This window comes from Panthera uncia (genome assembly GCF_023721935.1).
Source record: "Panthera uncia isolate 11264 chromosome C1 unlocalized genomic scaffold, Puncia_PCG_1.0 HiC_scaffold_3, whole genome shotgun sequence".
NCBI lineage: Eukaryota > Metazoa > Chordata > Mammalia > Carnivora > Felidae > Panthera > Panthera uncia.
The window spans coordinates 49,486,716-49,558,804 of record NW_026057584.1 but is presented as its reverse complement, the minus strand read 5'-3'; the positions used below and the strand labels follow the sequence as shown (position 1 = coordinate 49,558,804).

Genomic DNA, 72,089 nt, shown 5'->3' with positions numbered 1-72,089 from the left:
TTAAAAATGGTGTATGCTCAAGTGAATAAAATCTGTTCATTTTATTTTTCAGAATTCTCCACATTCTATAGTTAGCATAAAGTATTTTCATCTCTAGAGTAACTTTCTAAGTTCAACACAACCTTCATTCTTATAAGTAAGTAGAAAATGATTTATGTTTTTTCATTTCAAGCTTTACATAAAACACAGAATTACTCACAATGAAAATGCATTATTCTGGAAATCTCTCTCTACTGGAAAATTTCCAGACCAATATCTTTCCAAAAGTGGAAAGGTTGTTTAATAATGGGCCCCAATGCCATTATCATACAATCTGTGTAAGTATATGCTCTCTGAAGATCAGCCTATTGGGTGCAATTGATTTAGGGGAATGTATTTGGATTGATTTCTGGACTCTCAATATGGAAGGCTCTTTTTAATGAATATGGTAGATGGACTAAGAGGGAACAGAAAAACCATTTATTAAAGATGATAACTAGAGTTTGAAACTTTTTGGAAAGTGCATTCATTATCTTTTGCTAAATCCCCAGGAAATAAGTTCTGACAAGATCTTTTATTATAACATGTAAAAACCTACTTAAAACTTGCAAGCATAAAATGAGAAATTAAACAGCTTAGTTGTGAATTATTTTCTTTCATAGAGCATTAAACATTAATAGGATAATATTTCTATTTAGAACCAAAGAACAGTATCTAATTAATATACTAACATATTTATTCATGTGATTCATAGAAATGTATTAATAACATTTTTCCTGATCTCTAAAGAAAATGCTCTATTAGCCATTATTTTTTTACAAAAAAATGAAGCATTTCAATTTGTGTAAGCCTGTAGTATTTTTTAGGAAGTGTTTTATGAAACATTTTAGTATTGCTACTTTAAAGCCAAGATGAATACAGATCATCATCGGCTTATAATGGGGTTATGTCTTGATAAGCTCATCATAAATTGAAAATATGTCAAAATGCATTTAATATATCTAACCTACTGATCATCATAGCTTAGCCTCGCCTACCTTAAGCGTGCTGAGAATGCTTACATTAGCCCACAATTGGGCAAAATCATCTATACCATCGACTATTTTATAATAAAGTGTTGACTGTGTCATGTAACTTACTGAATTTTGTTCTGAAAATGAAAAACAGAGTGGTTGTAAGTGTATCATTGTTAATAACACTTGTGATTGTGTGGCTGATTAGGAGCTGTGTCTTACTGCCACTGCCCATTATCATGAGAGTATCATATGGCATATCACTAGCCTGAAAAGATCAAAATTCAAAGTATGGTGTCTACTGGGGCGCCTGGATAGCTCAGTCGGTTGAGCGTCCGACTTCAGCTCAGGTCACGATCTCGCGGTCTGTGAGTTCGAGCCCCGCGTCGGGCTCTGGGCTGATGGCTCAGAGCCTGGAGCCTGCTTCCGATTCTGTGTCTCCCTCTCTCTCTCTGCCCCTCCCCTGTTCATGCTCTGTCTCTCTCTGTCTCAAAAATAAATAAAACGTTAAAAAAAATTAAAAAAAAAAGTATGGTGTCTACTGAATGTGTATCACTTCTGCAGCATTGTAAAGTAAAAAAAGCAAACATTGTAAGTCAGGAACCATGCATATTCTGTTGTAACTCCATTGCATCATCCCCACAGATGTGCTTGATTGTTGGGAACCAGCCAGTCCTCATGACACCAGCCTAGGGAACTTCTTTCTCATTCTGGTTGACTCACAGGCATCAATGCCAAAGAGGAGGATGGATGAGTCAACAGATAACTACAGGATTTATTGTCCATGCTGAATTGACCGATGTCAGTAGCAATTAGCCATTTACAGATGCTCTCTAGAGCAATGTTTCTCAGACTTTAATGTTCATACAAATTCCCTTGAAATCTTGTTAATTTGCAGATTCTGATCAGTGTGTGGTAAGTGGGGCTAAAAAACTGCACTTGTGACAATCTCCTGAGTGATGCCTGTTGTGTTGAAGTGTAGTCCTCACTTGGAGTAGACTGGTCTGGTGCACTGCAGACTTAACTGTTATCTGAGGTGCCACCACTACCCTTAACACCTCCAAATATCCCACAAGATGGAGCTAACAAGACTCACTTGAAACAGGCTTTTTTTCATTATCATTCTAATGCTAATATTTACTGTAGGTGGGGGTCTTTTGCAAAGGCAAGGCAGAACTATTTTCTCAGAGAAGTTTGTTCCTTGGTCAGCCCCTAGTATTGTACAGTTCTGTATGTTGGTTCTCTTTCTCCATCTCTCTTTTCCTGCTCAAAGTTTGGCCAAACTGTACAAACTCCAATGCTTTTTATTTCTGCTTAGCTAATTCTGATAACCTTCCCTTAAGCTATTCAATAGATTCTCCTGCTGGTCAATACTTCAAACTCAAGTTAATCCATTAAGGATTTAGGAAAAGATTATGTTCATTTTTAATGTAAGCCGTATACATTTATCTGGATAGAATTAAAAAAAAAACATGATGAAGGGAATAAACACTCCCCCCACCACACACACACTTCTAACATACTGGCACCAAATAAGCTTGGGTTGGATGTAAAAAATAATTCATTTTCTAACCCTCTGTATGCCTCCGAAGGGACTTCAAATTTGTTTTGCTATGTGTATCGTTTTGGATGCAGAGGTAACAACTTAAATTTGTAGAATGATTTTCATATAACAAAGAGCCTTCACATAGATTATCTTTATTTGAAAAAAAATGATGAGGAAAGTAGGATGTATCATTGCCCAGATGATATACTTTGAGGTTGGAAGTTATTCCTGCCTCTATATATTAGTCTTTTCTATTAGATTTGCACTAGTGTGTAAAATGCCACTGTTGGTTTTTTTTTTCCTATGAATAAGGTATATAAGTGTTGATAGTTCTTGTTTAAAAGTAATTGCAAACTAAAAGGTAAGGTACATTGAAAATTTATTAAGTTCCTTTTTGGTTATATCCTCCAGCCAGTGTTTTCTGGATCCCTTGCTTCCTGTTTATATATGCTGGGTTATACATCCTTTAAATACCGCAAGTTTCCAGGATTCTCTTTTTTTCTATTTTCTTTTCTTCTCTTCTCTTTTCTTTTCTTTTCTTTTCTTTTCTTTTTTCTTATAGTTATTATTAACACAAGCTCATTTTCTTCAACTGGAAATTTTTTCAGTTATAAACAGTACACCTGAGACTCTAAATTCGTACTGAGGTTTAGGTAGCTTTCTCAGGCTCCAGAAATATATTTCTGCTACCTACTTGCATACATCTATGAAATATGTAAAAAGCTAGGTGAGAATGGGGACTTGAGAGTAAATATGTTAAAGATTCAATATAACATACAGGTGTGACATGTTTAAATTAAAATGCTTATTTTATATTCCATGTTAAAGTTAGTGATAAGAAACACATTAATTATTAACAACCCCCCTTTCAAGTGCCCTGATAAACTCTTTTGTTATTACTTTATTCAGAATGTTCTTCTCACAAAGAATGGAAAATATGACTATGAGGAAGTCATAAAGTGTGCATACTTTCAAAAGGATAAATAATTCTTTTTTACATTTGTAATCTGTGAGTTTCTGAATCCATACCATTTCTCATACATAAGTTGAATTATCCTTTTAAAGGAAACATCTGCTGCATGATTTAGAAGCTACCAGTAAATTACATTTTGAAAGTGAATAAGTATTCATCTAATCAATAAAACTTTGCTTGTATTATGTTATTGTGACATAGCCTGTTTGTAATTAGTATCAACTGTTTAGCAAAACATATTTTCTCGATGGTCTTCAAAGGTTGAGCGAAATGTTTCTTTTATATTCTTAGAAAAAATAGGCTTTATTTTGCATGTTGTTAAATGATTACCTCATCTTCCCTAGTAACTTCTTTTTACATTACAAATATAATTTTTTTCTGGTTTAGCATGATACATCCTCACTATTTAATTATTTACTTTCATAGAGCAAGTTGCTAGAAGAGTTGAACTCTTATATAAACCCTACCATAATTTTAAAAAATCAATTTAATGGAATAAATGATTAAAGAAATATAAAGGAAAAAAATGAAATCCCTCCATTGCTTTACTTACTTAAAAATTTGAAGTTAATTATGATCTACAAAATGAAGAAATGTAATAATGTATAGGATGGTAATGAGTTAAAATTTTCTGAAATATTTGTTGTTGTAAGGCATCAACATAATGGTCCAAGGAATCATGCAAAATGGAGAATAGTCATTTTATTGACCACACAGGTAAAATATATTTATAGAAGTCAAATAGAACAATTTAAAATGTGGCATATATTAATTAGAAAATTGTACTAATATAATAGTAAAAAGGAAACTGTGTTCAAGGTTTTAGAAGCTTTGTAGCTATGTGAGATTGTTGTTATATATTATAAGATAGATACTTCCTGTTGAAATTCAAGACTTATTAGTTAGTCTAGAAACTAGAAGATAGTTAAATTTGGGAGGTCATGTCTATCTGATGTAGTAGCTAATATGCATCATCTAATAACTGTGAAGTTGTCGTGGTACCTTTCCTAAGCAGTAAATTAACATTCCTCAAGGGGATTCTTTTCAAAGACCAGCCATAATGTAGATAATTCTTGCTAATTTAAGACCACCTACAAGCTGTATGTGAATATAATAAAAATGTCTTGAAGATGTCATGGTCATAAAGATATAGATGTCTGAATCTAAGACTTTTAATCAAATTTATTTTCTGGGAACGACTTACCAGTTTTCCAATTCATTATATTAAAAATAATAATAGGTAATAGAGTATTAACAAGTTATACATTCCTACTAATTGGTGAAACTGGCTACGTATGACAGGACGTTTGTTGTAGCGTATACATAAAACCTAGCATATGCCACTTAGTGTTGCATACTTGCCATCCTTTCCTATTCGAGTGTGCTACATTGTTGGTTCTTCCTTTGTCCAGAGACTTCCCATGGCTAACTGTGCTGCGAAAGCTAAGATGAGCCCTTGACTACAAATTTCAGTAATCACAGTTATGATTCTGAAGGAAGGGGAATGATGTGAAGAAGAAAAAGGAGCAAAGAGCTAATAATTTGGAATTTGCCTAGCTTATGTCACAAATACCTTGAAAAAAAGAGCTCAGTTTAGAAGCAGAATATAATAGCTGCAATCTTAACAGATATTAATAATTTTTCTATTTGTCATTGTGAACTTTGTGATCTTCAGTATTCTTTTGTACATTAGAAAATAGTGACTTAAACCCACCATCCTATCTTTTTTATTCCACTTTTATCAAGTATTCAGCCTGAACCCTAAGCAATGCATGTAAACTGTGACCCTGGACATGGCCAGAATCCTGACTGGGCTCATGTCTATACAATTTGTCTGCAGTACATTCAAAATTTAGATTTGATGTGATCACATACGTATATGCCCTCAATATTCTGTTGAGAAGAGATAAAAGGAAAAAAAGTAACATTCTTAGTAATTCTTAGGCAGTTATAAGGGTGTGTCTAAACTCTGAAGGGTCTGGGATTTTACCATACTTGTAAGCTAACATGTTAGATGGCCACAATATTCATGGATGTTGACAGGAAACGTGAAACTCCTGGGACAGAGATGAAAGATTTTATTATTCACAGCTCAGTAAGCAGTATGAGCATCAGTTTACTCCTGTCCATTACCCTTGCCACTCAGACTTCTGAACTATGTATTCTACATAGCAAAGAAGAAAATGAGAAGAGAGAATACAGCTTAAAAAAAAACCAAAACACTGCAATGGTTTTATTAGTTCTTACCAAAACATGTGGAACATAGCAAAAATTATTCTTAGAGAAAACTTTTATAGCCCTGAAATATCTATTGTTATATAGATAATACACCATAGCGTACCTTCTTAAAACATTTATTATCTGTCAGAGTTACTGTAGGTAAGAAATTTGAGGGGCTTGGGTGCACAGTTTGGTTTAGTGTCTTTCATGAGGTTGCTGTTACATGTCAGCCAGGGATAAGGTGATCCAAAGGCTCGATTAGAATTGGAGGCAAGGTAGCTCTCTTACATGGCTACCAAGTTGTTACTGACTTTCGTCATAAGGCTTTAGTTTCTCTTCATTAGCACCTTTACACTGGGCTGCTTGAGGCCTCCTGTGAAGACAACATCAAGGGAACCTAAATGCATATAGCTAAGTGAAGGAAGACAATCTGAAAAGGCTACATACTTTGTGATTTCAACTGTATGACATTCTGGAAAAGGCAAAACTATGGAGATAGTAAAAAGATCAGTTGTTGCTGGGGTTAAGGGGGGAAGGGAAATATGAATAGTTGGAACATAGAGGATTTTTAGGGCAGTGAAAGTATTCTGTATGATACTGCGATAGCAAATACGTGTTATTACACATTAGTCAAAACCCATAGACTGTAAAACAGAAAGAGTGAATACTGATGTAAACTATGGATTTTAGTTAACAGATCAATATGGGCTCCTCAGTTGTAACAAATGTACTACACTAACACAAAGTGTTAATAATAAGGGGAACTCTGGGGCAAGTGGGGAGTGGCAGGAATGGGAGAGAGGCTATATGGGAACTCTGTACTTTCCACTAAATGTTTTTGTAAGTCTAAACCTATTCTCAAAAATAACTTAAGAAAATTAAAACCTAGGAAGAATGGGCAAATTTTATGGTCAAATAATCTGACTCGGCAGAATAGTCAATACAAATGTCCAAAATTGACAATAGGTGGAACATTAAAACATACAGATTACCATAAATAGCTTCACATGTTAATTTTGTCTAATATTTTGAATTGGCAATGTACACACTAATTAAAATATGCAAAGTCATAAAATTTGGAAGTCCTTCTATTTGATAATGATTTCGTAGTGATACTACAAAAAATAGAACTATAAATTTATTTCACTTATGAATTTAGATCACATTTATCACATTAACATTAGCAAATATAGCAATTTATTTAAGGAATAATATATTATAATGGTAATATATGACAATATACTATGACCAAGCAAAATTTTATCACAAAGTAAAGAATGATTTAATATGAGAAATTCCATCAACATGTCTAAAGTTTTTATTCCACAGGGGACAAAAGAAATATTTCCAAGAAATATTTGGCAAGTATAATTAATGATTTTCAAGAAGGATGCAGTTTTATGGTCCATCTTTTTATTCTGTGGAAATTCTTGAATGATGCATTTAGGAGAAATAAATGTGTTGTAATTGAGCTTGTATCTTTTATTTAGTTAACTTTCTAATTGTGCCTCTCTTCTCCTCTCCTCCTTGCTTTCTACCCTCATTCTTTTCTTCACTATTATACTTCAAAGGCATTACATGAAGGAGCCTTAGGTATTTGAAAGGCCTCTTGTTACACTTAAGATTACATTTGGCCATAGTAACAGAATCCTAACTGTAGTAGATTGGATGAGTATGGTGTTTATTTTTCTCTCTAGAAGAAGTTGGGAGATTTGTAATCCAGACCTGAGATGGTAACTCAGCAGTGCCACAGGGTATCCAAATTACTTCTGTCTTTTTACACCATCCTTAAAGTGGTTTTGTCTTCATGTTCCCAAGATGCACTGCTAGGCATAAGAATTACTTACCAGTATTTCACAGTGAATGCAAAATCTTTCTCCACTTGAAATTTAATCTTTATAATGGAAAGCAGAATATTCTAATAACACCATATTTGTTTTGTAACTTTTGGAATCATAACAAATATTCTGTTCATCCATATTCACAGTATTGTACTCATAAGACATTTGCAATGACATGTAACCCCAAATCTCATAGGTTTACACCAACTAACACTTCTCACTGATACCGAATGTTGCTGGCTGTGTTTCTGCTGCACATATCTTTTCACTTTGGGAATCAGGTAAGAGGAGCAAACTATTTGCCACATGCTGTTCTCAAGGTACAGGGAAAAGAACAAGTGGTGGAAACTTTCAGTGTCTCTTTAAGCTTTTGCTCAGACATACCATGCATCACACATGTTCACAGTCCATGGATCAACGTAAGTCACATGGACATGCTTGACACTTAGAAGAGAAATATATTTTCAGGGAGCTGCTGTAAATCACATGGCAGTGGACAGAGCTGTCTAATACTCTCAGAGGGAATGAAAAAAAGAGTTGGGAACAATTTTCCCCATCAGTATAAGCATATAACTAGGAGACAATTTACTCTAGTGTATAACACAACTGGCTTTGGAGTCAAGCCTGATTCAATTCTGGCTATGTTGATTACAGGTTGTCTCTAAGTTTTAGACATTTTATTGATAAAATATGTTAATTTCTATGATGAATTGTTTATTATAAAGCACTTATGTTTCAAATTGCCTTAAAAATAACTGGCACATAGTAACTGCCCAACAATTTACCATTTCTTAGACCATCTGAAAATAATCAATCTTATTTTTCAATGAGAATATCAGTAACTTACTGGCAAGGTTGTGACAGATATATCTATGTACACCCTAATAATTTTCTGGATTTTCATTGTACACTTTGTTTAGACGGGAAAGGGTAAATCTTTGACGTTTGTATGTGAGACTGGAACTTTAATAAACTAAATAGCAGTATAAACAAGTCATGTTAAATTAAAAAAGCTGAATATTTTATGCACTTATATTTGGCCTTACACAAGAGTATATAGCTTATGAATTTTCATGAAGTGGTTTTATTTTAAGAATTTAAAGATTAATTACTTTTTTCAGATTTTGAATAATCAGTTAAATATGTTATTATATCCAGTCATTCTCTGATCTTGCAGAAGATATCCAAAACATATTTATAAATTTAAGAAAAAATACGCTATTGATTATTCAGGATTTTAGGCCATTTATTCGCCTCTATGATAACTATCCTTTATAGTTTTCCAAAGTACTCTAAACAACTATTGACAAAAATGAGATGAGTTTTAGTTTTGTGGCTTTTGGTTTTGGAAAGGAACTAGACTATTGATTTTCGTTCTTTTAAGTTTCTTTATCGATTAGTCCATTTTGCTTTAACCCAATTTTTTGACATAGTTTCTTTAAATGACAAAGAACTTTTAAGAAAGTATAATGAGATTGAATTAAATGTTTGGTCATAATTATTTTTATTACTTTTAATTTTCTATTCTCTGGTGCAGAATTCTTTTATTATTATTATACATTTTTTTTTTTTTGCATTTCATTAGACCCACCAAAACCCTGCCCTTTCCCTTCTCAGTACATGGTTTAAAATTCCAGATGTGTGCAGTCCCAGTTATCTATCTAAACATATTTAGCTCATCATATTAGCATTGAACTGAGATGTAGAATTTTAAATAAAAGTGTTTTTTTTTTTCTAAGAATGCAAATCTCTGGACTATTTAGAGACTCACTTGCGGACATGTTTATAGTACACATTACAGAGAATTACAAAACAAGCTGATTTTGTATATTAATGAAAATTTCAAGGGCCACAAAGCAGCTATCATATTTGACTGTCAACTGTACTCTCTGTCTCATTTTCTTTTTCTTTTTTTTCTCTTATAAGAGATCCATCCCTCTGACTGTAGGTGTAGATGTGTGTTTTGGTATGGCCAATTGTAGTAACTCATCTTCTAGGTAGTAATAAATATTGTAGAGCTAAGCTGCAGACCCAAGCAAGATTAAAGTCTGTTCCTCTGGGATTGCTAACTGAGACATTGGGAAAGGAAGCTCCATTTCTTCTAGGCTTGCCATGCTTGAGGGATGTGTGTCTAGACTCTTTGGCAGCTAACTAGATCCTGGTTCAAGCTATGGAGGCCCTGGAATTTGTAGCCCTTCTTTTGATTTTGTGTCACCATGAGATCCTTCCCAGTGAAGAGAACTAAGGTACTTCTTTTTATCACTTAAGCTATTTAAAGTCTCTGTCATTTATAACCAGCATTCATTTCTCAGGTAAATAGTACGAGTGCTTACTTTGCTAAATTAAACTTAAAAATTCCAGAACATTAACGGTAAAATGAGAATGAGCGTCTCATGGACCTGGTCTATGCACACACTGATGAGATGATGGTATGTGACCTTGTGTTTTACATTGCAAGTAGAGAGGAGAGGAGAATTCACATGCACAGTCTTTGAACTTCTGAAAAATGATTTTATTGCTCAACTAGAAAAAATAAAAATAATTTAATAAAGCTGTATCATACGCTAACTTAAACTGATTCAGTTATACCTCTCTCTCCACTTCTTTTCTTCTTCATATCAATTAGGAAGGAAGGAAGGAAGGAAGGAGAACAAGAGAGAAAGAAAGGAACTTTGTTACTTGTATGTATATGTGTCCCAAACACTTAAAACTGGCAAGAAGCAAGGATATGGTTAATTCTGACAGTTTTATAGATCCTGAGCATTTTATTCTACTATTCGTCTATCTTTTCCACTCCTTTTTTCTTTTATGTGGTAAAATATACTTTACTGTTTATTTTGTAGATTTAAAGAAACTAGTAAGCAAAGGTTGCATTGTCTGTGAAAATGAAGATGAAATATATAAAAATTTGCAAGGATAATTTTGACTCTGGTTATGAAGTAAATGTAGAACCTGAGTTTGATGTGAAATAGGACTCCACTGTTCCAAAGTTATTTAACTTTACTGGGTCATGTTAAAAGGAAGCATGGAGAAGGAAAGGATTGGAAGTAAAAGTTATGGGAAAGAAAGCATTAGGTTTGGCTAAGGAATTTAGATATCTTTTTATAAAGTGTTGTTAACTCACTGCAGAGAAGCTTGGCTGCAAGCTCACTTTTATGTTCTAGAGTGGTAGGAAGACATTTAAATTGAATTCATTGAGGAGTGCTTAAGTTATGACAGTCTAATTTAAAAGTTCACTAGTGCTTAATAAGAGTTCACACTGAAGGAGAAATTATGGCCTTTTTTCTTATTATCCCTTCCATCCATATGTTTGTTTACCAGGCAGGAGAGGAAAGGGAGGTGAATACATACATTAGTTGTTAAAACTTTCCTAGGTTGATCAGTTGTCCAAAAATCTTTAAAATTTTTTAGCAAAAAAAGGTTTGAATAAAACTTCTGGTAAAATGTAAAGATTATGAATAATCTCTTTAACATTTTTAAAATGTATTTTGGAAAATTTCAAACATTCACTAAGAAGTAGTAAAATGAACACTTTTGAAGATATGACCTAGCTTCAACAATTATTAGCATTGTGAAGAAGGAGGACAGAACCAGAGAAGTGGGTAACCTGGCAGCTAAATAATGTTAGCAGAAAGAGTAAAATCAAGCCTTGACCTCATGATCAATTCTAATGGGCTTACTGAGAGAGTCCCTAAAGACAATTTGATTCATAGTAGTACTGTTCTTGAACGGAGGTAGAGAGTAACTTCAAGCCAATACTAGAGACTGGCTAAGTTTTTAGGCACTGTATTCTGTTTTGGCGGGGAGGAGGGGAAAGGTCAATTAGTCATTTAGGACTAGGTAGCCTAATTTGTAGTATTATTTTTTGCCTCTGACTTTAGAAACAAATCATTGTGAAAGTTACTAGCGGGGAAGAGAGTATAGCAGACATTTCAATGGGAACTTGAAGTACAGCAGTCATTAATTACAGAATATCGTATGAAAGCGAGAAGAACAATAAAGTTAGAATGTGATTTACATACTTTTTTTTTCCTTCTCTAGCTGATCCCAGAGGTGTTTATTTTATTCAACCTGGAATTGCAGTTTTGAATTTTATTCTAGAATATGGGTTATAAAAATGCTTTGCTTAAACTTATAAAATTATAAAACTACTTATATGATGATATCTTCTCCAATTTTCAACCTGAAAGTCTAAAAGGCAGATCTTTCACTAGGAAAAATGAATACGTTTACTGATTGAAATTTGGACACAGGGGTCCTGGACCCGAGACAAGTATGCAGATGGCATCAAAATGAGCACTAAATGCCTGTGATAAGGCTTTTTATCATCTCTACTTCTCGATCTATGCAGTTCACTCTTCAGTGCTTTTTGCACAGGACAGTTCTGTTCAAGTTGAAGCATAAACTTAGAGAACGTTCTATAATGAAATTATGATTCCATAAACAGTTTCAGATATGTTGCCATAATGAGGAATTCTAATTTATTTAGGCCTCTTGATAGTTCTTTGACAAATTTAGATTTTTATGTCGTCTCTACATTTTATGATTTTTAAATAATAATGTTTTACTCTTTATTAAGGTCCTACACATATATGCCAGGCATTATTCCAAGTGCTTTATATTTAATTATTCAGTACTCACATGAATACTATAAGTACAGTAATATTTTCCTTCTTTGTACCAATAATGAAACATTGCTGAAGTATAGAAATGTTACTTTCCAAAGGGCACAGAATTATTCAGTGGCTGAGCAGAGATTCAAATTCAGGAAGTCTGGCTATAGGCTCTGTGTCCATAACCATTCGTCTATACAAATAAACACAAGCAGCCCCAAAAGAGATAGACAATCAAAAGTTTGAATCATTTTTAATTGGTAGTTATTTATAAATATGACCATTAGCTTTTAATTTTTCTAAATTCAAGGCAGTTAAGACTGGGAACTAAAATTTGCAAATGCAATATTTACAGTTTTTTCTGTTTCGGTGAGGATAGTAGCAATTTTGTTTTAGGATTTATAAAAGATGATTAAAAATAAAAAGAAGGAAACACTGGGATCATGACCAAACAAGGTAGAAGTTTGTTATATGAAAGAAGATGAAGGGAAGCCTGCCAAAACACTCTATTTGTATAGGACAGTAGCAGACACCATTAGCTGCCCCTGTATCTCTTGGGATTCAACACTCCAGGTTGTGTGCTACTGTAGATTTCACTGGCAGCCCAGGAATTGACATTCAGGCAATAGTGTACGTATGAATACCTCAGCTCTCTCTTCTTCAGGTGGGATAACTCTAAGGTTAGGTTATCTCTAAGGTTAAACTCTAAGGTCTTTGACTTTGTTGCCTAGAATTTTCCCATGGAATTGAGCTCTATACACCCATAGTGACAGTAGGCTTGATGATTGATGATGAGGTATTTTTAGCTATTGTGTGGAGTATTTAGTACTGTCTAACAAACTTCTCTAAATGCCGTGGCTTAAAACAACAGCTTCACTACATTTCATAGTATTGTGAAGCACACATTTGGGCAGAGCCCAGCTATACATCTTTGATTTATTTGGTATCAAGTGGGGACATTTAGTGGTGGTGCTGGTGTAGTGAATCCAAAATAAATTTACTCACATGCCTAGTGCCTTGATAGGGACAGCTGGAAGGCTGGGTCTAGCTGGGTCTCTCCCCCCATGAATTATCAGCCTCTCCACCTGGTCTTTCTAACAGGTAGTTGGACTTCAGACATGGCAGCTTAACACCATAAGACCAAGTATTTCAAGAGACATGCAGTAGAAGCTGGAAGTCCTTTAGGGTTTTGATATTGGCACAAGCATCCCTCTGCTATATTCAGTTGATCAGAAAAGTCCTAGCCCTTTCCCCTCCCACCAGATTGAAAGAGCAGGGAGATAGATCCCACCTTTCAATGATAGGTGTTTAAAAACTTGTGGCCGCCTTTAATCTGCAACAGTGCCTTCTCCCCTTCCCTGTCTTGCTTCTTTCCACTCCTAGTATTTGTTTTTGTTTTTATATGCGTCACCCAAAAATGATCCTCTCTAGAATCTTTATCTCAATATTTGTTTCTAGGGGAACTCAAACTAAAGGAAGGAACTTTATATTTGGCTGAAAGAAGAGTTTTGTAGACAATATTTCTTCTGATGATTAAAATACTCTGGTGAAGTAACTCTTACGACTTCTTTCTTATTGAACAGGTCATGGGTGAGAGATGTTAGCTGATTAAGTCTAAAAAACAGTTGTGGGGCACATGGATGGCTCAGTTGGTTACACATCCAACTCTTGGTTTCAGCTCAGGTCATAATCTCATGGTTTGTAGGTTCAAGCCCTATGTCAGGCTCTGTGCTGGCAGCCGGAGCCTGCTTTGTATTCTTTCTCTCTCTTTGCCCCACCCCTGCTCATGTTCTCTCTCTCAAAATAAATAAATGAACTTTATTTTATTTTATTTTTTTAATCTATTGTGAAAATAAGTATTCATTTATTAAAAACAAACTTCAGAAGAACATACTTGTTAAAACATGGTAAACTTAGACAACAGAATATCAGGAAGCAAAAAGTGTGATAAGGAAGCAAGAATATCAGTTACTAAGTTATATTATACCCACCTCTTTAATTATACCCCTGGTTATCTTAAAATATATAATGGTAGCTCTAAGGACTCTAGACATACCTCTGGATTTATGGCATGATTTGCCTTTTATGTTTTATTGATTTCCAACTTGAAAAGTACAGGCTCAAAAGGTTGTATTTTATGATACTGAATCAAATGCATTTCTAGGAAAATTTCTCTCTTTTAATGTAGTCTATGAAATCTTCCTGTCTAATTCTAAAATTCTTATTTTACCTGCTTTGTTGTTGTTAGAAACTTTATCAACTGTTTAAATCCTCAGGCCATATTGCTCTTAAGGAGAAGATACATAGCCATCCAAATTTCTTCAACATTGCATCTTTGGCCCTCTTTCTTAAAAAGGGTTAGGTTCAGTTTAATTAATACTGAATTTTTTTAATGTGCAAAAATCTAAGTCTGCTTCTTAAAGCAAATAAAAGGAACAAAAATACGGCACCATTCTAATAATCAAACGCCAATAAAAATGGCAGCAGTACAAAGATCTAAGAAAATCTCAAATACAGCAGATTTGTAATTAGAACACCATTCAATGATTAATTTTTAGCAAGAAAAAGAAGCTTAATAACAGGTAAAAGAAACCAAATACTGCGTTATATTGAATACCAAGGTAAGTAACCATAACGAATCTTACAAATTCTCCAATATCATAATTACTTGCTTTTGAGTAACTCTATATAAGCCTCATTTTTTAAATTAAATGCCTATTCAGCAAAGCTAATTGGAACAAATACATTTATCCAAATTTACATCTTAGAATAATAAACAGGAGACATTAGTCAAGGATGAATTAAGAGAGTTCTATTCTTTTTCGTCATCTGTGTGATCAGGTGGCAAAGGACGTGCTTTTCTTTTTGCTTTTCCTAAGCCACTGCTTCCTGCCTCTTCAGGAATTCGATTCTCTTTGTCAGAATCTTTAGGGGACAGCCCAAAGAATTCTCCGATTCCTTTTTGCCACTTGGGAGTTGGGCGCACACAAACTGGATTCCCTCCGGCATACTTATTTTCAACTTTCCTCGACGAAAGCGATGCGGAATTACTGGCAGAAGTGGAGGAACCAAGCACCTTCCTGGGGGCTCGAGAAGCCACCACTTTTCTGTAGGTGCCTGGGACACTGTCCTCTTTAGTCCGCACCATATTCAAACGCGAGGAGAGGGGAGCAATCAATGACTTCCCAACCGAGGGTGTTTAACTGGACAAGGACCCGCAATAAATGAACTTTAAAAAATAAACTAAAATAAAAGGGTGAGACTTGTATGGAGTTTTTAAAACTCCAACTGCAAGGTTTTTGCGACTGTACCTAAGAATGAAATAAGGATAATAAGCCCGAAATGAATCATTTAAGTAAAAGTAAGATTGAAATATAAATGCTAAGCTTTTTTATTTTTTTACTCAGTAGACAGACTTACTAAAAAAAACCCACTTTTCTGATGTTTTGTCAAATGAGTCTGTCAATTGATGCAAAGTCAAAGCGTTTGCTAATTGGCTTACTCACCTACATACGTGATATGTATAGAGCATCCTTGATGTTTAACTGGATATGCACAGGCAGCAGGGAAGGTGGGGGGGTTGACTTTTGGGACACAGTGACTTGCAGGCACTGTATCATTGATTTTCACTGCTCCTTTATTTAATCCTGATATTGTAGATAACGTCTATATTTTTTTAGATGAAGAAAGTAAGGCTTGGCGACAATCAGGGATTCTAATGCAGTCTGTCTGGTTACAGAGCCAGACAAATTCAACTATACTTCACTTTTCTAAGGAGAAGAAAATGTTTAGAGGCTATTTCCCTGTGGGGTAGTGAATTGCGGGCCCTGGGGATACCTTGAGATTGTTTTGCCTGGTAACTAGTAGTTATAGTGCCCTGCTGGGGAAGTTGAAGCAATTTTCTTCTGCATGATGGGTCCCTACATTTTATTATTATTTTTAAACAGCTGCTATTGAGGTCAAGTTTGACCTACTCCTGATATGATTGCTTCTCTGCTTCACTGTCTTTTCTGTGGCTGCCTTTATTTTTAGCTGACCAGTCTTGTGAATCACTGGTTTGTGTTTTCTAAGTACTTAAAATCTATTCTTGCTCTTGCTCCCAAGTTTATTTTACTTCAAATGCCACTTTACATCCTTAACATCCCACATAGATATGGTTGAGGAAAGAAAATTCCAACTAATCATGCTAACATGATTTTATCAGTTTTTGAAATTTGCCAATATTTTGGACAAAAAGTATATCACTGTTTTAAGTGAAATTTACTTGATTACCAGTAAAACTGAATGACTTTCTTATTTGTTGAAAATTCCTTATTTGAATTTCAGTATTTTATTAATATTCCAAAGTTAATTTGTCAGCTATGTATATTAAAGATATCTGCATTTTTCTGAGATGTGTTACAGATCTTTTCTTACAATTTGTCACTTGTCTTTTAAAATGCTTAAGATAGGGGTGCTCCTGGGAAGATGGCGGTGTAGGAGGATGCTGGGCTCACCGCGCGTCCTGCTGATCACTTAGATTCCACCTACACCTGCCTAAATAACCCAGAAAACCGCCAGAAGACTAGCAGAAAGGAGTCTCTGGAGCCCAGCGCAGACGAGAGACCCACGGAAGAGGGTAGGAAGGGCGGAGAGGCGGTGCGTGCTCCACGGACTGGCGGGAGGGAGCCGGGGAGGAGGGGCGGCCCACTGGCCAAGCAGAGCCCCCGAGTCTGGATTGCAAAAGCGAAGGGGCCGGACAGAGTGTGTTCTGACAGCAAGCGGGACTTGACATCTGGAAGGTTATAAGCTAACAGCCCTGCTCAGAGAACGGGAGGGCTGGAGGACAATGGGAGGGAGAGTTGTTGAGGCCCAGACAACAGAGCTCAACTTGGTGGGGAACAAAGGCGCTCGCCAGCGCCATCTCCCTCGCCCATCTCCCAGCCAAAATCCCAAAGGGAACCAGTTCCTGCCAGGGAACTTGCTTGCACCCTGCAAACACCCAACGCTGTGCTTCTGTGGATCCATCCCTCTGGCGGGTCTGACTCCCTCCCGGTGCCGCAGGGCCCCTCCCAAAGCGGATCTCTGAAGGAAAAGGGAGCTGAGCCTGCCCCTCCCGCCCCTGTGCACCTTGCTGATCCACCCCAGCCAATACGCCAGATCCCCAGCACCACAAGCCTGGCAGTGTGCAAGTAGCCCAGACGGGCCATGCCAACCCACAGTGAATCCCGCCCCTAGGAGAGGGGGAGAGAAGGCACACACCAGTCTGACTGTGGCCCCAGCGGTGGGCTGGGGGCAGACATCAGGTCTGACTGCAGCCCCGCCCACCAATGCAAGTTATTTAAGATAGCACAGGGGAAGTGCCCTGCAGTCCGGCACCACTACAGGGACTATCTAAAATGACGAAACGGAAGAATTCCCCTCAGAAAAACGTCCAGGAAATAACAACAGCTAACGAACTGATCAAAAATGATTTAAACAATATAACAAAGTGAATTTAGAATAATAGTCATAGAATTAATCGCTGGTCTTGAAAACAGTATAAAGGACAGAAAAGAATCTCTTGCTACAGAGAACAAGGGACTAAGGAACAGCCAGGAGGAGCTAAAAAGTGCTATCAATGAGCTGCAAAATAAAATGGAGACAACTACGGCTCGGATTGAAGAGGCAGAGGAGAGAATAGGTGAACTAGAAGATAAAATTATGGAAAAAGAAGAAGCTGAGAAAAAGAGAGGTAAAAAAATCCAGGAATATGAGGGGAAAATTAGAGAACTAAGTGATGCACTAAAGAGAAATAATCTACGCATAATTGGTATTCCAGAGGAGGAAGAGAGAGGGAAAGGTGCTGAAGGTGTACTTGAAGAAATCATAGCTGAGAACTTCCCTGATCTGGGGAAGGAAAAAGGCATTGAAATCCAAGAGGCACAGAGAACTCCCTTCAGATGTAACTTGAATCGATCTTCTGCACGACATATCATAGTGAAACCGGAAAATACAAGGATAAAGAGAAAATTCTGAAAGCAGCTAGAGATAAATGTGCTCTAACATATAAAGGGAGACCTATAAGACTCGTGACTGATCTCTCTACTGAAACTTGGCAGGCCGGAAAGGAATGGCAGGAGATCTTCAATGTGATGAACAGAAAAAAATATGCAGCCGAGAATCCTTTATCCAGCAAGTCTGTCATTTAGAATAGAAGGAGAGATAAAGGTCTTCCCAAACAAACAAAAACTGAAGGAATCCGTCACCACTAAACCAGCCCTACAAGAGATCCTAAGGGGGATCCTGTGAGACAAAGTACCAGAGACATCACTACAAGCATGAAACCTGCGGACATCACAATGACTCTAAACCCATATCTTTCTATAATAACACTAATGTAAATGGACTAAATGCACCAATCAAAAGACATAGGGTATCAGAATGGATAAGAAAACAAGACCCATCTATTTGCTGTCTACAATAGACTCATTTTAGACCTGAGGACACCTTCAGATTGAGAGTGAGGGGATGGAGAATTATTTATCATGCCACTGGAAGTCAGAAGAAAGCTGGAGTAGCCATACTTATATCAGACAAACTAGACTCTAAATTAAAGGCTGTAACAAGAGATGAAGAAGGGCATTATATAATAATCACAGGGTCTATCCATCAGGAAGAGCTAACAATTATAAATGTCTATGTGCCGAATACAGGAGCCCCCAAATATATAAAACAATTACTCACAAACATAAGCAACCTTATTGATAAGAATGTGGTCATTGCAGGGGACTTTAACACCCCACTTACAGAAATGGATAGATCATCTAGACACACGGTCAATAAAGAAACAAGGGCCCTGAATGATACATTGGATCAGATGGACTTGACAGATATATTTAGAACTCTGCATCCCAAAGCAACAGAATATACTTTCTTCTCAAATGCACATGGAACATTCTCCAAGATAGATCATATACTGGGTCACAAAACAGCCCTTCATAAGTATACAAGAATTGAAATCATACCATGCATACTTTCAGACCACAATGCTATGAAGCTTGAAATCAACCACAGGAAAATGTCTGGAAAACGTCCAAAAGCATGGAGGTTAAAGAACACCCTACTAAAGAATGAATGGGTCAACCAGGCAATTAGAGAAGAAATTAAAAAATATATGGAAACAAACGAAAATGAAAATACAACAATCCCAATGCTTTGGGATGCAGCGAAGGCAGTCCTGAGAGGAAAATACATTGCAATCCAGGCCTATCTCAAGAAACAAGAAAGATCCCAAATACAAAATCTAACAGCACACCTAAAGGAAATAGAAGCAGAACAGCAAAGGCAGCCTAAACCCAGCAGAAGAAGAGAAATAATAAAGATCAGAGCAGAAATAAACAATATAGAATCTAAAAAAACTGTAGAGCAGATCAATGAAACCAAGAGTTGGTTTTTTGAAAAAAATAAACAAAATTGACAAACCTCTAGCCAGGCTTCTCAAAAAGAAAAGGGACATGACCCAAATAGATGAAATCATGAATGAAAATGGAATTATTACAACCAATCTCTCAGAAATACAAGCAATTATCAGGGAATACTGTAAAAAATTATATGCCAACAAACTGGACAACCTGGAAGAAATGGACAAATTCCTAAACACCCACACTGTTCCAAAACTCAAACTGGAGGAAATAGAAAGCTTGAATAGAGCCATAACCAGCGAAGAAATTGAATCAGTTATCAAAAATCTCCTAACAAATATGAGTCCAAGACCAGATGGCTTTCCTAGGGAATTCTACCAGACATTTAAAGCAGAGATAATACCTATCCTTCTCAAGCTATTCCAAAAAATAGAAAAGGAAGGAAAACTTCCATACTCTTTCTATGAAGCCAGCATTACTTTGATTCCCAAACCAGACAGAGACCCAGTAAAAAAAGAGAACTACAGGCCAATATCCCTGATGAATATGGATGCAAAAATTCTCAATAAGATACTAGCAAATCAAATTCAACAGCTTATAAAAAGAATTATTCACCATGATCAAGTGGGATTCATTCCTGGGCGGCAAGGCTGGTTCAACATTCGCAAATCGATCAATGTGATACATCACATTAATAAAAGAAAAGATAAGAACCATATGATCCTGTCAATCGATGGCCAACAGGCACATGAGAAGATGCTCAACATCGCTCCTCATCAGGGAAATACAAACCAAAACCACACTCAGATATCACCTCATGCCAGTCAGAGTGGCCAAAATGAACAAATCAGGAGACTATAGATGCTGGCGAGGATGTGGAGAAACGGGAACCCTCTTGCACTGTTGGTGGGAATGAAAACTTGTGCAGCCACTCTGAAAAACAGTGTGGAAGTTCCTCAAAAAATTAAAAATAGACCTACCCTATGACCCAGCAGTAGCACTGCTAGGAAATTACCCAAGGGATACAGGGGTACTGCTGCACAGGGGCACTTGTACCCCAATGTTTATAGCAGCCCTCTCAACAATAGCCAAATTGTGGAAAGAGCTTGAATGTCCATCAACTGATGAATGGATAAAGACATTGTGGTTTATATACACAATGGAGTACTACGTGGCAATGAGAAAGAATGAAATATGGCCCTTTGTAGCAACATGGATGGAACTGGAGAGTGTTATGCTAAGTGAAATAAGCCATACAGAGAAAGACAGATACCATATGGTTTCACTCTTAGGTGGATCCTGAGAAACTTAACAGAAACCCATGGGGGAGGGGAAGGAACAACAAAAAAGAGGTTAGAGTGGGAGAGAGCCAAAGCATAAGAGACTCTTAAAAACTGAGAACAAACTGAGGGTTGATGGGGGGTGGGAGGGAGGGGAGGGTGGGTGATGGACATTGAAGAGGGCCTCTTTTGGGATGAGCACGGGGTGTTGTATGGAAACCAGTTTGACAATAAACTTCATATATTGAAAAAAAAAATCCTTAAGATATATTTTGTCATTGAGTAATTTAAAATTTGTATAGAGTCTATCAATATTTTCCTTTATGAGTTCTGGTTTTTCTATTTTTTTTTTTTTAATTTTTTTTTTTCAACGTTTTTTATTTATTTTTGGGACAGAGAGAGACAGAGCATGAACGGGGGAGGGGCAGAGAGAGAGGGAGACACAGAATCGGAAACAGGCTCCAGGCTCCGAGCCATCAGCCCAGAGCCTGACGCGGGGCTCGAACTCACGGACCGCGAGATCGTGACCTGGCTGAAGTCGGACGCTTAACCGACTGCGCCACCCAGGCGCCCTGGTTTTTCTATTTTTTTAAAGAATAAATAAAATATAATACAAATATTCTTTTAAAGTAATTATTAAATATAGTTAATCTTATATGATAATAATAAAACATTTTCCCTAATTTATAGCTAATGTAGGCCATATATATATGCACACATATATATATATATACACATATACATATATATGCATATATACATATATATATATATATATATACACACACATGCACACACTGTCCTTTCCTAATAAAATCAAACTTTATTTTAAAATTCTATCCCTAATTTTCTTATATTCGTGGGTATATTTCCATATTAATCATTGTATTTCTGGTTGTTAGTCTGTTCCACTAATTTGCTTATTCTTATGCTAATAAACTGTGTATATATGTGTAGTATGGTAAAGACAGTGGTCTTATAATGATCTTCCTTCCTAAAGGGGAATTTGCAGCTATAAATCCCACAAATTTTGATATTTTGTATTTTCATTTTAATTTGGTTACAAACAGTTAAAAATTGAATGTCCAAATTCTAATTAGTCTAGTTGGTCAGAGAAAATATTCTGTATGATTTTAATCCTCTGGTTCTAAAATATCTTGCTTGGCATGGACTATAATCTAATCCTGGGTGAAAAGCTGTTAACAAATTGAATTCCCCAGTGCTTTGTAATAACTTGTAATAACTTGTAGGTGTAGCATCTATCTTATGTCTGAAAATTTTTACATTTTTCTTATATTTATTATTTCATACAACATTTTAATCATTTTAGTCATTTAATCAGTTTAAACATAACACATTAGATTCAGTTAAAAAGTGTCTTAATAATATAATTCTTTTAATGTTTTTTTTATTTTTGAGAGAGAGAGACAGAGCATGAGTTGGGGAGGGGCATAGAGAGAGGGAGACACAGAATCTGAAGCAGACTCCAAGCTCTTAGCTATCAGCACAGACCCCGACGTGGGGCTCGAACCTGTGAACCGTGAGATCATGACCTTAGCCGAAGTTGGATGCTTAACTGACTGAGCCACCCAGGCACCCCTTAATGAATAATATAATATGAAGATTGATGTTTTTATGTTTCACATTAAGCATGATATCTTCTTTTGTTTAGCTTTTAAATCTTCAGTGTAATTATATTAATTTATTATTTTCTTCATATAAGTCATATCTTAATTATTAAATTTAATCTTAGGTATTTTCATATTTTTGATCTCTTGTGAATGAGTTATTTTTTCAATACCATTGTCAAGTGGCTTTTGGTAGTGAAATGAAAAACAGTTTCGTTTTGCATATTCATTTTAATGCAAACACCTTGCCAATTCAGTTATTAATACTAATGTTTTTAATAGAATCTTTTGGGTTACTAAATATACGAAATGATACAATAATATCATTAAATATTAAATATTTAATCATTTAAAATAATTTACTGTTTTCATATATTTTTACTATTTGGTTGCCTTATCTTATTATAATATCTAAAATCTACCTACTATGTTGGATAATACTTGAATAATAATTAGACATGATAAATATTAGTGGTGACAATTTGTATTTTACATTTGGAAAATATTTAACAGTATTTACTAATAATTTTTTAAACACGTATATCCTTTGGCCTAGGGGTTTCACCTTTGAAAATCTCAGAGATGTAAACAAGTGCTCTAAGCACTTAGATGTGTTTATTGCTTCATTATTTTTAATGCAAAAAAGATTCATTGGAGAATAATCTGAATGTCCATGAATAGGGAAATAATTTTTAAAAATCTGTGATATGGCCATAGTGCAAAGTATTATGCAGTCATTAAAATTAGAAGTTATATTTATATTTACTGATTATATAGGCTGATTATATCTATATTTATTCACTTAGGAGTGATGTGCATTTCATATGATAAACCAGCAAGTGGCAGAGCTATGTATGTATTTTTTTCACTGCAGGAAAATAAAAACATATGCATACATTTTCAAATGTTTACATGTACAGAGAGAAATACGTACAATGGATACCAAATTACGATGATGGTTACCTTTGAGAAGATATGGAATTTGAAAGAGTGGAAAGAAAATCTGTTTTTTTCCTTTGTGCCACTGCATTATCTGATCTAAATGCATTATTTTGTAGTTCAAATGTCAATAAAGCAAATATAAACCTGTGAACCCCATTATAATCATAAAACTTCAATAAATAAAAGCAATCTTATAATTAGATTACATCTCTTTATTTTCATACTTCCCTTTTTCTGGCTTTTACAACTCTGTTTCTGAGTTAATCCCAGGTAAAACCAAAATATCAATTTTATTTAAAAGTTTATGTGAATAATATGAATTGTTAAGAATTATAGTAAATCTGCAGAAGATCATATTATCTAATAGTGGAGTTCATTGGGAAATACTGAAAATTTACATAGCCATACTTAAACAGTGGTATTTATTGATTTTTGAGCTTTTGAATGATTAGCTGCTTGTAGCTTCACAGATGTTTTAATATTTGTCCATAGTATTTGTGGAAAACATTTACAATAACCCTCAATTCAATGCGAGATTGATTTTGAAACCTTTATTGCAGATGCACAAATGTTCATTACACTTGACTGTTAATTTTGAATATTACCCAGCCAACACTGGCCTTCCAGCTGCTTTTGCAATTAACCTTCAGCCTATTGACAGCAGCGCTTTTAATTATTATGCACCATATTTATGAAATAGACTATGTCCTCTAAAATAATAGGCTATTGATTTGAATAGTCATTTTAAATGCAATTGAAAATCCAATCATTTTTTGTAAAGATACCGAATAGTCATTTACCATATATACTTTTGTGTTTCATCTAAATAGATCTTGCTTTATTGCAGAATAGTTTAACAATATTTTATGCAGTATCCATTAGGCAACAAACACTTGAGCCTACTGTTTTATTATTATTTAAAAAAAATAATATTTATTTTTGGGAGACAGAAACAGAGCATGAGCAGGAAAGGGGCAGAGAGAGAGAGACAATCCAAAGCAGGCTCCAGGCTCTGAGCTGTGAGCACAGAGTCTGCGAGGGGCTTGAACTCACAAACTATGAGGTCATGACCGAAGTCGGATGCTTAACTGACTGAGCCCCCCAGGCACCTCTGTTTTATTATTTTTAACAACAGTTGAAAGAGACTATCTTTCTGGAATATTTTATGCATATGGCTTATGTTTCTTTTGGAATAGCGCATCAAATTATGTTTGAAAGTGACATATGGTGACAGACTATATGTCCGCTTAATGACCTAGAATCTTTATACTTAGTTTACTTCACTAGTTAGAGGACTAGACATTGGGTTATTAGAATTATTTCATGTGCTATATTGAAGATACTGTATTTGGGTAATTTAGGGAGTGGCTATTTGAAGGTAAGTGCTTTCTTTTACATCTCCTCTGCATTTGTTAAAGAATTTTAAAGCAAACCCTATGATCACATTTTTCTTGAAAACAAATATGTCTAAATTCAATTAATATTTTAAGAAATGAAAATTTTTAACGTATCTTTTTAGGTAATTGATACCATTCAGCTACATTTTTTGAGAGCTTACTATGTACCTGAATTTGTGTTGTTACATAGATTATTTGATTTAATAATACTTTAAATATTCTAATTATAGTAATTGAATAGACACATACCCAATATTTTTTCACCAAAAATAATTTAAGTAATGTACAATAAAATTGAAATAAAACTCTTGTTATTAAAGGAAAGTATTATTTTACTTTAAAGAGTGATAAGCAAAATATATTTATATTTATTTATGACAGTGGAACTGATACAGAATCAATTTCTTCCTGTCTGTATATCGAAGTCCAGAATATCCATTTATTTATTTATTCAATAAGTATTTATTTTGTGCCTATTACGGCATTTGTAGGCACTGCCAGAAAAAATAGATGAATAAAGGTCCATGATCTGAAGTAACTTTATATCTAGTAACATAAATAAAAACATCATTACAATTCATTTTGAACAATGGCATAACATTAGTACATGTAATGGTCACAAAATAAATAACAGGGATGAGTGTATGTGATTATTGCCACTTGTAACGAATGCATTCCTAGGTAAAGAAAGGGACAAAAAGAATTTAGATATATGCAATAGCCTGTGCAAAGACATTGAATATGGATGATTTCAAGCAGTCCAATATGAATGAAGTATCAGATTCAAGGGCAGAACTGGCAAGCAAAAATTATACTGAATAAATAAGAGAGGCAAGGTCCACAAATACTCTGCCAAACTTAGGAACTCAACGTCTTATAGCTGTTAAGGTTGTTGAGTGTTTTACAGCAATTAAATGACTAAGATTTGAGTTCGAGATTATTCCTCAATCTGAATTAGAGAAGACAAAGAATGGAAACAAGAGGAAACCATAGGGCACAGTTTTAATTATCCAAGTGAGATACAACAAGGACTTGTACCAAATCAATCTTAACTCACTGAAAGAGGTGGGATAAAGAGATATTAGGAGGTAGTATGAAGAGAGTTTGGTTATAAATTGGGTGGGAAAAATGGAGACCTAGTTTGTAAACTCCAGAAGGTAAATTCCAAGATAATTCCTAGGTTTCCAGGCTAGGTGTACTTACGCCATAGAATGGCAGATGTTAGTATCCCATAAGTGACATAGGAAAGCCAAGAGACAGTTGGAGGGGTAGAATGAGTTTGAATTTGGACACTTTTAATCTGAGAGGTCTATGTGAGGTAGTAAAACAGATATGTGGAAAGAGAGCAATTTAATATAGAAACAGAGGATGGATATGAGAGTGGATATCTAGATTTGGAGGTCATTGAAATATAGATCGTTAGGACTGGAAGTATGTGTGATCAATTAATATATGTAGTAGACCAGAGAAGTAATCATAAAAATGTTACTATAGCTTTTAATAGACAAGTACGGACAGTGGAAACATTGGTAGTGAGTTTGCTTTGTAAAGATATGATGAGACTCATGAGCAATCCATGTTCTAGAAATTAATAGAAAAGAGTTTCAAATGAGAGGCAAGAGAGCAGAGTGGATAAGAACATGAATCTTATTGACAAACTGCCTAGATTTAAGACTTGGCTCCAATTACAATTCACTAAGAGTACAATCTTGGGTAAGACATCATGGCAGATGATTTTCTTTCTCTGAGTCACATGCACTTCGGCTGTAAAACTGGAATAATAATGGCTGGCACCTCTTAAAATGTTTAAGAATTAGTAAAATAAAGCATAACGCCTGATAAATGGTAAGCCACCAACAAATGTTTCTCAATATTATTATTAGGAATAGCTGGCCATTCATCCCAATATTTGGAGCATGCAAGTTTGAGAGAGATGGTTATTTTATTATACTTTTTCTCACTGACAAAACTCATAGTATAAACTGAAATTTAAAATGTTTAAATTTCAATCTGGTATTTAAATTGTACAAGTTAAAGATAATAAATAAACCAGGCAAAACTTTTTTGATTATTTCGCTTCCTTGTGAATGTGGTTGTGACTATAAGCACTGTACAGGACTTATTTTCTTCGGTCAAGATTGAAAGCGACAAGAGAAGTAGAGGGGACAGTTGCATTGCTTGCACCATGCACATGGAAACTAGAGAAATGAGCTTATTATCTCTAGACAGCATCTAACAAAGGATCAAAGGATCCTCCTTAGATTGCCCTCAAGGAGTTAAAGTTCAGTAAGATTAGAAAATATAAAATAACATGCTCTGTAATGGTAATGAATGATAACATCTTTTATGAATGTGATAAGACAGCATTCTAAAACCAGTAGGATTTATGTGTGTACTCTGTGTACCAGAATTTTGGAGGCAAGAGTAAATTGGAGTTCTTTAGGTCCAGAGAGCTATATGAAATCTTACCTTTAATTCAAGACTTTTCAAATTAACAAAAAGATTAAAGGAATGGATACATCAACTGTAAAGAGTGAGAATAGTATGGCGTTTATGTAACAGGATAATTTATCCGACAAATTATAAACCATATACATGGTACTCTTATATTTATTTCTAGCTTCTTACTCTATACCTGCAGAGATACCTATGCAGCAGATATAGGTAAAAATGTGCCATCTATTCTCATCCTGTCAAACTCCATTGCTCATTGTCAGGGTTTTGGTAATGCTTTTTTTTTTTTTTTTTTTTTTTTTTTTTCCCATGGTATTCTGCAGTAAACCATACCTTTGTTGTTTAATGATTTAAGAGCACTGGCTTTGGTGTTAGATGTATTCTTAGTATAGACTCTGTCCTTAATGGTTTGGTGATCGTGGGCAAGTAAACCGTAAACCTTGGTGTCTGCAGGATAGGATAACAGAATGGGATTAAGTGTTTGAAGACAAAATGAAATAATGTCTGTAAACTGCCTACCATAGTGTCTGGCATGTCATAAAGGTTTTGTCATTAGTATTAGCATCACCATCTTAATTGTTTTCCCCAATGACACAACACTGTTAATCCCTGCATGAGTATATGCTGGAAGTTCAGATTTTTATATAACGGTGTCTTAATTCTTTTAATAATAAGGGTTCCTCTAATGTTTTCTCAAAATGCCTAAGGCCAATTACTTATTATTTATCAATGAATTCATCCCAAATTAAGGTCTACCCCATTAGCTTTTTGTCTCTTTCTTCTGATCTTTTTTTGTGTTTCCTCTATGCCACTTTTCTCAGTGCTATGTCCCTTCTGGAGTGGTTCCCTGTAGACTTTCTTTTGGATGAAAAGAGTGTGCCAGTTCTTAAAGTGAAGTCTCTCATGTTGGAGAATCATGGGCATCTTTATACCCCTTGTGTTTCAACACCACAATGTTTTACTGTTTAACCATTCCATATTTATAAGAAAATAGTAATAGTCTGAATGTGCAGATCATGTAAAATACCTCAACTATGTTTTTCTTCATTTTAAGGTTTTAATATTTTTGTTTTTCAGAAGCAAAATAGGAGAAGGACATTGCAGAAGCAAGAGGAGGAGCTCGCAGTGACTAGTAAGCAGTATTTTCTTTCTTTGTCATCTGTAAGTGTCAATATTGTTTTAATGGGACAGTGGATTTTTTTTAAATCCTGGATTGTTCTGGCAATGATACTGCTTTAGACTCCCTCGAGAAAGAGGGCTATTTTATAAGGATGATGCTTTAACTGTAGCACAGGAAAGACTAGAGCCTTACTCTAGACATGATTGATGATAGTCTTTCAAGCAGGAACCCAAATTATCAGTGAGAAAGACAAAAGGTGTGACTTTTCTCTAGCCGCTGTAGCTAGATCAGCAAACTTAACTTGATAGGATGTGTTGTTAAAAGTTGTTGATTCACATGTATAAACAAAAAGGTTAAGAGTTTTGGCTGTTTCCATATAAGGTAAGTACAGTGAACATGTGAAAATTATAAAACTAAACATTTTGTAAGACTGGGAAATGGAGGGTGAGCACGAGCCCCGCATCAGGTGAACATGAGCCCTGCTTAGACTAAAATACGATCTCCACTTCAGGTGAGTCCCGCTTCTCTCTCTCTCTCTGCCCCTTGTGGTATTCTCTCCTTCTCTCTTAAATGAAGGAAGGAAGGAAGGAAGGAAGGAAGGAAGGAAGGAAGGAAGGAAGGAATAAATAGAGACCAAGTGGGAAATGGAGGTTAAATTGAAAGTTGAATGGTCATGTCGTTTAATATTAATAAGCTGATTGCATTTCTTTGTGTGGACATAGGTTGGGTTTCACGTATTATGTCTGTTCTTATGCCACTTCTTTAATAACATCATGATATTTATTATATTTCCCTTGGATTGTATTTAATATGGTCACTGACAAGAAATTTTAGTCAAATATAACTATTTTAGATGGTTCCTTTAAAAATACACTTTCTTGCATGACTGTTTTGTCATATATTGATTCTCCGTTATCACGAAAACAGGTTATTGTAAACAGATATATACCCCCATAATTTATACAAGCAACATACTTCATTTGATTACATATTTATTTAGTAAGAATTTATTATCTATTGGCATCACAGTGCTATATAGTAACAATCCAAGGCCAGCTACTAATAAATTCATTTTCATGTCTGTGAAACAGTAAGCACTGGACCTGTTGTCTATGAAGTGTTAATTAATATAAATACACCTTCATTCTTGGCCTTTTTCATAGTCATGTGTAATGTTTTGCAAAGGAGATGATGTCTTCAGCAAATTGCGTTGTCTCAACATAAGCTACCTGGAAAAAATTGTCAGAAAGATTGGTCAATAAAAGCAATGCTGTCTGTAAGATTTTTATATCTTGCACATTTCTTAATTTTATGTATAGTTTTATTTTTAACTATAAATGTTCACATACTTATTGCTTTGAAACTAATTAGAATATTAGTGGGACATATATTTGTTAATAAACATTTTCATCAGTTGTATCATGTTCCAGGTACTAGTCTTTACAAATGTTTTTAGGTTTTTGTTAAAATACAAATATTAATTCTTTTAATCAAAATAATAACCTTAAGAGGCAGTAAATGTTAATTACTGTGTGAGGAAATAGAGGGATATAGAGGTGAAATGATTGTAAGTAGTAGACCCAGGAATCCAAATCCTGTCAGTTTGGCTATAGACTCTTTGGTCTTTACCACTATGGTATATTACTACTATATCATACTAGGCTGATACAAGTTTTTGGAAAACAGATAGAACGCTGGTATTACTGTTTAGACACTTGTTATCAGCTCTTTGAATTGATTGGAAAAGTAGGGTTTAAATCTCTCAAAACTATTGTAAAACACTGGAAGTTAATGTTCCACAGAAAAAGACTGAATTTGTGACTTCTTTATTCCTTAATTAACCATAGTAGGGCACTTCCACCAATTACGTAGTTCTGACTTTCTGAAATGAAATGGTTGTTTGTCCTGTATTCCATTGGAGTATTCTGAGTTCACATTAGGGCCTTGTATTATTATAAGAAAAATGTAAATCTGAAGATATCTCACATAGTGATTCACTTTGTGCTTGAAATCTCCTGACTGATGATATATTACTTTATATTGTTGGATTCAGTGATATCCACTGATGGTCCTCTTTGCTGCAGAAACTGCATAATGCCCCTCCAGACTCTCCAGTGAGTTCTTTCTCAGGACTTCTACACAGACCAAACCTTACCTTCCCAATGACCTTGTATGCAGACTTTTACTGAGTGATTGAAAGATGCCATATTTTTAAAAATTCTTTAAAATATTTATTTATATTGGGGGAGGGAGAGAGGGTGGGAGAGAACCAGAACGAACACAAGCGGGAGAGGGGCAGAGAGAAGGAGACAGAATCTAAAGCAGGCTCCAGCTCTGAGCTGTCAGCACAGAGCCCAATGCAGGGCTCAAACTCACAACCAGTGAGATCATGACCTGAGCTGAAGTTGGATGCTTAACCGACTGAGCCACCCGGCCACCCTGAAAAATGCCTTTAAATACAGATTATTAATAAAGGGTAGTAGCTCTTTTTTTAACATTTATATGTAGTAATTCTTTAAACTAAAAGAGCATATGATGCTACAGCATCAAGGAGGGAGATAATGCACTAAAATGAACAGTGATTATCAAAATTTCAGTGAATCAGAATCACTAGGAGAATTTGTTAAAATACAGATTGCTGGTTCCTTGAAAATCAATTCGAGCAAGTTGTCAGGGGATGCTTTTACTGCTGGTTTGGGGAACTACACGTAGAGAGCCCCTGATCTAGAGTTTCATATATTTATCAGGTTATAAAATGGGGCATACCTCTCCCTCTTACTGTTTTCTCATAATTCAAGAGGATTAATAGTTGTACAGCATATCATTTCTATTTTGTGGTAGCATAGGCAAAAGTCAAATTTCTCCAAATAGGAATTCTTGTCTGCTACTTAGCTATCATTTTTAGCCATAGAGGCTTATTAAAAAGAAAAGAAAATTAAGCTTTTGGGTGTGGGCAGAAGTGAGTCAGAGGTGAAATGGTGGATAATGATATGTCTTAGGGGTCTTTAGAAGTTCACTGAATTAAAATGTATTCAATAAGTAGGAGGTTTGCAGGAAGTAGAAAAGGTGACTTCTTAAGACTTTCATTAATATAATTTTCTGTAAGAGATGGTATAGTAAAAGCTAGAAAAAAATATACATGGATTTCCAGAAAGAAATTTTGAGAAAAATAAAATAGGGATGATGATAATATTTCGATAAAAATGATAATGCTTTTTTTTTAATCAAAGGATTTTGCCATAATTTCTAAATTGAAGGGTAGCTCACTTTCAAAATTGAAGGTAAAGGAATTAGTTTGTCTTCTGTTGTCTTCAGGAGATATTTTTATTAAACTTTGTCAAATTTGAATTTGAATTCATATTATTTATTTAGTGAATAATTTTGAACATCCACTCTGCTAGGAATACTGGTAGAATCTGGGACAATGTGCTCATGATTTCGGGAATCAAACTGTTGTGTATCAAGCACCGGGAAAAGCGTGTGAACCATGGTATCTATTCAATAAATATTTTTAAATGAATTAAGACTAAATGAATAGAACCAATCATAGAATAGAACCAGAAATACCTGGTTGGGCACCTGGGAGGCTCAGTCAGTTGAGTAACCAACTTGGGCTCAAGTCATGAGCTCATAGTGTGTGAGTTCAGGCCCTGCATCCGGCTGTGTGCTGACAGCTCAGAGCCTGGAGCCTGCTTCAGGTTCTGTATCTCCCTCTCTCTCTTCCCGTCCCCCAGTCATGCTCTATCTTTCCTTCTCTCTCTCTCTCTTTCTCTCTCTCTCTCTCTCTCTCTCTCTCTCAAAATTAAACCTTAAAATTTTTTTTTAGAAAAGAAATACCTGGTCATTTTCCTAAAGGCAGCATATTAAAGCGAAATAGTCCTGAAATAAATTATTTCTTTTCTTGGATGCACACGGGGGCAGCATGCTGCTGTACTACATGGCAGGATAAATAGCCCTTATTGCTGGCACATTTTACACCGGTCATTGCAAAGGGTTGTTGCTCAGAGATCTCACTCCATCTACTTTCAGTGGGTGTCCACATGAATTCACCAAGTTCTGATGGGCTACTCCCAAGTGTGTGCTAGATTCCTGTTCTCTGTCAAGGGCAGTTGCTTGTGCATCATTTAAAATCAGAAGCAAAACTCTTCAAAATGTCAACACACTTACTTCACCATATTTACAGTCACCAGCCATTTGCATTGATTCAGTAGCTTCACAGCTTGAGTTCTGTGTAAAATTATTTTGTTCTTTGAAAACCTATGTTCCAAGGAAATCCTGTGCATCTCATATCTAAGGCAGCTACAGACAATTGGCAAATGTAACTGGAAAAACATGGTAGTCTGCCTTTCAGTATGCTTCTCACCTGGGGATAGAAAAAATTCTGTCATTTTTGTTGATAAGTGAGTCTTTCAAAATGACTATCTACTGAAAGTTAATTGCAAACATATGGAGAGTTGACATTGATTGAAGCCAGTGCGTGTATGTCTTCCTAAATCCATATTCTTAAAATTGAGGCCCCCCTGCCAAGATTATTAGAAGAAAGTTAGAGGACCTAGTTTCTAGAAAACTTTATAGAACATGACCATTAATTCAATTAATGTCTCCTGAATTATGCTAGCTTAGACATTTGACTCATAATTGTCTAAATGTTGGAAAGCTAAATTACATCAGTTACTTGGGCAGCAAGTTATTAAGTAAGACATTAGGAGATTAAAGAATGAATATCTCAGTTTCCTGAAGTGTTCAGTTGTATAGAAGTTAGGCATTGCAAGTCTTTGTATCACTAAAAGTGATAAAACAATAATATGGGAGAATCATCTCTAAGATATCTCTTTAACAATTTTAAGAGGTGTACTAAGAATGGAATTTCAGTTATATTCTTGTCTTTATGTCCATCGAAAAGAAACTTGGATTTCTTTTTATTACCTTTATTTGAGATAGAGTTTATTGGGCAGTGTGGCAAGGGCCATACACTTCTGCCTCAACTCAAGTTCCTATTCGATTAGCTGCAGAATAGGCAGACCTTTTAGCTAAGTTGGTTTATGATTACACTCTATTTGCTCACCCCAAGATACTCTTCTTTAGTCTTAAGGGAAGTGTAGATTGTAGATAAAAAGCAAAGCAATATGTCTCCCAGTGTTGTATGTCCCTCTGTTCTTAAAGTCCATCATAACACAGTCCCTGGCTTTATCAGACTGGTTACTCCAGATGTAGCAGAGGACAAATAACCATGGTACTCCAGTAATCATGCCATGGGGAGTCTTTTTTGTGCTCTGTCAACTGTCACACACACTTTAAGGACCCTGGTGACATCAATTTTATAAAACTTTCATAAAATTGACATAATTATTTGGTAGAGATCACTTCTTTCTTATCTTCTTCTCCCTTGGGTTTTGATACACCAATTGGTTAAAAAAAATAAAGATAACTGTGTAGGTGATCATGCATTCTATAAGGCATTCTAGAAAATGTGTAGTCACTTTTACTTCTCCAAAAAGAATAATGTAAAGATGAACTTTAACCATTTTGCAAGTGAATTAACAAAAGAGGATAATTTATTAAGTTATTTGCATGTTTTGCATAAACTGAAAAGAAGGAATGAAAAATCATTATATAATGTCCAGCCTAGGAGAATATAAGCTTAGTTCCTAAGAGCAGATACTGCTGTAGATTTAACCATGTCACATCTTCCTATTTCCAAGAGATCTGCAATCATCAATCTTTAACATTTTACTACATTGATCATTTTATAAATTTGTGTATGCTAAAATTTATTGTAATTAGTTACTGAGTTTTAACTGGAGATATTGTTCTCATTTCAAAAACAGCCCCCATAGATCACACAATTTTTTTTATCTACTTATCTCAAAGATCTTTTGCCTTTAGTTGATATAATCAAGGCTTTTTAGTGTCTGTACTTAGTGAATATTCTAAGTCAAATTTGTAATTGATTCTAATATAGACTTATTGATGATTCTTATATAGACATAATCTAGTTATTACAATTTTCTAAAAATATAATATTTGGTCTATTTATCTATATCTCATCTATTTATTACCTATTTAACTAAAATACATGGGACTAGACAACTAGACTGTATTATAGTTAGCCTTTCCCTTGTACTTACTATATTCAATTCTCATGATAACCATTTGACTCCACAGAAAATAATCAGTTTTTCTTCCACCCAATACATAGCATAGATGTTACATGTGTCTAGAGCCTCATTGACTTTATGGTTGAGATATAAGGAAGGGACTTTAAAAATATGTTTATTATTACTCTCTGAAAAGCTGCCTTGAGACACGTGCGTGCACACACACACACACACACACACACACACACACACACATTGAATTGAGACTAGAAGACCATAGGGAACAGAAAGGATCATCTACTCCCGTTTTTAGATGAAACTGTGTCTAAACTTTCTGTAAGTCTTGGTTGTCTCATAATCTTTACAACTGACACCTGATCAAAATCTACTTTTAGTGTTAGATTTATTCACTTTATAAATTGATAAAGTAACATACAAGAAAATCTGTTTCAAGCTCCTGGAGGAAATTGCAACATAAATCAATTTTTTTTTCTGATTTTCAGAAGGTAGCTGAGTTCCCTAAATATGGGTTAAGCACAGAGGAATCTAGGAATGTTGTGTACCACATGATTCAAAACTAAGAAGGTACAGAACAAGACTTTGATTTCACTCGATTTGTTTTCGCTATTTCTAAAGTGAATGCATGAATAGTAATACTTTCATGTAAAAGTAATATAAGCTTGTATAAAAGCCAGTGCATTCAAGCTGGAGAACCCCATGGGCAATTTCTTGCAATATATACATCTGTATATCTATCTGTGAAATACATGGTATTTCCTAGCAACTACCAACTTCAGGACAATACTGCTATCAGTTTGAGCTCACTGTGAAAATCTGAAACTTGAAGAAATATTCGAGGTCACATTTGAGGAATAAAATATTCCATTTCCTTTTTAACCTACATCAAAAGATGTAAGATGATTATCAAGATAAGAATTCCTCTCTCGGAAGTGATACAAAGAAACGGGTTGGGAAGCTGCTATTCTTGTAATCACCTTATTGCCAGAAGTCTGACTGAGATGGTGTTTGAGGACATGATGTATTCCTTTTGTGGGCACTAGAAATGATCTGGCAGCCTGGCTTTTACTTAAATGGGAACTATGAGGGCCATGCCTTTCCACATTAATGTATCATTAGTGCTCAATGGTAATAGCATCTACTGTACTGAAAAACTATTGGAAACATTAAATATCCAAAATTGTTTTCCTTGTGATTAAGCAGAACTTTGTACTGCCCATCCATACCAATATACCGATATCATGCTCTCATTAGATTTAAATTCTATGTTCTGAATGGATTCATTATTTCATAACTGACATTATTGGCTAGTAGTCAGAAAAAATTCTTGAGAATTTTTAAGAAGATTAGAAAAAAATGAACAATTATATGGTAATAGATCTGTTATAACAACAGTGACAATAAAAGAGCTGAGCCTATTTTTCAGTTGGGAGATTATTCTATTCTTTAGCTTGAACTTTGGGCCTAAATTTTAAAATGACTCTTTTTTGATATATACATACCCCAGACATCTCCACTTTTTGAGTTAGGGCATGTAAATACCCGAACAAGACATCCTCTACCACAGAGAATCATTCAGGTACAGAGGGATGAATGATTTTAGGTACCTTGTGCCGCAAAACTCTATTGACTATGTTTCCTCATACAGGGACTTAAATTTGAAAGAGGTGAAGAATAATGGTGAAAGCTGAAGAAAGCTATGAAACATTGTTCTATGTTTTCAATTTCATCTCGTTCTCCACTCTTGGACTGTAAAGTGGCTTATCCATGTGTAAAGAAAACAACCCCCAAATCCCTCGGATTCCCATTTACTGATGCCTAGTTGAGTTTTAGGTGCTGCTTTTTCAAATTCCAACCCCCAAAAACAGATTAGACCGTCAGACTTTACCAAAATCAAATACAGTAAATATTTGAGATTAAAAGTTATTTTACACATAAAGTTACATTCTTTTATTAGTCATATTATCTACAGAGTATTAAAAGTATAATATTTAAATTTTAAAGCAAATTGTGAATACTTTTTAGTGACTTTGAAATCTGCAATATATTATTATTAACTATAGTCATCAGTAGAGGTAAATTAGCAGGGACACTTCTAAAAAATGTTCTTTGTTCACTGATGTTGTGGTAGGGGCACATCATTTATATGCTCATGGTATGTTCCTTTTAATTTGCTTCTGTAGTTACGTAATAAGAAATCAGAGGGGAGGGTTCAGATTGCCATCACGATTTGCATTAATGAAACAGATGTGTTGAATGACATTGCTTGACATTGGCGTTTAAGTCATTGTTTATCAGTGGAAGACACAAGGTGTAGCCAGGTATGGTAAACATTGATTGCTCTCAAGGGAAAAAAATAACTGTCAGTGAAGTTGAAAGGAACAGTGTGAACTCAGAAAGGACAAAGATTGTATGACAATAATGTAGAAAAAAATAGAAAATAACAAAGGTAAAGCCAAAGTGAACAGCTGTTACAGATAGGTGGATATATATACATTTATAATTTTCTACAGTCCCCCATTAGAATGGTTTCATTTACATTTATGAAATCTAGCTATAAAATGACTCTCTGAGAGAAAGCATTTCTTAAGAGAATGCAAATGCCTTAAAATGATTCTTATCAGTTGCATTCTTTTTGAACAACATTCCAAATATCAAATACCACTGTGATGCTTCAGTGATGGCATACAATTATATTTAAGCCTCAAGGCACAATGAAAAGTGCTGAATGGTTTAATCAAGTAGACAGTATTAGAGCATGTTTCTCAGCAATGACTCCCTTTAAAATCTCTTATGCTTGTACAGATCCCTACTGTGGTGTTTATCTGACTCTTCTCCATCTCTGAAAAACCCAGTGAACTCTTTGGAGGCTGATTCTGCTCTCAGCAGGATGTTGTCAGGAGTGTCTGCACAAGTGAGCCTATTGTGACCTTCTCTGGGAAGTTTATTTTAGATGAACTTTACTTGCTTGATTAAAATAATTTATATTTTCAGTTGTTACTCAGCAGCCTACCTAGCTGTAGAACATGGTAGCCATACTGTCTTCTCTCAAGGTCTCACACAAACTCAGGGACTTGGCAGGGAGGAACCCCAAAAAACAAACAAACACTACTGTTTAATGATAATTATTTTTTATGTAAGTGGTATATTTGTGATACCCATCTCATTGATAGAGAAAATAATTTTGAAGGTTTAAATACTTTTAGGATCAATATAGTAATTCAGGTTATTTTGAGTATACTAAATTATTTAAAGATTTTATGAAAAATGTACATGATTGGGGCTAAAACAAGTTGGATGTATTTGCTAAATAGTAGTTCTAATTTGAACATTACTCAGCATTTGTTTGAATATGTGTGGATATTATGAGACTAGAATACTATAGTATCTATTTACTAAACTTTCTAAGTTATTTACAAGTTTTTACCATGTATATATCATAATAATAAAGGTAGTAAAGAGGACAAAAAATAAAAGAATTTCTTAGGGAGGGCAACATTTGGAATTACATGGTTGTTCTGCCACTTTACCCCATGCAATTTTATGGGAATCAGCATGCAGCCTGCAATTACATACCTTTAAAATCAAGTATAATAAGAAATAATTGCCACACAAGGTGGTTTCTTGCCATGAAGAAAGTTGAGCGAAAAATAAGAACATATTACTTCTGAAGTTTATAGGGAGTAGTCAATAAACAGGATCCAAATACATATAGGAAACACAATAAATTAATTAGCAGTTGCCAAAAAGTGTGTGAATTTTATTCAAATTCATTTTTCTTTGTTTCATAATGAAGTATTATCAAGTAACTAATCAGGAATCAAACTGCTTTTACTAATTACCACCTTGATCATTTCTGTGTAATGCTAGTGGGTCAGCTAATTCTAGGTCATAGTAATCTTAGCAGTGGATTATGGTACATTGTTATTATTTCATTGACTCAAGACTATAAATAGTTGATTTAGTGTAATAAAAAGACTATGTGCACTGAGAAAGGATCACAGTAAAGCTATCAGGTTATACTTTGTTACCTAGAATATTCTCTGATACATAGCATAGTAGAAATACTCATTTCCTTCTTGATTTTCCAAAAAATATGACTTTGGCAGAAAAGTGCTATTAGAAGACTAAGACAGTCTCTAGAGCTCAATTCCAGACTCCACTTTGGCCAGAATTACATTTTTTTCAAAAGTGGGGGAATAAAAGGTATTACAAGAAGGTTTGAAAATATAAATGGATTAATTTGAGAATAACTTTTCAAACTTCTGTTTCACTTAAGCCAGGTGATCAATGCTATGCTGGCTTGATTATAGTTTCTAATTTTCCTTCCTAACTTTTTGCATGAATAATATAAAAAATAAAGGATTTTTTAAAAGTTGAATACATTAATGCTTTCAGTCCCTAAACATGTTAATTCTTTGCTGATCCCCCTGTGAGTGAACCTTAACATTTCCAAACGCCGTATTATATCATTCTCTTTATTTTCATTTTCAGACTTCACAATCTAAAATGTAGGATTTTTCTGACCTTTACAAATAACTGAATTGATGTAGCTCTTGCCTTCACTCTATCACCTTGATCTAGCCATTTTCTCCGGTCTCAGCAGCTAAAAGTTTTATACTGGGTTGTGCTGTTACCACAAATATACCAATGACATTACACATCTTTGTTTTTGGTCATTCTATTATCTGCATTATATATTGTCATCCCTGATTTCTATAATGATTTTCTCTGCAACTTTGTTCCCTCTCTTCACAACCATAAGGTGATTCCTGAAGTGGTTCTGTCTAATAAAAACTCTGATTCCTTTCAGGTTTGTCTTTAACCTCAGGGTTCATAGATGTATTGTTTCCTTAAACAGTTAATTTCATTAGGATTGTGTTGCATATGAATACTTGGCTAGGCCTAAGCAGTCTTTCAATTCATTAGGATAAACTATTTGCAAAATAAACCTCTTCCCTGATCAAAAGCATTGTGTACCAGTGGAATGTATTCTGCCACCTGTAGGTCATTACTCATTATTTTTCTAATTACAGCTTCATTGTAGTCAGTTCAACCTTAGTCTACAACCCCATCTTTCCTCACAGCTGATCTTTAACTCAGTGTTTTATTCTTTAAGTAGTGTCCACAATTTTTCCCCTTTGAAGTATAATGAAACCAGCTATCTTCCTAAATGATATTAAGTTCTCTCCCATCTCTAAGTCTCTTAATGCTACTTAAATTGTATTTCCTAGCATTTACTCATACACATCTGCATATTAGTTGATATTTGATTTTAATGTCCCTGAGATTAGAAGGAGGGAAATGAGTCAATGAAAAGGGACTTCTATATTCGTGATATTGTGATTTATACTAAGAAATATATATTTAGTCTTCGTCCCTGTTTCTGGCACAGAGTCCTAAAACCATTGGAATTTCCAGTGATGAGAAGTAATAAAGGTTTTTGTTATGCTAATGAGGTGACTTTTGGATCCCATCTAAGCATGAGGGCTGGTTGCCAGTAGAGCCAATGTATGGTTAGAGGGTTGGAACTTCCAGTCCCATCCCCAGACCTGCTGGGAGAGGAGAGGGGCTGGAGATTGAGTTCAGTCACCAATGGCCATGGTTTAATCAATCATGGTAAAAGCACTGGTTTGGAGAGCTTCCAGGTTGGTGAATATGTGAAGATTCTGGGAGAGTGGTGCCCTTGGAAATGGCATAGGAACTGCATTCCCTTTCTCTGTATCTTGTTCTATGTATCTCTTCCATCTGGCTGTTCCTGAGTTATATCCTTTTATAACAGACTGTCTTGAAAGTAAAATATTTTTCTGAGTTCTTTGTTCCACTTTAGCAAATTAATCAAACCCAAGGAGGGGGTCTTTGGAACCTCTGCTCTATAGCCAGGTGGTCACAAGTGCAGGTGACAACGTGGACTTGCAATTGGCATCTGAAGTGGGACATACGGGGCCGTTCTTGTGAGACTGAGCCCTTAACCCATGAGACCTGATGCCGTCTCCAGGCAGATAGTGTTGGAATTGGGTTGAATTGTAGATACCCTGCTGGTATTCAAAAATTGCTTAATGGTGTGGGAAAACCCTCTCTCCCCCTGGACACACACACTGGAATTGGTGATCAGAATAGTTGGTTGGTTATTAGAAGAGGGATCAGAGTCAGAATCAATAATATTTATGTCCTAACTCCCTAGATCTTGAAGACGAGTATGTACTTTTATTCCTATTGTTTAACAGTAAATTAGTGGTTCCTAAAATTTTTTTCCATATAAAAATTCAGTTTTCCAAGTAAGGAGGCCTTATTTAAAATGTCAAGTCTGTTCCATCTTTGGAGATACTGTCTAGGAATTTGCATATTTAATGCCACTGCACGTACTATATAGGTTGAGACCACTCTTAAACTCATTCAGAAACGCTTGGTGTCTATCTATTGGAGGAAATGAGACTTTATATTTTCCTCAGAAAATATATTAAATGTATGAAAATTATATTTTCCTCAGAAAAAGGGGTTGTTAAACTCCTTAAAAAATCTCATGTCACAAAGGTATTATGTATACTATGGAGTTTAAATACTGTGATTATACTAGTGACTTGTGCTTTGCTGAATGACTCTTATGCATCAGAGTTATTCAGTGTACTTAACAACTATTTTATCTAATTGACCGAAGAAACTTGTAAGTTTAACATCACTCCGTTTTATAAAGAAATTGAAGTCCCTAGAAGTTCATGAACATATCCTAAGTAAATATATCTAGTAAGTGACTGAGCCAAAGTTAAATTTTGGCTCCTATTCCACTCTTTTCTCCATAATGTTGTGTACTTAGGTGTATTTGATTGACTACTTTGTAATGTAAATTATGAGTTTACCTTAAGCCTTTTTTAGTGATGGAATGAAGTATTTTAAAATCATTAAATCAATTTATTTTTGATTTAATTTTTAATGTTTATTTATTTTTGAGAGTGAGAGATAGAGTGTGAGTGGGGGGAGGAGCAGAGAGAGAGGGGACAGAGGATCTGAAGCAGGCTCTGCACTGACAGCAGAGAGCCCAATGCAGGGTTCAAAGCCATGATCTGTGAGATCATGTCCTGAGCCAAAGTCTGAGGCTTAACCGACTGAGCCACCCAGGCACCCCATTTTTGATTTTGGAAAAATACAGACTTAAGTAAGCCTTGCATATCATACTCAAGAGAATTCCAACCACTGTGAACTTTGGTTTTTGGGGCTCAGACTTCAAGGTAGCACCTATAAACCCTGCCTTCTGGTATTCGTGCTTTTGTTCATCAACTCCCCTTCAGTGTGCACAGAACCTGTGATTCTAACCAGTCGCATGCGCTGATAACATGTAGGTGGTTACATGAAGTTGTACCTGTATTGCTGGGGTTATTTCTGTTGCTGGCTTTGAAAAAACAACTTTCTGTATATCTGCAAGGAAATGAATTTTGCCAATACTCCAAGGGAGTCTGGAAGCAACTTCCTCTGTCCAGCCTCTGATGAGAACCCAGCCCTGGAAAGTATCTAATTGCAGCTTTGTAAATCTTAAGCAGAAGACCTGTTTAAATCATGACTCTTGACCCACAGAAACTGATAAGAAGTGTATGTTGTTTTAACTCAAGTTAAAACCAAGTTTGTGGTAATGTGTTATGCAGCAAAGGAAAACTAATGCAATTTTGGTTTGTTTTTATCCTTTGCATCTAATGATTGATTAACCAGATACTGAGGTTTTCTGTTGCAAACATATATATTAAGAAACAGGGTATTTTTTCTCCCCCGTAAGTGCTAAAACCATTAATTGAATGAATATATCTATGTTATATTTGACTGCCAGTGGGTATAGTAACCAATTAATCTTTTTGTCTTTTTGCTCCTTTAGCCCTCATAAATCCCTCATTAATTGAATAGACTAAGCATAGCTGTATGCCTCAGTGAGCTTATTTTACATTAGCTTTTTATTTACTTTATATTTCCCTGCAGCGATTTTTAAAAACAGGTTTCAACTTTTAGTAAAGGTGTATATATTACTTTTTTTTTTCCTGTTATTTTAACTGGCAAACATTTCCTTGTGTTCATTAAACTAGAGCTCAGGAGAGGTCTCATTTTTTTGGCAACTTTATGATTATACTTCTGAAATGACTAAGAAATAAGAGGCTACCACCGATGATACTCCCGACCTTTGTCAACCTTTCTCACATCCTCAAACATTTCTCAAACATCTCCTCAGTGGAACATGGCATTTAATATCCAAATAAAGTGTGGATGTGTCATACATATATTTGCTCTACATAAACCCTACAGTCTCTCACATCATCAAATCTTAAGAATATCTGCACACTCAGAAGACATACGTGAGATATGTTTATTTGACTACTTATTAAAAGAAAAATAGCAAAGGCTTGATAAAGTCAACCAAGGAAAGTCACAAGGCAGGTTAATATCTTTAATAAACAAAGATGTGTTATATAATTGTTGTTAAAGAGACATAGGTTTCAATATAAACATAGGAAAGAGATGTAAATAGATAATTCATAGAGTAGAAAAAGCATGTAAGCAATAAGTATATAAAAATATCAGCATCATAGTACTCAGGGAAATTCAAATTAAAATCAAAATGAGATAACATTTTATCTGCAAAGTTAGTGACAGACAGACATAAGAAAAAACAGTCTATTTCAGGTCAGAATGTGAATTGCTATCACCTTTTTTGGAAGACAACCTGGTAATACATATTATAGTTTAAATTTCATAATCTTTTACTCAAATTTGAGGAATTGCATCCACAGATTTATCAGTATATAAGAATGTATGCACTTGGCTGCATTTGCTATTTTCCTTATTCCTGCTGATTCATTCCAGCTGAAAATAGGTATTGAGATGTCAGTAGTAATGATCTGCTTGTTGGTAGTGTGAGAAAAGGGTTGGGTCTAAAATTGAAAATGGAGATCCTAGGCAGAGATTTATTTGGCCCTGCAATTTTACAGTTTATTAGGACATCTCTTTCAAGTCACACACATAGCTGTTATGTTTTGATGTATTTTCAGGGGATGGGATGTACCTCCAGTATGACCTTTCTGCTGTAACTGTAACCACCAGTGCCCTAAGATCCTTAAGACTGAGTTACCAGTTCCAGGGACTCCCTTTGTAAATAGCAGACTCCTTTTTAGGTGTCATGTTTTTCCTTTCTGCACTCTGTTGTCCATCATTCACTTTACTTGCTCACTGTTACAGAAGAGCTCTTATAGGCCATAGTATCTGATTATGATTCCAACAAACCAAAAACAAAAATTAAAACTGTGAATAAAAATATATTTAAGAAAATCTTGAAACAATGATACCTATTATCATGTATTCCATCTAGTTTGTCCTAGAGTTCCCAATCAGTAAAATGAGGCATGACAAAGGAATAAAAAAGTTTATAATTTGAAGAAAATGAAAAAACAAAACAAAACTGTCATTGCATGTGACATGATTGCATATATAAAAATTTCACTTTATATGTTATTTTTCATTCCATTTATTTGTTACGCAAATATTTCTCACTTTATCACATTTTTTTGTATGATTTTTCTTGTGCGTGAACTTTCACTGTCACCTGTTTTTGAATGAAAAACCCAGATTCATCAAAAGCATCTGTTCTTTCTGAAGCATCTTCATGTGGAGTTTGATTCTCCTTTGTCTGTTATCTTTGTATATCGCATATTCCTCCAAAATAACGTTTACCTTAAATCTCATTCATCTTTACCTGTGCACTGTAAGAATCTCACAGAGGTAGTTCTTTTTATATTAGCATTCCTAGCATTTAGCATATTTCTTTGTAGATATAAGGAATAAACATAAATGAATAAGGCAATTCGGGCTGATGAAAGGAGGGACCTAATTACATTAAGCTTTGGGTTTCACTATTGTCCAAAGAGTCTACAAAGGAAAGAGGTAGGAACAGTAGGAATAGAATTAGCGGTTGAATTTTATCACCTTTTTACTCATACTCAACAACATCTAGTTGACTAAACGATAGTGAAATACTTGATTTAACAGAGAGATCCTGCTGTAAAGTTAACAGAGCAAATTAAATAAAGGAGGGAAAATTGGCATGCTATTAACAAACTATTCCATCTGAAATAAAAGGCCAGATAGATTTACAAAAAGTAATACTTGGGTCATCAAAGTCTCTTCTCCAGAATTTAAGTTTATTTGGGATCTTCCCCCCCCCCCACCGAGGTATTTCAGCCTGAAGTAGTCATGAAACTAAATTATATTTTTTAAATGCTTAGATGTAATAATATCTGTACTATCTCTATGATTTGTGTTGTGTTTTTACTAGTTTTTCTCTCACTGAATTCACTCCACTTACTTCTTGATCTTTGCTTTTATCCTATTATATACCTCTTTGCCACTTTTTTTCTTATATGAGCCTCTCTTCTTGGCCACCTCCCTAGCTCCTTTCAGTTTAATACCTTTGGCAATCTCAAGATTCCACTGATGGAGATGCAATTAATATGGAACTAGTCATTATCATCTCTTGCATAGAGTTCTGCAATAACCTTTTAAAAAATCTCCCTTCTTTTCTCTCCCCTATTTTGGAGAATTGTATTATTATTCCAAATATTTGCATGCCTTTCTTGAGGACTTGCCCCTACCTGTGGGAGGATTATAGATCTGGTCTTTTGATGTCAGACCTGACCCCATGACTTGCTGTGACATATTGAAATGTCAACAGAAGTAACCCAAGACACTTTTGCACAGAAACTTTAAGAACCAAGTCCTGGTCCAGCCGGTCTCTTTTTTCCTTTGGCGTGAGACTGGCATTGTCCCAGATAGCAACTGTTCGATCATAGAAAAGACAACATGGAACAGAGGCACAGATGACCCACAATGGCTATGCGATGTTAGTGAGAGAAAAAAAAACAAAACAAACACCTTATTTTTTCTTTGCTTTTCAGGCCTCTGAAATCTTAGCGTTGCCTGCTACCACAGTATAATTTAGTCAACTCTGATTCATGTTCCTTCCCCGCACCCAGTCTTTTCTCAACACAGTAGCCAGAGTGAGTTTTTAAAATTGTAAATCATGTTGCCCAATTTACCTCATTTAAAGTCTGAACTGCTTCTCCATTCCACATGAGTGAAAAGACAGACGTTTACGATAAGTGCAGAAACCCCGCCTGATGTGCCACCACACTTCCACTTTAGCTTTAGGAACACAGCATGGACCACTTCCCTTGTAATCTCTGTGGGGCAAGGGCAAGCATTCAGGCCCTCTTGTTCCTCCTCAAATAAGTTCCTACTGCAGGAGTTGTGCATAGAATGTTCCCTCTTTCTTCTGCTGGCTCCCTCGCCTGCTTCTGGTCTTTGTTCAGGTCCTGCTTTCTCAGAGAGGCAGACTTTGACCACCCTATTTAAAATTGCAACATGTTAACTAACCCCTACCCCCACCCACTGCATAGGCTGAATCCTCTTTGGCCTGATTTGTGTTGTTTGTTTTTCTCTATTACATTTATTATTTATTGTCTGTTACCACTCTAGAACTTAAGTTTGGTGAGGTCAGGAATCTTGTTCTCTCTTGTTCACACAACAGTGAACTAGATAGAATAGTACCTGGCAGATACATATAGTAAGCTATTTTTGGTGATAACCATTGGGCGAGAAACAGGGGTTGTAGCTATGTGTGACTTATTTCACATTTATTTCAGCTGATCTGTGAAGTCCTAATCTCTGAATATTTATTAAAACCAATTTGCTAGACAGGAGACTGTAAGGCCAGAATATATGACACACATACATTCAGTAGTCTGAAGACTGCTGTCATGCCAGGACCTACAAAAAAATGCCAGATAAATGAAATTTGTGTTTGGCTTTTCTCCTCCTTCTCTGGAATCTTTATTTTTGTTTGAATAAAAGAGGGAAGGAAGAGTTGGGGTGCCTGGGTGGCTCAGTGGGTTAAGCGTCTGACTCTTGATTTCATCTCCGGTCATAATCTCACAGTTAGTGAGTTCGATCCCCCACATCGGGCTCCATGCTGGCAGTGAGGGGCCTGCTTGGAATTCTCTCTCACTCTCTCTCTCTGCTCTTCCTCTGCTGGAGTGCTGTCTCTCTCAAAATAAATAGACTTTAAAGAGTTAAAAGTTATAATTATTCAGGGGGTGAAATATAACTTTTTTTATTTGTTTTACATATGACAAAATAAAAGGACCAGAGACACTAATTGACTTTCATGTTGCTGTTTTTTCCCTCACTCTAACCCAAAAGTCAGCAAAATGAATCAGGAAGAAGGGTGAGAAGAACAAAGTGGGGAAACAATGGAAATCCATTTCAATCATGGCCCTTCCTATACTGAAGATTTCCCAACCTAACACAGGCCCAAGCAGAGAGAATAAGAAAGCTTATAAGTAAACGAAAAATGAAAACCTTGGTATTAGACCAGACTGGATTTTTACTACCAGAAAAAATAATTTGGTGGAGGTAGTTTAATGAGCAGTGATATAAAAGGGTCAAGTTGTTGTCCTTGAATGCTGTTGATTCCAATGCATTCAATAATATAGTTATGCCAGTTAAAAAAATATTCTAGGGCGCCTGGGTGGCTCAGTCGGTTGAGCGTCTGACTTCGGTTCAGGTCACGATCTCGCTCTGTCTCAAAAATAAATAAACGTTAAAAAAAAATTAAAAAAATATATATATATTCTAAAATTTACCCTATTCTATTTAATGATGACTTTCTAATTGGTCTTTGTAAGTTAATAATTCATTGGCCCTTTTAATAACAAATATATCTGTAGAGGCTGCTTTTAGGCCAACAACTTGAACAGTGGAAACCTGAGTGATGAGAGGGGCCCACAGTGACCCCCTGCCCCCTAGCTGAATACAAACAGGCCCATTAGGTGACCCAGCTCAAAAGATCCATAATCCCTAACTTACCAAAAAAGGAAAATTCCATATGTTCCCATACCTCCTCACCTTCTCCCTTAACTATAGCCCCCCACTCACTGTCTCCTGGCAGATAGCCTCCCCTGTGCTGTCCTGCTACCCATTGCTCCCTTCAAGTGGACTCAATAAACTTCTATCTCCTTTGTTCTATCTTGGGTAAATTCTTTCACTGCCCACATCACCATCACTGGCCTCCACCCCATTGGGTTGCCCTACAGTATCCTCTTTTAGTTAATACCTTGTAAAATTATAGAGTCGTATTAATTTTGCTTGATGTTTGATAATCCTATGGGAATCATTAGGAAATATCTTCTTAATTTTCTTTCTTTTATCATGTTCCATTTTATTCCTTACTGTAACTTTTGGTGAGTAATTTGGCATAAAATCCTGGAGCATGTCACACGTTCGACTTTACTTCAAACAGGTGTATTTCACAGTATCAGCTGCCACAGTAGTGCCCAGTGCCTTTAAGAGATCATTTTTTAAGATTAAGGAAATGTCTCTGAAAAAAATAAAGCTCGATTCAGAAAGATAAGTGTACAATTATAAAAGCAATTATAAGGCTTTCTGACTGGATGTGGAAGGAAAGTGTTACTTAGCCAGTTTCACTTAGATCTTTCTGCAATGGCACTTCCAGGCTCTAGGAAAACCTAGTCATAAAGAATATAAAAATTCAGAAAGCTAATATTTTTGTTTAGGACAGCTAAGGAGTGGGGTGCCTGGGTGGCTCAGCTGGTTAAGCATCTGACTTTGGCTCAGGTCACGATCTCACAGTTAGTGAGTTTGAGCCCTGAGCCCTGCATCAAGCTCTGTTCCGACAGCTCAGAGCCTGGAGACTGCTTCAGATTCTGTGTGTGTGTGTGTGTCTCTCTCTCTGCCCCTCCTCCTCCTCCTCCTCCTCCTCCTCCTCCTCCTCCTTCTTCTTCTTCTTCTTCTCTCTCTTTCTCTCTCTCTCTCAAAATAAATAAACATTAAAAAAAAATTTAAAAAGAAGGTAAAGAGTTCTCCAAGCTAGTCTTTTGCAGAAAATTAGGGATTCTTCACATTTAAAGGTTTTTTACTTTATTTTAAAAATAGGAATGTTCTTAGTATAGTTAATGGTAACCTCTTACATTTGTTAAGCACCTTATGATGCAAAGAACGATTTTACATTTGTTACTAGGATTTGTTTTAGGGCAACTAGATAGAGAATGGTGGTTTTGAAATTTACCTAGGGTCTAGCAGAACTCAGACATTCTGTTTTTTGCTACATTTCACTACTTTCTTATTACTCTTGGAAAAGAAAGTGGTAATCCCCAGTGTCCTGCATCTGGGAAAAAAATCCCACAGAAGTTGACTCGGTCAACCATGAAATTTGAATGCATCTTAAAGATTAAATTACACTCTACTTTGCTTTAGAAATTCTGCCATCTAATATCATGCTGAAGGATAAAACATGATTCGAATTTCACAATTACCTTAGGCCCTTGGTTGATACAACATGTCAAACTGTATCTGATTTCCAAAGTATCTTCAACACAAAGTCATCTGGTTAGGTCTTTCCTTCCATCAAGTTGTAGTTTAGATGAAGTTTGTCTTTAGTGTACTCAATCTTCTTTTCTATACATTTTTTAATTCTCATTAGATTAATATTTGTAAGATTATTTTTTTATTTTGAGAGAGAGAGAGAGGGAGGGAGAACAAGTAGAGGATGGGCAGAGAGAGAGGGAGAAAGAATATCCCTAACAGGCTCTGCACTGTCAGCCTGGAGCCCAACGCAGCACTCCATCTCACTACCCATGAGATCATGACCTGAGCTGAACTCAAGAGTTGGTCACTTAATCGACTGAGCCACCCAGACGCCCCAGATGAATATATATGTATTTTTAAGATTGCTACTTAATTTGTTTGATTTTGCCACATAAAAAAACTTAACTCTCTTGCAGGATTTGACAAAAGTATTAAAAATAATATGTAAAAGTCTAATGAGACTTTAGTGTGTTAGCTCTCTGTGATATCTGCAATTACTTTAAGACAAATGTCAGGTATCAGCAAGCAATTTAAGAGGAATCTGAAGTGATAATCGAGTCTCTCTACATTCTTTAAATTTGTACCACAAAGTGGTTGCCTATTCTGCACAATATTCCTGGCAGATGGACAGCATGGATTCATTTGTTCCCAGAAGTTTGTTGGGACATTCAGGAAGTTCAGAAACAATAAAGGCAAAGAACAAAAGAAGATCAAAGATCAAAACAGAACACACATATGCACATATTATAAAAGACCATGGTATAATTGAATTAAATCATTGGTCTCTCTTCCCTGCAAGATTATACATCCTTACTCATTGACTTAGCTTTGCCATGTGATGGTAAAACAAAACAAAACAAAAAACCTAGAGATAAACTAAATATGAATTAAGAAAGATTGGTTGAAGAATTTTTGATAAATATAACATGGCACATTATGCAGTTAGTTTTCATGTAAACTAGATTTAATTAGATTTAATGAACATTAGATTAAGCTTATTTACATGAAGAGATGTCATTCATGTATGATATGTGGAAAGAGGGCATATCTTAGATGAAAGTGTATAATAGAGTTCATTGTATAAAAAAGTAGCAAATTATGGTATGTTTATGTAGATAAGCCTTTCAAAGAACAGTCACCATTGGACACTGATGCAAAAATATTCAGAAATAGATTGGAGGAGGGAAATTAAGATTGTTAACATTTACTTTTTACAACTTTGCGGTGTTCACTTTGTTAAAATATAAAATATTTCTTTCTGTAATTAAAAATTAAAAAAAAACAGGAACATACAAACAAAAATAATAACTTAAAATTGTTTTGTATTGTATTTTTTGAACGTTTATTTATTTTTGAGAGAGAAAGATAGTGTAGGTGGGGGAGTGCAGGGAGAGAGGGGACAGAGGATCTGAAGAAGGCTCTGTGCTGACAGCAAAGACCCTGATGAGGGAATCGAACTCTCGAGCTGTGAGATCATGACTTGAGCCGAAGTCAGATGCTTAACTGACTGAGCTACCCAGGAGCCCTAACTTGAAATTTTTAAAATTAAGATGACATTTCCTAACTGACATGAACAGAATTGGGAGAGCAAATATGCCCAAATACTGGCTGTGATCAGGCACTTCTTTCCATGCCCTTCCCAAGGAAAGCATTTGGGAAAATCTGGCAGTTTTCTCTCACTGCCAATGACAGAATTCTGTTTTGATCTAAAATCTTCTACCTTGTTCTCCAGGGAAATCCTGTTTGAAAAAAAAGTTTTGTATAGGATTAAATGAATTAGATTAGGATGAGGTATATGGGTTTGCAGGTTTGCAGGGAAGACTATTTGGTATGAGATGTGTGAGGTCAGCTGTATGATGCAATGAAAGAAGATGAAAAGAGAGAGGACATTATTAAAATCCTTTCATTGATTAATATATCACCCTCAAACTGTTGGCATATGCAAATAAAGATCCATAGTTAATGTGATCCTACTTTGGCTTATAGACTTAATGTTTTTCCTTTAATACCATACCAGTACCCTGACCATGTAGGCCATGTAAGTCATGACTCTAATGTTTTAAAATAACAGTTTTCTTAGAGTTGTCTCTAAGAAAGAGAGTTTGTCTCACAAGGCATTGTGTTTTATGCAGTTGTGTAATATGTTGTTTTAGTGATTTTTGCCTGAAAATCTGCCTAAGAGCCCAGTTATCCCACTGATTTATGATGAGAGACATCACAGGTCTGGGAGGTGGCTGGGGTGGCTGTTCTTCATTCATCAAGTCAGCTTCATATCTGCCCCACAGATCTTTCATTCTGAGACCCAGGCAAGATCTTTTGATGACAGATGGCAGAACGACAAAAGCACAAGCCAAACCACGCAAACTGGTCTAAAGCCTCTAATCAGTTGAGGCACACATTATATTCAACTTACATAGCACTAGTCAGAGCACATCATATAGTTAAACCCCAAGTAAAACCCCAAGTTGGAATGACAGGGGAGCATACTACACCCCAAGAGGAAGGCAGGGCAGAGTCAAATGGAAAAGGGTATGAAAATAAAATCCTATTAAAGGGAGAGGTTGGAGAGTTGGTAGCAGTATATCCAAGATGGGGCTGGATCACATGGAGCACTGTTTTTTCTTAAACTAGTTAGGTGTAAAAAACTTAGGTCGTAAGTTTATAAAAAAGATTACTCTCTGTTTTTCCAAATTCCCCCTCCGCTACACGTCAAAACCTTTGCTTAGCTCTCACCACTATGATTTAAGGTAGTACAAGAGAAACGGAATAGAGAAATATTATGACAAATCCTGAGAAATTTGGGTCTTCCTCGACTTTGAAAGCAGATCTGCCACTTACTATTTCTGTCCCATGGGCAGAAAGAGTCAGGGATTTGGAGAGATGACCTTGTCTATATAAAGCTTAGTGCCACATAGTGATTCTACCCATTATTTGATTGTGCTCCTGTCCATGTACTAGAAAATAGTTCATAACAGCTACTTCTAGGGATAAACTGGAAGATAACGGAAAGAGGTCCTAAACTTCTCTCTCTGCTTCACAAGTGCACTGAAGGACACCTGCCATTTTTTGGCATGCCCAGCATTCATTTTCACCTCTTCTGGCAAATTATTATTTCCCCAGATGTATTCTCTGTGTTTTGAGTGAGATAGATTCAAATCCTGTGGCTGTGTGACCCAGGCTTGAACAATCAAAACATCATATCCCAATGATTAATTCAGGTGTGAGAAGGTGATTCAGTCAGAGCCCTGGAGACTAAATTCTAGGACTTTTGTTGGAACCATTGGAAAGAAAGCACTCTCCACCTGTCCTGCTGGGGTCGGTGTTAGGATGATACATAAGTTGAGATATATAGGCAGTCATCTTTCCATTGTGTGGAGAGGAGTTGAGAATTTAAGGCACAGCAGTGTAGAACACATAAGGGCGAAAGCCAGAGAGTCCTGTGTCATCATTTTATTCTCTGTATCCAGACATGCCTGAAAATACCCCTAGACTTTCAAGTTACATGAATCAAAACATTCCTAGTTTTGTTCAATTAATTTTGGTTGTTTTTTCCTGTCATTTTGCTACCAAGTGTCTTCCTGTTCAGTTAATACTAGTATCTTTGTTTTATGTAGTTCATACTAGTATCTAGCAAAACTTTATAAAGGATATGCCTCTAATAAAAAAAAAAATGAAGGTGCACACCATTGAAAAGGAAAGGAATTCCCTACAAAGGTGATTCTTTCTTTTTCATTTTAATTTAAAATACAAATTTATCCTGATTTTAAAAGTAAAGTAGTGGGAATGACAGTAACAAACAAGATTTCACCAGTGGATATTGTGACGTGACTATAGCAGACTAATATATGAAACTTAGTAAGGAAATGGCTGCATTTCAAAATGGCTAAATATGCAGGCCCCCAAAATGAAGATACTTTTCTTTTTTTTTTTTATTTTTTTTTATTTTTTTTATTTTTTAATATATGAAATTTACTGTCAAATTGGTTTCCATACAACACCCAGTGATGAAGATACTTTTCAAACTGCCACATTCACTCTGAAACCCATTCATCTCCATCGGCATCCCAAAGATTAAGCACCTGTTCTGTTCAGCTTGGTAATAAAGTGGCTAGCATGCTGTACCACTGACATCACAGGACAGTGCCTGTAAAGCTAGATTTCTGATGATGGGCTCCAGCTGCACTTTCACACAGGTCATCATCCTCATCTGGGAGAGTAGCTGTCTGAACAACACTAGATCATGCTCATACTGTGCTGCCAAAGCTGGGTCCAGACAGCCTCCAAGTTAGGGTCTCCAAATAGTTTTCTGGCAAGACACAGGAAGGGCTTTTCAAAGTTGTAGTTACTTTTGGCAGAAATGTCATAGTACTGAAGGTTCTTTTGGCGGAAGGCAATGGATTTGGCCTTAACTTTACTGTCCTGACTGTTCACTTTGTCACACAGCACAGTGGGGATATTTACACATACTTGTACCAGATCTCTATGTCAGTTATGCACATTCTTGTAAGTGACCCGTGCTGTTACATCATATATTATAATGGCACACTGGGCTTAGGTGTAATAGCCATCTCTCAGCACACCAAATTTCTCCTGACCAACCGTATCCCATACATTGAACTCAGTAGGTCCTCATTTGGAATGGAACACAAGGAGATGGGCCTCAACACCCAAGTTAGCTACATACTTCTCCAATTCATCAGTCAGATGATATTTCATAAATGTAGTTTTTCCAGTACTACCATCACCAACCAATACAAGTTTGAACTGGACTTAGAGTTCTCCTTGGGCAGCCATTGTGATGTTGCTTCCAGAAGCATTTCCTGCCCATCTGAGCCATAGTTAATATTTCTTTGAGTGTTTTTTTTGTTTTTTTTTGTTTTTGGTAATTAATTCCCACCCTTCTCTTACCTCCCAGTATAATTTGACCTGTTGAAGTTCTTATGATGGAAAGTTCATAAGGGCCACCAATTAGGTGAGAAAAATGATTCAAATACAAACCACTGTTCCAAGAAGTTGTAAGTTTATTTTCTTTATGGCTAAAGAATGTTGAATATTTATAGTAATATTTGTTTTGAAAAAACATAAATGTGATTGTATAATATTTTCTGTGATTAAAAGTCAGTATAGAACATTATAAAAGCATTTTTCTCAAAGAGGGATTGATAATTTACCTGTAGATTTGGGCCATCAGAGGACCTGAGTTCTAGCCTAATTCTAATGCTTTGTGACTTAGAGAAAACCACCTAGCATTTGGCTAACAACATCATCTACAAAATAAGGGGGTCAAATTAAATCACATCTAAAAGTGCTTCTCTCTTTACAATGCTGTAAGCTCTAGCATATTACTTACATTAGTTACTCTTTATTTTTTGTTAAAATTATTTATTTATTTATTTATTTAGACAGAGTTTATTGAGTTTATTTATTTTTGAGACAGAGAGAGACAGAGCATGAACGGGGGAGGGGCAGAGAGAAAGGGAGACACAGAATCGGAAGCAGGCTCCAGGCTCTGAGCCATCAGCCCAGAGCCCGACGCGAGGCTCCAACTCACAGACCGTGAGATCATGACTTGAGCTGAAGTCGGACTCCCAACCGACTGAGCCACCCAGGCACCCCATTAGTTTCTCTTTAAATATCATGCTCTCCTAAATACATGGAATAATATTACCTTTATATTTTTAGGAATGGTTATACTATCCATAGAGCAAAATCTGTCCTTGATTTTACTTTTGCTGATGTAACTACATTCTTAGGCATATAGAACTGAGTAAGGGAATCAAAACATGACAAAATGGTTTAATTTACATAATCTTGACTTTATCTCCTAAGCAGAACAGAGTGAAGATCATGGTGACCAACTCACTATGCATAATGCATTGTGTAACTCTGTGGCTCATGCTGACACATTTATAATATTTATCTGAGAGAGAAAAAACTTATGCAGTGTGTTGATGCCTTGATAAGTATATTCTCGAACATTATAAGTGCTTAATTATGAGTTAAACACTGAAATCGTGGTACAGAGAGGTGACTAACTCTGGGACCAACGCAAACTTAAATTATTATTGAACAAACTGGAGAGGTTTGAAAGTGGATTACCAAGAGATTTCTTAAGAACTAATTTTCTGTACTGGATTAGTGAAAGTTCTTATGGTTTATTAATTTGTATCCCCTTTAGAAATCTTTTTATTTATCTTATTTCTTACATTTACTTGAAAAATCCTTATGAGTCTTTGAGCTAAAAGAAAAAGAAAAGGACTTTTAACATTTTTCTTGTTGCCTAATTCAGTAGAAATTGCCGATAAGGAAAATGCTATTAAAATAGTTTTAAGTGTGACTTTATTCCTGTAAAAATTCAATGAGTATTAAAATTCACACGTGTATATACACACATATCCTTAAAGGATTTAGATAAAAATAGATAAAACAGGAACAAAGTTTCCTTTAAAAACATTAAGTCTGATAGTGTAAACATTACTAATGTATACTTATTTGTTTGACAAAGGAGTTGAATCTGCTTAAAATAATAGGTACCATGAAAATGATTAAGATAAACAGTTGAGAAATTAGTTAAAGGAAAAGTAAGATTAGGAAGACAACAAAAGCAGGGATTCCTAGAGCACAGGTAGAAATACACACCATAGGTCTTACATAGTTATCAGAGGTGGACCACGCATTTAGCTCTATTTTACTTAAAGCCAGATAAAATTACAGATCATGTCGTTAGCAAGATAAATTTAAACCTGCTGTTAATGAGAAGACAGGTATTTCTGGAACTGAGACTTGAAATAAATTTCTTTTATGGAACCTTCTGGACAAGGTATAACAAAAAAGATGCTTTGTAATAGACAATATACTCAATTGAAGCCTTATAATTAATATAATAATGCATTTAATACAACTTTTTTTTTTTTAAGACAGTGTTCTTTTAGATAGACTGATGACAAGACACAGGTAAATCTAGTAAGAGTGATTCTATGTTAAGCCAAAACAGGGCAGCCTGTTTGTACTGATACAAAGCTATTAAACACTGTATATAAAATTATTATGCTATTTTTTGGAGAAGTTATATTTTTATTGGCAATAAGTCAAATAGCATTCTGATTCCTTAGCTGTAGTGCATGTAGTTTGATTTGTACCACTGAGTGAGCTGGATGCTATTTTGTATCCATTTGATTTCATAAAACACAAAAATTGCTAAACCTCTGTTGTGTAGTTGGTTATAAAGATGGAAATTCCTGGGTGCTTTCCTCTGGGGGTCCTAGTATTGTGCAGAAGCTCTCAGAAGTAGGACTTGATTGTGGATATGAGCTGATTGGCCATTTTGTGTCCCTTATCCATCACTAGCCCTTTTTACGAAGCAGATGAATGAAGTGGTGCATAAAACAATCTAGAGGAAACTTCCTTCTTTAGTGCTATCTTTGTAAGAACTGCATTAGAAGCTTGAGTAACTGTGAATTAAATTATACACACATCCACACAACCTAATAATAATCTCTTTGAAAGATTTAGATAAAAATTTCAAAGTTTCTTCTGGAGTGTAAATTAATACAGTATACCATGAAAGAAATATAGTGTTCCTTATAAACTTCGCATAGGTAAAAAGCAGAAATGTCACCAGAAGTGATGACATATGATAGTTGGCCTATGAGTTTGTCTCATTGAAAATCTAAGCGGTTAGAAGAAGTTAAAAAAAAGTGGGCTGACAATGTTTGCAGCCTCTCATTTGCAGGATTTGGGGATTTGGACTGTTTTTGTTACTGTTTATCTACATTTTTGTGTTTTTTTTCTGTATGTTTTATACAGTTTTTGAGGTTTCTGCAATGAACATGTATTAATTCTGCAATCAAGAAAATTAATGATAGCTGTCACTTTGAATTGATCATCTTTAAAAGTATTCACAACAACCAGATTTACTGAGATTACTAATAAATTTATGATTGTCTTTAGATTTTATAGCTAGAATGATATAGAACTAGAATATACCTTTTTACCTCAAATAAAACCTATGATTTTCTATGTTGAAAGTAACGAAGTAAAAGAAATAATTCCATTACTCACTTAATGAGAGATAAATGCAGTCTAAGCTATAATATTTGTTAACAAACCTATTTCTAGTTGTTATACTAAGTCAGTGAGGAAGAATCCATACTGTTTGGTGAGGAATGTTAAATTCATGAGAAGTAGATTTATTAGGCCCAAAAAACTGGGTTAGAATTGAAAATCAGTCCCAAGATCTGCCTTACCTTTGGGTGCAGAAGCCCACTTGTGCTCCAAGTGTCAAGTCACTATTTCTATTTTGGCACAGTCTAGATTTTACCTGAAATAACTTAATTAGGTAAAGACAGTATTTAGTAACTTCAGTAATTCTGATGCTGGTGTTTCAAGATGGTGCCCAAACTCTATTTCTATTATGTCATCACAAGAGGGTTGAGACATGATAAATATCGTTAACTAAATATGGTGGTTCCATATAGTTCTTTAATATGATCACATCAATCATTAAATATGAAATTTTCATTTTACTCTTGTGTGATTAAAACCTAGGTAAGTTAAAACAATTCATGTGAGGGTAAAACTTTGTTTTTAAAATATTTATTTTTCTGAGTCTACCTAATTAGCATCTCTGAAATCTATTATTTTTAAAGCATGAAGCAGCAGGTGTGTTTTCTTCAGGAAGCCCATAATCAAATTGGCCAATCTGTTTATTTATAATTGGTTACTATTTTGGGGGAGAAGTTGCTGTGCCAAAAATGCAACATAAAGCCCTTCAGTGATTTTAGTTAGAAATTTGGATTGTCCAGAAGTCAATAGGGAAGAGATCTTTGGGACTTCATTACTGATGTTTATTTGAAGTGATGCATTTGACTTTGTGGTGGGGATCAGGAGGCTTCTTACCGTACTAGATTTCTCTTGGCCAGAGATTCTGTTTAGACTTTTAGTGACATTTATTAGAACCCCAGTACCTCTGATTTGCAAGAAAGATGAGAATTTTTTTTTTGTAAATAATGTGAACCAAAAGAAAAAAAGTAAAACTACTCTCCATATTTATAATTAAATTTCTATACTATAAATGAGCTATATCTCACAATTATATAGTTATGGTTCACTACCTCCTGCTGGCCAAGTTAGATAGAGTTTATCAATTCCCAGTTCTTAGATCTGATATTTGAAATTGGTTGCAGATTTGATGGAAAAAAATGCTTTGGCAAATCTCTACTCTATGTAGTGTGATGTAGCTAAGGGAAAGATCTTCATACAACCAAATACGTTTTTCAAAGCCTTGCTTCAGTACACATGCTACCAGGTGGATCTTACTTCTGCCTGTGTTTAATTCATTGATAATGTAAGCTTGGGAGATTTACATATACCTTAGGCAGGACATTTCATATAAACAAGTATGAAATGGGAACGCAAATGAATCTATCTGGAATTTATGGGACAAACTAACCTCTCTAGATGTCTATTTTACATAAAAACGATGGATTTGGAAAATAAGAAATCCCTAATGCTCATCAGGATTTACGTTATGGGTACCATTTTTGACTTATGTTAGTTACCCTATCTTTTTCTATCTCCATACTTAATGATTTATGGGAAAGTTTTTCTTTTAAGTGATTGCTTTTAATATCTAAGAAATACTTCTGTAAAACGTTTTATATTGAATCAATTGCAGTCAAATCTGAACCATCTTACTACCACTTCTCTTGTCTTTATGCACTCTACCTCTTAAAAAAGCATTTTGTTTTCTGCAGGATCACAGATATTTAGTAAATTGACATGGATTGAATTTTCAGTGTTCAGGTTACTGCTGGATAGGGAATTGTAATAAAACTAAGAAGAGATTTTGTTCTCTCTTTAAAAACTCTATCTGATGGGGATGATGGGGCAAAAACAATTAGGAAACATAAACCATTCATGAGGATAATGGACAGAACCTTATATGAGACTCAGGAGGCTAGATTCTCAAATTTCCCACTAACTAGAGATGTGTAATGAAACAAGTCAATAAACTTTCTGATTTTCAGTTTCCTCCTCTGAAAGAGTAAGAAAAAATTACTTCAGTGTTTCCTTTTGTCTCTGCAAATTTTATGATTTTATTGTAATTATTACCTGTTCATGTTTTCTGACTTGAACTATGACTGTGAATACCTATAGTTTCATAAAGTTATAGAAAGAGGAAACACTTAAAATGTTAAATATTTTATTTTCCTCAAAAATATTCTCAAAACACAGAACATGTTCACGTAGAAAACTTAGATTCATCCATGAGGTAGCACAGCCTAAAGAAGCATTGCCAGACTGGGTATAACTATGTGATAAATAAATGTTGTTTTTAGAGTTCGGCATTTTGCTTTTTTATGAGTTGTCTAAAATATTTTAGTAAAACATTTATCCTGATGTTTTACTTGAGACTTGAGAAAATTGTGTGAATTTTAAAATTCAGTGACTACATTCTAGGAAGTAATACCAAAGATGCTTAAAAATTAACCATTGTGAGCAGACACCTTAAATAAGCACAATAATGCCACCAGAAGAGCAATATAGAGTGTTATTAACCATTTCCATGCACTTATAAACAAGATAGAAATAAAATACTGGAAGGGCGCCTGGGTGGCTCAGTCAGTTGAACATCCGACTCTTGATTTTGGCTCAGGTCATGATATTACTGTTTCGTGGGTTGGGCCCCTCACTTAGGCTCTGTGCATTGACTGCATGGAGCCTGCTTAGGATTCTCTTTCTTCCTCTTTCTCTACCACTCCCCCACTCATGTTTTCTCTGTCTCAAAATAAATAAACTTAAAAAAAAAGAGAAAATACTGGAGAACAGAAGTGAGGTAATATTCTTAGAATTAACAACAGTGTTCTGAGAAAAAAGTGAAGTTCTTTACCGTGGGCCTGGGCCTATCTTCCTGCATACCTTTAAAGAAAATATATAGTTATAACCTGGATTATGCTGTACATTCACCAAAAGAAGTCCTTGAAAAAACTGAGACTGAAAGCATAGTAGACTCTATGAGAATTTTAAAGTTGTTAATAAGCCAAGTAGGCAGAATTTCTTGATCAATTTCCAATGTATTAGTTTCAGGCCACATTTAACAAAAATATTTATCTTGCTCAGACCAAAGAATACCTCTAAGTAGCTATTATTATTAATCATGAGCAAACACTGTGGAAATAAGGAAATGCAAGTGATAACATAACCTTTGCTCGTATGCCATTGGTTCCAGACTTAGTTGTCATGGGAACTATGCTAAGGGGTAATGTTGATTTTATTGCATTATGGAGAAAATTTTCAAAGGAGAACATTCCTGTGTAGGACAAGGACAAGGTTCCATGGAGATGGTTGTCAGTAAATCTGAATGTTCTCAGAATTGTATGTTACCTCCTGGATGTGGGAAGGCAGTGGAGGAATGTCTGTTTTCTTCTGCTTTACCCAATAGTTCTTAATACTTGAAAGGGAAGCCTACATGGAGTCAGGGAGTTAAAGGCTCTTTGCCTCAAGGGAGTGAAGGGACCTTTGGGAAAGAAGAGAGAATTTGAGAGACCCGTGATCAGGAAGGAATCATATCATGAGGAAAGCATATGTGCATATTTTTGTTTATTAGTATGTTGGCTCTTGGAATGAACTTTCAGTCTGAGCGCTTATGTCTGTCTTTAGTTTTAGGAAATTGCCTTAATGATTATTTTTTTTTAATTTCTGCCTTGCATTCATTCTCCCTATTTTCTCCTTTGGATTTTCTCTTGGATATCTTTAGGAACTTTTGGGTATGTACTTCATAATTCTTAACTCTCCTTTGTACCTTCTATCTCTTCTGTCATTTTTCATTCTCACAGAATTCCCTCTTCAGCTTTGGACCTGCTGCTGCTTATTTTATCAGTTGAGGATTCTTTTTATTTTTTAATTTCAATGATTATTTTCTTAATATTAGGATTTCTGGTTGATTCACATTTTTAAATTTGACATTTTTCACATCTTTCTCTAATTATAATTATTTCTCTAATTATACTAATCTAACTTTTTTGCTGTCTTCTGTGTTGAAAATTTTGCCCCACGGGTGCCCATTCTGCTTCTTGAATTATTTTCCCCCAATGATAGTGAATTTCTGCAAACATTTTCTGATTTTTGATTTGAGGCTCTATTTGTATTTAAGATTTCCTATTAGATTTTTCACCCTATATCTTTGTCGATGTTTGTGGAGCTAAATGAGGTGGACTTTTAGTGGCACATAGTGTTCCATTTCTTTAACGTTTTTCTTAATGTTTATATTTTAGAGAGAGAGTGAGTGAGAGTGTGAGCAGGGGACAGGCAGAGAAAGAGGGAGACACAGAACCTGAAGCAGGCTCCAGGCTCTGAGCTGTCAGCACAGATCCTGATGTGGGGCATGAACCCAAGAACCGTGAGATCATGACCTGAGCTGAAGTTGGATGCTTAACTGACTAAGCCACCTAGGCGCCTCACAGTGCTCCATTTCTTAAATGAGAGTGAAAGGTACGCAAAAGTTTTGTGTAATCTTGCCACTGTTACCCACCTCCCACCTCCCCTGCTCTTGTCTTGGGACGTACAATCAACTTACTTGACAAGCCTGAGGAGAGAGGGGATGCAATAAAAGACAACCATCTGTACACTCCTGTTGCTGTACCTCAGCAGTCCCCTGGAAGTTACTTCTGGATTACATTTCTGTCCCTGGCATATACTATCTCTAGAGAACACAACATGGTGGTGTAGATAATACCTCCTATATGCATTCCCTTCCTTGGTACCCCTATGAAGTTTTATCCAATCTTATTTTCTCTTTACTTTAATTCCTCTTTTTGATTGCCAGGTTTAGCAAATATGCTCTAAAGAATAAAAATACACTAAATTGTTAAATATAGTAAACATTAAATACTAAAACTAGTTCTTTTATGTAGGTATGTCCTAAATATTTCATGGGACTTGCTTATACTAAAAAGACATTTGTTGTTTATCTGAAATTCAAATTTAACTGGGCATCCTGTCTTTTATCTGGCAACTCTAATACACACTTTTTTTTTGTTTAACTGAACATAATTTTTCTCACTTTCACCATATTTATGCATCTCTTTAGCTTTATTTTTTCCCCCTGTCATCTCTAGGCATTTGGATTATGTTTATGGCAGTGTGTGTGTGTGTGTGTGTGTGTGTGTGTGTGTGTGTGAGAGAGAGAGAGAGAGAGAGAGAGAGAGAGATTTCTCAAAAATTTTAAATTGTATCTTCATTTTTAATGTTTAGGTATTTAACTCTACATGAAATTAATTTGTATGATATGATACACGGGTTTAATTTTGTTTCCAAAGGGATAGCTAATTATTCTTTTTTTTTAAAACTCTTTTTTTAAATTAAGCTTTTTAACTTACTTCCAGTATAATTAACATAGTGTTAATATTAGTTTCAGGTGTGTAATATAGTGATTTCACAATTCACTCAGTTCTCATCACTATAAATGTACTCTTGATCTCCTTCACCTGTTTAATCCATCCTTCTACCCACTTCTCCTCTGGTAACCACTAGTTTGTTCTCTACATTTATGAGTCTTTAATTTGGTTTGTTTTTTTTTTTTCTTTCATTTGTTTGTTTCTTAAATCTCATGTATGAGTGAAATCATATGGTATGTGTCTTCCTCTGATTGACCTAGTTCACTTAACATTATACTGTTCATATCCAACCATGTTCTTTTAAATGCCAAGATTTCAATCTTTTTTGTGGCTGAGTAGTATTCCATTGTATTTATATGCCACTTCTTTACCCATTTATGTATTGATGGGCATTAGGGCTGCTTCTATAATTTGGCTATTAAAATAATGCTACAATAAAAATAGGGGTGCATATATCTTTTCAAATTTGTGTTTTTATATTCTTTGGGTAAGTACCCAGTAGTGGAATTACTAGATCATTTGGTAATTCTAGTTTTAATTTTTTGAGTCATCTCCATATTGTTTTCCACAGTGGCTGTGCCAATTTGCAGTCATACCAACAGTGCACAAGGGTTCATTTTTCTTCACACTCTCGTCAACACTTGTTTCTCGTGTTTTTGATTTTAGCCATTCTGACAGGTATGAGGTGATATTTTGTTGGGGTTTTGATTTACATTTCTCTGATGAGGACTAATGAACATATTTTCATTTGTGCTGGTCATCTGTGTGTCGTCTTTGGAGAAATGTCTGTTCATGTCTTCTGCCCATTTTTAATTGGATTATTTGTTGTGTGTGTGTGTGTGTGTGTGTGTGTGTGTGTGTGTGTGTGTGTTGAGATGTATAAGTAATTTATATATTTTGCATACTAACCCCTTATCAGGTATGTCATTTGCAAATATTTCCTATTTGGTAGTTTGTCTTATAGTTTTGTTGATTGTTTTCTTTGCTCTGCCGAAGCTTTTTATTTTGATATAGTCCCAGTAGTTTATTTTTGCTTTTATTTCCTTTGTCTCAGGAGACCTGTCTGGAAAAATGCTGCTAAGACCAGTGTCACAGAAATTACTGCCTATGCCCTCTTCAGTGATTTTCATGGTTTTAGGTCTTAACATTTAGTTCTTTAATCAATTTTGAATTTACTTTTGTGTATGGTGTAAAAAAGTGGTCCAGTTTCATTCTTTTGCATGTTGCTGTCCAGTTCTCCCAACACTATTTGCTGAAGAGGTAGTCTTTCCCATTGGATATTCTTTCTTGCTTTGTTGAATATTAATTGACTACATAGTTGTGGGTTGATTTTTGGGGTTTCTATTCTATTCTATTAATCTATGTGTGTATTTTTTTGTGCCAGGCCATACTGTTTTGATTCTCCAGATTTGTAACGTAATTTGAGGTCTGGAATTCTGATGCCTCCAGCTTTGCTTTTCTTTTTCAAGATTGTTCTGGCTATTTGGAGTCTTTTGTGGTTTCACATATTTTAGGATTATTTGTCCCTGTTCTGTGAAAAATGCTGTTGGCATTTTGATAGGGATTGTGGTAAATCTGTAGATAGCTTTGGGTTGCATGAACATTTTAACGATATTGAGTCTTCCAATAAATGATCATGAAATATGTTTCCATTGGTTTATGTCATCTTCAGTTTCTTTCTTCAGTGTTTTATAGTTTTCAGGGTACAAGTCTTTCACCTCCCTGGTTAAGTTTATTCCTAGATATTTTATTATTTTTTGTGCAATAGTAAATGGGATTTTTTCCTAAATTCTCTTTCTGCTTCGTTATTAATACATAGAAATGCAGATTTCTGTATGTTGATTTTTGTACCTTGTGAACATAGTGAATTCATTTAGGAGTTTAGTGGAGTCTTGAGGTTTCTATATGTAGTATTGTGTCATCTGCAAATAATAGAAGTTTTACTTCTTTATAATTTGGGTGCTTTTTATTTCTTCTTCTTCTTCTTCTTCTTCTTCTTCTTCTTCTTCTTCTATTTCTTCTTCTTCTTCTTTATAAAACAATTTAATGTTTATTTTTGAGAGAATGACAGAGCATGAGCAGGGGAGGGACAGAGAGGGAGAGAGACACACAATTTGAGGCAGGCCCTAGACCCCAAGCTGTCAGCACAGAGCCCAAGGCGGGGCTCGAACTCACAAACTGTGAGATCATGACCTGAGCCAAAGTTGGACACTTAACCTAGTAAGCCACTCAGGCGTCCCACCTTTCATTTCTGTTTGTTGTCTGATAGCTGTGACTAGGACTTCCAGGACTATGAAATAAAAGTGGTAAGAGTAGTCTTATTCCTGAACTTAGGGGAAAAGCTCTCAGTTTTTCATTCTTGGGTATGATGTTGTCTATGGGTTTGTCGTATATAGCCTTTATTATGTTGAGGTATGTTCCCTCTAAAACAGCTGTGTTGAGGGTTTTTATCATGAATGGATGTTGTACTTTGCAAATGCTGTTTCTCCATATATTGAAATGATCATATAATTTTTATCCTTTCTCTTGTTGATTTTTGTATCACATTGTTTGATTTGTGAATATTGAACCACACTTGAATCCCAGGAATAAATCCCATTTGTTCATGTTGAATTATTTTTTTAATGTGTCATTGGATTTGGTTTGATAATATTTTGTTGAGGATTTTTGTATCTATGTTCATCAAAGATATTTACCTGTGGTTCTCTCTCTCTCTCTCTTTTTTTTTTTTTTTTTGGTAGTGTCTTTATCTGGTTTTGATATGTGGGTAATGCTGGCCTCAGAATTTGGAAGTGTTCCTTCCTCTTCTATTTTTTTTGGAATAGTTTGAGAAGAATAGGTGTTAACTCTTCTTTGAATGTTTGGTAAAATTCACCTGCAAAGTCATCTGGTCCTGGACCTTGGTTTGTTGGGAGTTTTTTTGATTATTGATTTAATTTCATTGGTGGTAATTAATTTGTTCAAATTTTCTATTTCTTGTTGATTTAATTTTGGGAGGGTATCCATTTATTCTAGGTTGTCTAGTTTGTTGGCATATAATTTTTCATAATAGTCTCCTAACCCTTTGTATTTCTGTGGTGTTGATTATTGTTTCTTTTCTTCCTTTCCTGATTTTGTTCATTTATTTATTTATTTACTTACTTTTGATGAGTCTCACTACAGGATTGTTAACTTTGTTGATCTTTTCAAAGAACCATCTGCTGGTTTCATTGATCTGCTTTGTTGTTGTTTTTTTCTTTTTTTAAATTTCTATTTTATTTATTTCTGCTCTAATCTTTATTGTTTCCTTCCCTCTACTGGTTTAGGGTTTTATTTGTTCTTTTTCTAGATTTTTTATGTTAAGGTTAAATTATTTACTTGAGATTTTTCTTGCTTTTTGAATTAGACCTTTATTACTATAAATTTCCCTTCTAGAACAGCTTTTGCTGTCTCCCAAGATTTTGGAACATTGAGTTTTCATTTTCATTTGTCTCCATGTATTTTTTTTTTTAATTTCCTCTTTGATTTCTTGGATAACACATTCATTATTTAGCAGCATGTTATTTAACCTGCATGTATTTGTATTCTTTCCAGATTTTTTTCTTGATGTTGGTTTCTAGTTTCATTATATTGTGCTTAGAAAATGTGCATATGATGACTTCATTTTTTAGAATTTGTTGAGGCTTATATTGTGGCCTAATGTGTTATCTATTTTGTAGAATGTTCCATGTGCATTTGAAATAAATGTGTATCCTGCTGTTTTAGGATGGAATGTTCTGAATATACCAGTTAGATCCATCTAGTCCAATGTGTCATTCAAAGCCACTATTTCACTGTTGACTTTCTGTTTGGATGATCTATCCACTGATATAGCTAGGATGTTAAAGTTCCCTACTATGATTGTATTACTGTCAATTACTTTATTTATGTTTATTATTAGCTGCTTTATGTATTTGGGTGCTCTCATGTTGGGTGCATACATATTTATAATTGTTATTTGTTATTGTTGGATTTTTCCCTGTATGATTGTATAATGTCCTCTTTGTCTCTTGTGACAGTCTTTGTTGTTTTTTTTTCTATGTTGTACATCTGCTTTTTATTTTTTTTATTTATTTTATTTATTTTTTTATATATGGAATTTATTTTCAAATTGGTTTCCATACAACACCCAGTGCTCATCCCAAAAGATGCCCTCTTCAATGCCCATCACCTACCCTCCCCTTCCTCCCACCCCCCATCAACCCTCAGTTCTCAGTTTTTAAGAGTCTCTTATGCTTTGGCTCTCTCCCACTCTAACCTCTTTTTTTTTTTTTTCCTTCCCCACTCCCACGGGTTTCTATTAAGTTTCTCAGGGTCCACATATGAGTGAAAATGTATGGTATCTGACAGTCTTTGGTTTAAAGTCTATTTTGTCTGGGGCATCTGGGCAGCTCAGTCGGTTAAGTGTCTGTCTCTTGATTTTGGCTCAGGTCATGATCTCATGACTCATGAGTTTGAGCCCTGCATCAGGCTCTGCAAATGTGGAGCCTGCTTGGGATTCTCTCTCTCTCTCCTTCTCTTTTTGCCCCTCCCCTGTTCGTGCGCTATCTCTCTCTCTCTCTCTCTCTCTCTCTCAAGTTAAATAAACTTAAAAATATATAAATTCTGTTTTGTCTAATGTAAATATTGCTATCACAGCTTTCTTTTCACTTCATTTGCATGATAAATGCTTTTCCATCCCTTCATTTTCAATCTGCACGTGTTCTTTAGGTCTGAAATAAATGAGTCCCTTGTAGGCAGTGTACAGAGGTGTCTTGGTTTTTTATCCATTTTATTACTCTGTGTTTTTGATTGGAGCATTTATTCCACTTACATTCAGAGTAATTATTGGTAGCTATATGCTTATTTCCATCTTGTTTCTTGTTGTATCGTTGTTTTGAAATTCTCTGTTCCTTTCTTCTTTTGCTCTCTTCTGTCACGTTTGCTGGCTTTCTTTAGTGATATACTTGGATTCTCTTTGATTTATTTATTTTTTTTGCATATCTGCTACTGGTTTTTGATTTGTAGTTACCATTTGGTTTGTATATAACATGTTATGCATATAGCAGTTCATATGAAGTCAGTGGTTGCTTAAGTTTGAACCACTTTTTACTTCTCTCTACACCACATTTTAGGTATATGGTGTCATAGTCTAAATTCTTTTATTTTTGTGAATCTCTTTACTGATTTTTATATATATACTTAATTTTATTGCTTTTGTGCTTCCTACTTTTTTTATTCCTGCTTATGGTCTTTCCTTTCCACTCAAAAAGTCCCCTTTAATATTTGTTATAGGGTTTAGTGGTTATGAATTCCTTTAACTTCTATTTGGGAAATTCTTATTCTTTCTTTCTATTCTAAATGATGACCTTGCTGGATAAAATATTCTTGGCTGCAGGTTTTTTTTTTTCCTTTTCTTTCAGCACTTTGAATATATCATGCCATTCCCTACAAAGTTTCTGCTGAAAATTAGCTGAAGTCTTAGGGGATTTCACTTATATATAACTGCTATTTAAACTACTGCTATCTTTTAAACTATCTTTTACTGCTATTAAACTTCTCCCGTTGCCACTAATTTTTTTTTTTCATTTTAATTACTATGTGTCTTGGTGTGGATCTCCTTGGGTTGCTTTTGTTGGGGGCTCTCTGTGCCTTTTAGATCTGGATATCTGTTTCCTTCCCCATAATTCCTTTCAGTATTGTTTCTTCAAATAAATTTTCTTCTCCCTTTTTTCTCTCTTCTCCTTCTGGTATTCCTATAATGCTTGATGCTATCACTGAATGCCCTAAGTCTATTCTCATTTTGTATTATACATTTTTTCTTGTATCTGTTCAACTCTGTTCTCCAGATTGCTGATCTGTTCTTCTGCTTTCTCTAGTGTACTATTTATTCCATCTAGTGTATTTTTCACTTCAGTTAATGAGTTCTTCATCTCTTATTGGTCCTTTTTTTATGTTTTCTATCTCATTGGCAAGAGTCTCAGTGAGGTGTTCCAATCTTTTCTCGAGTCCAGTGAGTATCTTTATGACCATTACTTTAAAATCTCAATTAGCCATATTACTTAGTTTTATTTCATTTAGCTCTCTTGCTGTGATTTTGTCCTGTTTGTCCATTTGGGACATATTCCTCTGTCCCTTCATTTTGTTGAACTCTGTGTCTTTTTCTCTGTGTTAGGGAAGCCAGCCAAGTTTCCTCGTGAAAATAGTGACCTTAAAAAGAAGAAGTCCTGTAGTGACCTGCAGTGCAATGCCCCTTCTTCACCAGAAGCTGGTGCTTCAGGGATGTCTCTTATGTGTGTTGCATTCATCCTACTGTTTTAGCTGAGTTGCATTTGCCTTCAGTCCAGTTATCTGAAATGGCTTTCTTTGCCTGTTGTGGGCAGGGTTTGGTCCCTGTGTTGTTAGTGGGCCAGTCTGGGGCTGTCTTGGGCTTGAGTTGGCTCAGAGCAGGCATTTGCCAGAGATGCAGTAGCACTGAGCTACAGCACAGTTTACCTGTATTGTCCCCTGAGAAGCTTTCACCAGTTGGCAGGGCCTGCAGTGAAACCTGATGTCTGCACTGGCCTCTTGCTGGGGCCACAGTCAAACTGGTGTATGTGGTTATCTTCCCCTCTCCCCGGGGCAGGAGTCACTTTGGAGTGAAGCTGGCACATTGGGGCTGCTTGCATGCTGCTGGGTTTGGGGCACTTCTTTGGATGAGCTTAGATCAAGTACATTATTAGAGGGGGCCTGCCTGCCAAACAACTCCAGGGAAGACTGGGATAGGCTGTTAGCAAGTTAGATGGAGTGTATTGGAGCTAATCTGGTTCCCACAGGTATCTGTGTGTCTAGGCTGGGGGAGGGAAATGGCAACCACCAGCTCCTTTGTTTCTGTAGAAGCCACCTAAAGATCCCTGCCCCCCCCCCCCAGCACATGCTGTAAGATTTGTAACTAAGTCTTCTTCCTGTATACCCCAGGCATTTTTCAAACTGCTGCTTCTATGTTGTATCTCCTTGGGGCTGTTTGTTTTGCTATCTCTTTAAGGGAAGGGCAGTTTCCTATCACCCTCCTACCTCTCCCAGAGCTAAGCCTGCTGATTTTTAAATTTCCAGCTGTTAAACCCCGATGATTGTAAGAACTCATGAAATTTAACCCCTCTGGTTTTCAAAGCCTAATGTAATGGGGATTTATCTTCCCCATGTGGATTCCCCATGCCTGGGTTGCTTGGGATGAGGGTCTGTTTCTCTTCCCTCTCCATGCCCCAGCTTCTTTCCCTCCTATGGACAGTCCTATGGGTCTGTTTTAGCTCTGGACTACATCTCTGCCCTTTCTGCCCTTTTTGTTTTTGCCTCTTCTCTACATTTCGCTGTGAAGAATCAGTTCTGACAGTCTTTTTGTCATTTTAAGTATTTATACTGATATGGGTGTTTCCTCGTTGTATTCATGGGACAGGGTAAGCTTAGGATCTTCCCACTCCTCCATCTTTCCTGAAAGTTTGGGATAGTTATTCTAATACCACTGGTTGAATAATTTTTTATATCCACTGATTTGTATTTTTCAGGTAAAAATATTGATGTTATCTTTGAGAATCCTCTTTTCCTTACCCATTCATCCAGTTAATCACAAAGCCCTGTAGAACTTAACCATTGACTTCAAAGGTAATGAAGTTCTTCTCTTTTTCACAATGCCTCCTCTCTCTGCTCCCAACAGAGCTTTCTTATACTTCCATGAATGAGTTATGATCAAGGGCAAGTACAGACAGATTGAGCTTGCTTATTTAAGAAATAGAACTTTCTATAGGGACAGAGTTTAATATGCGCTGGGCATAGTCTTTCACCTCTGTCTTCCACCTAAGCAGCAAGAGTGGTAAATTGATTCTATATCTTATTTGGGAGGGGGCAAGCTGGACTCCTGTTCTCTTATGTGTAATGGAATGGGCATTAAGGCAAATGTACTCTTTCTTGCTCATCTTTCTGTCCTTTGGCACTCTGAATATTACTTTTAAGTTGTACATTTGTATATTCTTACTTTCAGGGTTGAAATTAGTGTTCAGGAGGCCATTTAGGTGACGGTAGTGCTCCAGGTGCCCTCCTGCATGAACACTGATGGATTGCCTGGGTCCTCCTTTAGGAATCAAGGAGTTATTACTCCATTGCTGGCTGACAGCCCTCAGCTATTAGCCCCCTTGGGTAATTGCCTCAGCCTTGCTCAATACATGCCCATTTCCTGGGATGGCCCATTCCCAGTGAATAATCGGTGTAGGGTTATAATGATTTGACTGCTTCCACTCAACTCAGGAAGCTCTGAGAGGTCACTCCATCTTTAAATTTCTCCATATGGTTAGTGCCTTAACCTGAGAGTGAATCATGGTCAACTTCTTTGTCTGCCCAACCCTACTTCTTTCCTTCCCTTTATCTTCCCTTCCCTTTTTGTTGCTTCCTCTAGTTTTAATCCTGAGAGGATTCCCTAACAAATCTCTTTAATGTGATCTCTGTCTCAGAGGCTGCTTCTTAGGGAACCCAACCTTCAGCAGTGTACTAGAGTTTTAATTTGGGGACATAAAGCCAGAAGCACTAATTATAATAAGTGACACATTGCTGTACTGATTAGTTACCTGGGCATGTATCCCCCTTTGGTACCTCTATGGAAGTATTGATATAGAATAGAATTGGTATATAATTGGTCCTGAGCCCTCATGCTGTCTTCTAAAACTATAGTCCTGCTTTCTATTATTTATTTTTTAATATGTTTTAAATCATAAAAGCAATTTTTGTATATTATGGAAAGTTAGAAAACAGAAAAAATAATAAAATGAAGTGAAAATAATCATATTGCCACAATTTATAGATGACTACTGTTAACACTTGAAGTTATATTCTTCTAGATCTTTAACTTTGTATCTATATAAATATATATGTGTTGTTATAAAGATCACATTTGTATCTGCTTTTCTGTAGCCTGCCCTTTTCAGATAATGATCCTCACTCTTAACATGTCAGTAAATTTTCTTAGAATACCCAGTCTATATTCACATTTCCCCACTTACTAAGATGTCCTTTAGTGCTGGCTTCGTTAAATCAGGGTCATAACTTATATGTTTTTTAATCTCTAAATATTTTTAAACCAAATTGGTGAGATTCTCCCTTTCCTCACCCAATTGTAGCCCCAATTGATCCATCAAACAGGGCATAACACATAATTATTGTCCTACTATTATTAAGGTATTAGTACCTTTACTGTAATTATTAACTCCATTAACCCTCAGTACCAGCTTGTAAATAGCTCTGTAGTCCCTCCATTGTGTATTTCTCACTATCAATGATTGCCTCCCTAATGGAGGCAATGGCAGTAGCTGCAAAAGTGGAAATCTTATATCTGGTACTTTCCTTTTCCAAACACTTTGCAGCCAGATTGATTTTATTAGCACAGTTGTGATAATATTTGCCTGGCTTATATCTCTTCAATGGATTATATTGTAATATTTGCAATCCAGGTTCTGTACAATATAGTTTAGGCAGAACTACTTAGGATTTAATCTTTCCATATTTCTAGCATCTCTTCTCTCCCTTCTCAAAATTTTTCAAGTTTCATATTTATTAATCTCTTGTCTATGTTTTTTAAAAAAAAATTTTAACGTTTATTTATTTTTGAGACAGAGAGAGACAGAGCATGAACAGGGGAGGGTCAGAGAGAGAGGGAGACACAGAATCTGAAACAGGCTCCAGGCTCTGAGCAGTCAGAACAGAGCCCGACGTGGGGCTCGAACTCACGGACCGCAAGATCATGACCTGAGCCGAAG

The 72,089-nt window shown here is 35.5% G+C and overlaps 1 protein-coding gene and 1 pseudogene across 1 annotated transcript; both read right to left on the bottom strand.

Annotated features, from left to right (window-relative positions):
• Positions 1-14,029: 14,029 nt before the first annotated feature.
• LOC125910907 (PCNA-associated factor) lies at positions 14,030-15,400 on the bottom strand. Its single transcript, XM_049614448.1, has one exon. It carries the CDS (start codon positions 15,331-15,333, stop codon positions 14,998-15,000), a length of 336 nt encoding a protein of 111 aa, XP_049470405.1. The 5' UTR covers positions 15,334-15,400; the 3' UTR covers positions 14,030-14,997.
• A 37,646-nt stretch (positions 15,401-53,046) lies between these two features.
• LOC125911390 (GTP-binding nuclear protein Ran-like) lies at positions 53,047-53,824 on the bottom strand (annotated as a pseudogene).
• Between the last annotated feature and the right edge of the window lie 18,265 nt (positions 53,825-72,089).

What these genes read in the sequence shown, in the direction of transcription:
- LOC125910907 (XM_049614448.1), bottom strand. Translation starts at nt 15,333, where the DNA reads ATGGTGCGGACTAAAGAGGACAGTGTCCCAGGCACCTACAGAAAAGTG.